Raw genomic sequence first — 62,125 nt, forward strand, 5'->3', positions numbered from 1 at the left:
TTGTAATGATGACAAGCTGCTGGTGCATGTCTGCTTCAGGGGAAAAGGCAGAAGCTGTACAAACCCTGTATATTTTACTAAGAGCCTTAAAGCAGCATGAGTTAAGTGGACAGTAACAGTAGGATCCTGCAGTGTCCACTCAGAAGTCCCCTTGAATTCAATGGGGTTTACTCCCAGGTATGTGTGCATAGGATTGCAGCCTTTCTTAACCATCTGTCTCCTTCTATCACTTACGCAGTGGTGTCTGACCAAAGTTGAGCTTTTTTTAGGGTTGAAGTTGTTGAGGGTTTTTTTTTTTAGGATTTTAACCCAGGAAATGAACCGCCACAGGGGCCGGATTTAACCAACTGGTGGGCCAGATTAGGCCGCCAAAACAGACTTTGCACATGCCTGGTTTACACCGGTATGCCTTTATGTTAGCTTAACTCTTCACTAGAGTTCAGGTGATATGCAGAGTTATTTAAAATTTAATCAAAGTGTTAAAAGGCAGTTTTTTTAAAAAAAAGTCTTTGAGTGCCTGCCATCCAATGAAGTGTAATGTAATGTGGAGAAAATAGACAATGTGTATATTTTTTTCAAAAATGGTGGGTTTCCCCCCAGAACGCACAACCTTCTCTTCCAGCCTGCACTGCAATCCCGTCCCGGTTAATTAGCTTAAGCATCCCCATCACACAATGCACAATTAACCTATCACAAGAGACAGGTAAAGGGGGTTGGACTAGATGATCCTTAGGGTCCCTTCCAGCTCTATAATTCTGTGATTCAGATGGCCTACCTTTGATGGCCAGAAAGAAGGGTCTATACAAATTTAAGGATAGCTCTATCACAAGGGTGGGGAGCCTGCGGGCAATCCAGATATTGCATATTTGCCAACAATTGGCTATGCTCTTTGGGGCTAATGGACATTGAAGTCCAACCACACCAGGCTCCCCGTTCCTGGCCTTGTCAACAGCTGTCACCAGTGTTGGAGAACTTACATACAGGCTGTATAACTGACATGCAGATGTGAGAAAGCGGACAAAAGGGCATGTTGCTGGCATGCCCTGCTTAAAAGCTTCCCAGGCCCAAACTAGGCCAGTCTTATACACACCTACCAGGGAGTGAATTTCTGAGATGGAGATAGTGATGGCATTTTAAAAGCCTCTTTTAAACACATCTTTACTTAAGCTTTTCTTAACTCTTGGCGCTTGTACACCACTCAGTTTTGTGACAATACAGCTGCATTTTCTCTTTATATCTCTGACACACACTTTACCCCTCAAATAATCCTGTAGTTTAAGGGATGCTGGGAATTGTAACTGTGAGGGGGAAAACTACAGTTCCTGGAATACTTTGAAATAATGTGTTTCAAATGTGCTGTAAAGGTACACTGTGTATATACCGCCATTGGAAGGAAATTGCATTGAATATTGTTATATTTTTATTATTAAACCCTTTCAAAGAGATTATTATATTATGCAGACTATGTTTTATATAAACATAGACGCAATGGAGTTTACTCCATGCCAAACATGTATAGGCTAGTGCTGTTAGTTACTGCTTTTAGAAACAAACAAAATTAAATGGATCTCTGACTCAGGCAAGGTGTTCTTATGTTGTTAAATGTGATCATGAGCATCATTAGCTCAGCGTTCTTCCATGTTTGTCAGCAAAACACAGCGTTTTTGTGGCATGTCCTGGGTGCAATTACACAAATTGTATTTTTAAAAGATTAAATCCGGATTACTGTTTTGAGTATATGGAGTAGAGTGGAGGAAACCTGCCAACGCTTACTGTTGTTTAGAGTGCAGTTCCCATCAACTCATCTGGCTGAGGCCTTTAGGCGTGGGGAGTCCAGCTTCAACTAGAGGACCACAGGCTCTCCATCCCTGGTCTAAAAGGTAGTAAATAAATTAACCACTGAAATAATTTACAAGTACAGGTTGGGGATGGGCAAATATATCCATTTCAGTTCTACACGTTTCTTGTCTTCAATTTGGTTTACTTCATGTCCACATCTACATTTTTAAAAGAAATCTTTTCATGTTTTTGCAAGCAATTTCTTGTTTTCTGGGTTTCTGGGGGTTTTCCTGTTGCTATTCTGTCTCTCACAGCTACAATAAACCTACCATTAAAATTATGGAGTGGTCATTTCTTCGTCAGAGGGCAAACGGGCAAATTTAGCAGGGGATCAAATACTTTTTTCCCTCACTGTACACCCTCCTCTTGTCAAAAGACAGAAGTACACTCTTCTCAAACTCATCTTCAAATCCGTTATTCTCAAATGGCTTACTACATTTGAGACACACTGCCCAAATATTATACTGTTGCCACATCAAGCCTTAGCCTTCTAGAAATTTGGGGTAGCAAGAGTATGTTTTCAAAGAAAATCAGAAATGAATTAGAGAAGCTACTTGCTTTTATTCTATTAAGATAATAAAGGTCCTTCATAACTGCTGAAGGTGGCATTTCCTAGACATTGTTCCAGTTAAGTGGATTTTCTGGAAGTGCTTATACTTGCCTTCTGAACGCTGTGTCGCTGTCAGCATATTTTCAGAAATAATCATTGTGCATTAAGAGACGAAGGAACAGAGGATGTGAAAACCACTTGGAGTCCCAAGTGTAATAATTTCTGTTAGAATTCCAAGTAAAAATGGAAAGCCAACATTTCACTGCTCAAGGGAAAAATAATTTCGATTTCATATATTTAGGAGCCATTGCACAACACAGCTGAGTCAAGTTCAAGGTGCAAATTTTGCCTCTCTTCACTGGGTGACAAGCCATTATTTTGGATTTTCTGTAATAGTGGTGTGTGTGCGTATGTCTTTTTATTGTTGCAAATGGCTTTGGATGGGTTTTGTTCACCAAAGCTGTGTTTTTAAAAAATAAAAACAACAAACTTTCATTCCACTACAACCTCTCCCATTGTCTCCATTATAGGAGAACCTTGCTCTGAAGCCTTCACCTACTTTCTTGGCAACTTCCAAGGACACTGCATGGGGCAATAGGGATTTCCATAGACGCAGGTAGAACTCTGTTCTTCCAAGGAAGGTGCAGACACTGCAAAGAGTCATTGTAGGTCTAACCAGAACTCTGTGTGTGCTGCTCTGTGGTGAAGTATTACTATTTCAACCCAACACCGGTAGTATGTCCAGAAAAACATTCTACCTATCTCAGGGGACGGGTATCCTTGTAACTTTACCTTGCAGGTGCAAGTAATTATTAACCATTCACTCTTACCTGCGCATCACAGGGTAGGTTGATATAAATCTATCAGGCCCTTGTACAGAAGGAGCCATTATATAAGCTAATTTCAAGACTGCATGATTACACCTCATTATTACTGCTGAAGAGCAGATCTACAGTACCAGAAGTGCTTCTAGTGCTTCCAGAAATAAGCCATTATTAAAGGCATTAGCACAAACACATTAATTTATCATGCAGATAGAACAGCTTCTCTCACCATGTGTGCCCAACATAGCCCTGGCAGCTTGCATAAGCAGGAAACTTAACTTGAACCAAAACTGGCCTTGCTCTTTAGTTAAAAAGGGCTTTCCAGTCAGCTTGTTTGGGGCCATTTTCTAGACAGGTGTGTATAAATTAGTGTCAATGTTTCACTGAAATAAACTAGGACCTTTTGTTTACATTAAGCATTGAATTGGGCAGTTCAAAGTTTTTCATAAGGCCCCTGCCATGAATTAAGCTTGATCTCAATTTTAAACAATGAACAACTTGAAGTCTATATATTTTGACATAAAGATGAACAAGCCACTAGGTGTCTTGCTTTTCGTGGCAGCTGTAACTACCAGGGTGCTATGTGCATAGGATATTTCTTCAGTGGGGTAAAAGAAGGGAAGTAAGTGTAATTTTTGTTCTTGAGCAAATTTACTCGTCTGCTGAAATTGCATATGGCTAGCCCATCATATGTAGAGCATCACTGTGAGCTAGTCCGTAGCAATGCCAAGTGTGTACACTTTGTACCATGTACAACTGCATTCCATAGCGCTCCTGGTTATTTCGATTTGAGTCTCTAAGGCCTCACTGGCCACAACTAGATGTCAGACAATCTTCCGCTTCAATACAACAACAGTGGGGAACTTTTGGCCTGGCAGTTCATCCCAGACCATTGCCCATGCTTGCTAGGGTGGATGGGAGATAGGATCTAGGATCTAACATCTGAAATAGCCACTTCAATTCAGCAATCACCAGCCTGTTAATGCGTATGAAAACGATGGTAGACAAAGCTAGATAATAATACCATAGAACTGTAGACTTGGAAGGGACCAAGAGGGTCATTTAGTCCAACCCGTTACAATGCAGGAATCTTACACCCAAATCCATGACCCTGAGATTAGGAGGCTCATGCTCTACTGACTGAGCTATCATATAAACCTAAAGCCTAAATATGAAAAAGTTATATATATTTAAATTGATGCTAATGCAAGAGAGGTTGTCCTTTGCTATTGGTAACTAACACTAAATCTAAACAAGATTTTTTAAAGCCTTATTTCGATAGAACAAATTTAACACTAGCATGCAAATTGAAATGTTGGATACTTTCTTTCATTAGCCACTCAGTTCTCAGAGATTTACAAATAAACTTGAATGCACATGAACATACTAACAGCATACCATGAGATGATAGAAGAAATTGGGTTTAGCACACAGGTCAATTCATTTTAGGTTTCCGGTGAAAGCAGTTTCTAGCAGTTGCATATACAATGCATGCGGAGTGACCTCAATACTTACCTCCAGCAGAGCTACTTGTTTTTATCATTCAAGTTATCCATAAGTAATTACTGCATAATTGGCATGGATACCTTTTTGAAGCCCAAAAGCATGTGTTGGCTACCAGATGGGTGCTACTGGCTGAAAAAGATAACTGACTCTTATTAAAATGTTAGTACTTATGAAGGAAATGGCCCACTATCTAATCCAGAGCTTTCCGAACTTTTCATGTTGGTGACACACTTTTAAGACAGGCATCATTTCGCAACACAGTAATTCACTTTTACTAGCAAACCAGAGGTTAAACTAACTCCATGTAAGAGATATGGGCACATATTGCGCGGCACACCTAAACACTAGCTGTCACACTAATGTGCGGCGACATGCAGTTTGGAAAGCTCCGATCTAATCTTTAGCACCCCAATGAGAAATACTCTTTTACCAATGACACTCCAATTATAACAGAAGTGGACAATGACATGGGATTCTCTCATACTGATTGTGAAAGCACAACACAGACACCATGGTGATGCTGCCACAAACAGCTATGGGGAAGCACTCTTGTCAATCTTTAATCTACCCTGGGTAGTTGTTCTTTTAATAACAGTTTGATCTGCAGCAATTACCAAATGATAAAATGTTTAGCACCAGCTGTTAGACAACCCAGGCCAAGTTCATTTTCTGATCACAGAATGGCACTCATTTTACTGCATCATAGTTAGAATAATTTCAAGATGGCAGCCATACCATTTGCTGTTTCACATTAAAGGTCATGGGTAGAGTCTCCAATAGCAAGAAACTATGCTCATTACATGTATGTTATGTATTGAAAGTAGCAATTTTTATTCGAGTTAAAATTATTTACAAAAACCAAAAGACATACTTCATGAAACTGGTACAAACTATTATTCCTGCCGTTGGCTTTTGCTCCAAATATCACAGCTGAGAAATACTGTATAAAATAAAAATAGGATTGGATTCAGAAAAGTACTCTACTGTTCTAGTTTCCAATTGCGCTTATTTACATATATATTTACAGTGGAAAAAAAGTTACTTTAAAACTTTTAAATTTGAAGGTTGGCCTCAAGTACCCATTTAATGCAGAGCTTGATGAGGTTTAAAACAAGAAAACACACTGCAGCTTGCAGGGTGGTTTCCTGACCCTCTCTCCAAAAACCAAACAGTCTGCATGTTTCAGTGCTTGCTAATTAAGAAATGCTCAACGCAATGAGTTTAACCAATTCCGATCCAGGTCATTACCAGTGTAACAGAGAAGTGTGGCTCCTGATTCCACCTCATCACTGCATCTATTTTTAATCATCCCCCGTCATTGCGCATACAGAAAAAAAGCCTAACTTAAATCTATATGAAATCCAACTAAAAATGAAAGCCATTGCTCTAAGTTGTTAAAACTAAATGCCAAAAAATATATCCAGTAAATCCTGCATCTCAGAAATAATTTACAAGTACAGCTTTACTAAGTTGCTCTTCCTCTCATAAGGAAGCTCGATCCAAGGGAAAACATAACCTCAGCATTTTTTTTCTAAGTTACACTGGTACATTGTAGGGGGGTAGTTTGCTTAATTAAGATGTTAAGGAAAATAAAAATAAAAAAGCAGGACCAATATAGGATTTTGCTTCTAATCAGTCACTTCCTTACCAAATTCCCAACAATCTGCATTATCAAAAATAGGAAGACATAGAAGGCAGCCACTGTATGTAAAAATTTTACAGCTGGCACTGATACAAAAGCACAAGTTTGTAAGTTTATACATGGAGATAACACAAGATCTAAAAAGCAGGTTAGATTTTCTGTTATTTCTCCCACCCCTCATTATACACAGAACTAATATTTTTATGGCTTCAAGTTTTACAAATTCAATGAAGTAACATGATGCAACTAGCTACACAGGTAATGTGGAAAGTGTCTGTGATGCAAATGTCTCAAAACATTTTGTGAATAATTCAAGACCAGCTTAATAAAAACCATGAGCAATTCTGTCCATCGGAACAATGAGTGCGAGAAGTCACTAATGTCCAAAACCTCTTTTACAAAAGTATTTAGCAGGGATTTTTGTTCCATTAAAGTCTCAACACAATCCTTTGCTGTGAACTAGAACCCCTTACTGAACAAAATCTTCACTATATTCAGCTATTTAAGGCTTCGTATTGTATGCATTTACCTGCGCCATACTAGAGAAGAAATAGAAAGATTATGTCAACTGGAAACATTAATCCCCACTGGTGTTTTAGCTCCACATTTCTTCCTTGAAACAAAAATCAACAGCTTCTTTTCCTTTCTTTTTTGTGCATCATGAAGTGTAAACTCCCCTGGCATTGAACATTTTTTAAAAACATTTTTAAATTAATGTTAAATGTTAAAATTTAACATTTTTAAAAAGAACATTGTCCTTTTTAAACAGGGTGCTTTACAATTACTGCATTTCAAAGAAATACAGACAGTCACCAGCTGGGAGGGGATTATTATTTCTTCTTCTTCTTCCTGCATGCCTCTCTTAGAGCTATGAAGTGTTATGGTCAATCAGTTTACAGTACGTAGGCCACAACAATTTTAAGAACTGAGAAGTAGTTTCCAACAACCCAATTTTCAATCAAAACAGTATAAAAAATAAACTATCCAAGCCTCAACCTCTTTGGATTCCAACACATTTTAAATATAGACAGTAGTTAAAATCACAAAAAGTATTTAAAATTTTTCTATTTCTTATGATTTTGGAATAATCTCTTTAAAAAGCAAGAGCAAATTAAACTCAAATCAGAGCAATGCTGCTGCCCAGAGCATCTTTATTAGAAGATTTTTGATACCTCAGTAGCTAAAGCTGCCTTTGCACCTGGCTGGCATGAAAAACAGTGGCTCAACAGTAAACAGCAGTTGCACTACCAGCAGCAAGTTTTCCCCTTTAAAGTTGTCACAAACAAAGCCAGAAAAATAAAGAGGGAGAGTAAACCCTGCCAAATATATTTAAATACTGCACTGCATTATTATAAACATAATGAATTCTTGATTTACTTTCCTCAGATATTTCCCCCTTAATTTTTGATAGTTGCAGATTGATGTGGTGGTGAACTGTCTCTCGGAAAATGCTGAGTGTATGGTGAAGAGACCAGGTAGCCTTAAAAATCCAAACACGAATGAGACTGATGAATGCTCTTGGTGGTGCTTCCTTGAGGACTTCTGTCACGACTTCCTTCCTTTATCGGAGGGGTTGAGCTCCAGCATTCAAGTGCCTGCGGCAAGACTCGAGTTTCTAGCAGTGTTCCAAGTATTCAATCACTCTAGAGATAGTTTTCTGGCCTGTTGTCCCAACAGCACACTGGGAAGGAAAGGAGATGTGGAGGGAAACACGGGACGTTTATTAAACGTTTAAGATGCATTTTCCCACCTAATTTAAGGATTATGTGACAGCAGGTCACAGTCTGGAATGCTATGTTACATCAACCTAAGTAGCAGCAGTTCCCCATTTACAAGCAAAGCGGTCTATTTACGAACAGTGGCCTGTAATTTATAATGTCTCAGCCTTAGCAGAAGCCATCATTTAACATCTGCTGTTATTTAAATAAATTTGCAAAAACAATCTTGCAACACCAGAGAGATTTGCTGCAGCTGCCACAGCTGATTTGATTGAAGGTGATCTTAGGTTTTTTGGGGGGTGGGATTTGACTGCTTCTCAGACTACAATAGAGGCAAGTCTAGTGGTGTCATTTGGACAGATGGAAGAGGATAAGTCACTTATCCTGCTCACTGTTAACCCCATTAAGTGGGGTGGGTGGGACAGGGGTTACAGTTCCTTGACAAGTGGAAAACTGCCCCACCAGAGAGAGAAATAACAAGGAGCTGTCACTCCAGATTATCTTCCTATGCCTGCCCTTCTATTACATCAGGGCTTGTAGAAGACGGGATGATATCGACTGGTACATTACTGGGCTATTTACAGTTGTTCAGCAAACTTTTCCATATCAATTAAAAGGCTTCTCAATTAGGCTGATGAAACTTAGTAATAATAATAAACAGCATTGGAGAGGAGAATCAGGATTTTTGCACCAAAGGATTGTGAGCTCAGTTCTGGCACTGCAAACATATATCCTCAGAGGTGCTCTGTGCAAGTGCATCTCGCAAACCAATTTTTTGCACCTGGCTCTGAGTGGTGTACCTCCAGAGTTCCTAGTAACACACACACACACACACACACACACACACACACCCAACAAGCTTGCCTACCCTTCCATAAGATGACAGGCATACTGGTATAAGTCTTCTCAAGCATTTTGATCTGAAACACCAGACAAATAAGCAATTGTAATATACTACTTACAGTAAGGTTCATGAAACTGAGAAACTTTTTCAGCATTTCTGTCATGATTGAGAAATCCCCTTCAGGCAAGTATGTCCTCACAGTAGTCACATTGATCTAAGGAAATAAATGCAGAATTAGGAAGTTTCTGACAAGGCAATTAAATCGACTTCCCAACACGACGCTAGAGTAACCAACCCGCACATTTATTCTCTTTTCCTGCTCGACATGCATCTTTCTTGCAGTACGGGCACGATGCCAGAAACCTATCTGCATTTCCTACAGTGCCTTGACACAACAATGCTACCAAACCTTTAGTAGTTGACAGTTTTTCACTAAAACACAAGAGCTTCCAAGTCACAAATCTCAACGTTTCATGAAAGTTGGAAGCAAACCCCGAGCCTTAATGGAAAAGCCAGAGCCCCTTCTTGCCCCTTTCCAGTTGCACACAACCACACAACTACTGAAATAATGTAGCACACAGGAAAATAAAAAGGAGAGAATATCAAGCATATATAAAGACCAACCCACAGGATTAGTTATTCCCATTCTCTGAAGAATGTCCCTACAAGATTTAGTAATGTATTTTCATCTGTGGTTATTTACAAGCATGTCCTAGACACTCCAGTTGAGTGTGTAAAAAATCCTCAGGGAGGGGAACCGGTTAGTAAGAGAGCACATTCTTCGAATGCAGAAGGTACTCCATTTAATCCCAAGCATCGTAAGCAACAGGACTGGCAAATACATTGGAGAGCTGTTGTTATTCAGAGCTGTTGTTATTCAGGCTAATAGAGCAAGGAGCTGGCTCAGCATGTAGGAGCCTGCTTATTACTGAGAGCTCTGCTGAAAGTATGACTGAATTTCCATTAGACTAACACACTGAAAAGCATCAAACTTTTGCACTTTAATTGACAATGCAATGTAACCCAAAGCTGGGTTCTGCCCCTTATGGAAACTGCATTTTGAGACAGCTTGAAGCATATGAAGTAGTTGAAAAAGGTTAACAACTGAAGTTTAAATTGTAAAATGCCTGTTCCCAAGATCCATTTTATGGTTTCAAGACAGTCTTTTACCCAGCCTTATAAACCCATTTAGTAACCATGCAGAAAAGTTTTCTTACTGGACTCTCCTGGCAAAGGCATCCCAGAAGCAATGCTGTGTACGAGGCCACAATGCAATCCTCCATGTGCTTCCCAGCATGCTGAAGGGCTGCAAGTAAAAAGAATAATATTTGAAGTATAACCAAACTATATTTTAATGTCACTTTGCCCAAATACTTCTAAAGCAGCTACTTCTATGTGTTCTATGTGTATGCACACATAGAGCATAATTCTGTACCCAAGAATGTCAACATTTCTAACTGTGGATATTGTGATTTTGTGGAATGCCACTGTTGCCCAGACCAATACCCTCATCCCATGCCAGTAAACATAGTTAAGTTTATTCCCCCTGCAGACGCAGGGCAGTGTGATAAATTAGATGTTCAGGTGGAAACCATAAAAGGAAGGGAAGGGAATGATTACAGAGAAGAGTGCTGAAAAACAATGTTTAAGAAAGGATCAACTGATACAATGTTTGAGCCAGAATAAATGGGCCAAAATTAAATAGAAGTATTAGTAAAAAGGGAATATTAACGTTTACTATGACAATATGTCAAGGAGCAGCTTTTTGTATTTTGTAATGGTAACAATCTTAAGCAAAAGAAGCTGAAGTGAGGCTTGTAAGAATCAGGAAAGTATTTTGATCCTTAATACCACTGCATTTTTGGGAAGAGATTAACTAGGACAAGAGTCCCAGTTGCTTTAAAAGGGAAAGAAACTTTGAAATTGGATGCAATTAAATGAAGCGGTGCGATGAAAAAACAGCTGAAGGAGTACAATATATGGACAAATCTGCACTCCATAGGGAAAAAAAAGTATCAGTTTTCTGACATGAATGAGGATCGTAGAACCAGAGTCAAAATGTGGAAGGGAAAAATCGGACATGGAATTATGAATAACATTGAGGATGATGAGAGGCAGGACTATGATGTTGAATGTGCTTCGAAATTCAGACCATGGGAAGTCAAAACAAAATTATTACAATTTGGAAGACAATTGGACCTTTTTTATTTTAGTTTTTTATTTTTATTGGATCTGATTTGATATGTTAATTGGATGTTTTTATTGGAAAATTAATAAACGCTTTAAAAAGGGGGGGGGAGAAAGAGGATTCTAAAACTGCAGCTCTGACATTTTTTAATTTAGCTGACTTCCCCAGGAACCTGGACCTACCTTTATTAAGATCAAGTTCTTCTTCATCTTCTTCTTTCTTATCTTTCTCCTCTGCGTTCTCAGGCTTTTCTGTAGTAACCCACTGGATCTCTCCGCTCGTCTCCTGCCACTCCCCACTCTTGTCATGTTGTGCAGCAGGAGCTTCTTTAATCAGTTCATCCGTCTGGCTCTCTGCCAGCTGCGCTGCTCGCTCACGCTCAAGGAACAACTGAGAGGGAAAATTCCACAGATGATGAGTCATGAACCCAAATGCTACATGCGACTTAACTGGCAGCAGGGAGCATCTCATCTGTGTGCCTTCCCTTGCTTAAATTAGCATTCGCTTTTGTACTGAATGTTTCATCCTGTCATCCCCAGGCTGCGTTCGAAACTCCCATTGTTCTAGGTGCGCTTTGCGACAGGGAATTTCATTAATGAGAGCAGCTTCTGAGCTCTGGGTGCAGTACTGCGCCGAAGAATTCAGATTAAAACAGCCACCGCTGGAAGGAAAGGAGGACCTTTTTCTGCCTCCCCACTTCCAGCTACTCTCTGAAGATTGGAGAAGGGGCCCTCTCAAGAATATTAGCGGGGTGGGCAGGGGAAGTATGGCGTTGTTTTTTGCAGTCTTCAGATGCGGACTAGATTATGTGGAAAATGAGCATAAGATTTTAGCTGCAGTTCATTCATTTTCAGCTTTGTATTCTTGCTATAAAAAAGCACGCCTAGACACTCCGTTGCGGCGCCCATAACCTAGGTTTAAGGTGCCATTTAGCTCCTAGCTTTCATATCTCCGTTTCTAACACTGTGCATAGGCATCCCATCTCAGGCTATAGGAGAAGCAGAGAAGGTACTCTCTAACAGCTCTGCTAAAAGACTACATGCCATCAGGCTCCTCCACCAACTGTCATCAGCAGACATTCCATCAGGCTGCAAGAGAGATGGGACTACAGGAGCTCTCCATTGGCTCTCCTGGTTTCCCCCCCATTGCTACAGTTCACTACAAGATCTCTGTAAGTAAGAATACAGTGGTGCCTCGCAAGACGAAATTAATTCGTTCTGCGAGTTTTTTCGTCTTGAGAGTTTTTTCGTCTTGCGAAGCACGGTTTCCATTTTTTCAAAAAAATCTTCAAAAACCTCAAAAAAGGCTACCACACCGCGTGCTATGAGTTGCTCCTCGAAGTCAAGTCGCAACTGCACCTCTTCAAGCAATGCACCCTGTATTACTGTAACGGTTTTAAGAAAAAGGAAACAAACTTGCAAGACGTTTCCGTCTTGCGAAGCAAGCCCATAGGGAAATTCGTCTCGCGAAGCAACTCAAAAAACCAAAAACTCTTTCGTCTTGCGAGGCATTCGTCTTGCGAGGTACCACTGTAAGTGCCTGAGTTCCCCCCCACCTACTTTCTCTCAGTGCCTTTTCCTTTCTGATTCTAAGCCCGAGATCAGTATCTGCCTCCTCAATGGTATTTGTCAGCTTTTTTTTGGCTGAGGAGCAGGATAAAAATGCCAATAATAATATTTCGTAAAGGAACTGAGGGATTACAGCATAGTACACCAACAGTTGGTGTGCAGCATAATAATAAACTAAGTCCTAATGCCTATGGCAAGAACAGCCAAACACAACTGAGACAGAGAATATACCTTATTCAGCAGGAGATTAATATATGAGTTTCCAATTCATGCTGCATGTAATGCCCAGTGAAAAATGTAATGCAAGTGAAGAACAAATATAATCTCTTATCTAATGAAGAAATAATTAAAGAGGCAAGCCAAATGTTCACAACTATGTTTGACTCAAAACTCTACAAAATTTGATCCTCCGCAAATTAATCAATTATTATTGGCAACAACAACTAAGGGGAACACCTTGCTCAAAGGTAAAATACAAGTTGCTGAGAAGAACCAGTTGATGGCCATCACAAGGATGCTCTTTGTAGGGCTCCCAGTAACATTTGGTTTTCCACTAAGATAGTACACAAGACGGCTTCAATTATCCCTTGCATGGATTAAATCAATGGCCTATAAAGAGATGTATGGCTCAAAATATGTTGGGACAAATAAGTGACTCAGGGCCTCCTCTGGCCTATCGTCTCTGTTAGTTTAAAAGGGATGGGAATGACAAATAGTTCAACATTTGAACATTAGACCAACACTGCTTCTTTCCTCTGGAGATAACTGTTTCTCACACTGCATAAATGGTTGTTCTTTTAAGTAAAAACTATGATTTACCTGAACTAAAGCATGAACAGCAGCCATCCGTCCAGATGTGCTTATGCTATCATTGGCTTCTCCCAAGCAGAAGGAATCAAAGGAACATGTTGTTTCCATATTCACAAGACAGTGCCGATTTCGTGCACTGTACTCTACCAAATTGATTAGCAGACCCAAACCCTGCAAGAAAGGAAGAAAATATTAGATAGTAGAGTACAAAGAACTGTACTTTGCACACTCTCAGGGTGCTCAGAAGTATGGCCAATTTTGGCAAATTCAAGAAGTGGCAAGCCTCATGAAATCTTGGCAATTGCACCTTCAACAACCCTACAAAATATACTTGTCCATTTACACCAGCCAACATTACTTTATCTTGAAAATGTCTGTCTTAAAGGTCTTGCGAATGTGTGCTTTTAAAGATGAAATGAGGGTGTGTGTTTGGCCCCCCCCCCTCATGTAAAGCCTTCTCCCATATGCTTGTCTCATCCAGAAGTAAAGAGGAATTAATTTCATTCTAGAAGTCATACAGAACCACTTGAGATCTGTAATTCCTACAAATGTTTTGCCAAATTCACTTTGATCTGTGCCAAAGACTTGTCCTTCGGAAACAGCCACCAGTGCAAAGATCAGTTGTGTTGCCTAAACCATGAAATAATCTGCCAGTCAGTGTCTGTGTATCCACCCATTTTGGCATGCTCTAATAAGATTTATTTTTTATTTTTTTATTACTTTTTCCCAATGGCAGGTATGTTTTACCTGAACCTATTATGGCTTTCATTCTACTGCTGTTCACTTGGTTTTTTATGTTTTATGATGCTGTTTGACTGGTGCTTGTTGTACTGATAGGCTTATACTCAGAAATGTGTTGGGAATTACAACTCTTTCAGCAGAGAAATGATATAATCAGGTAACGGTAAGGCTATCATGTTATGAACCAGTGGAAATTTTCAAACAGTTTTCATGGGTGTCATGTTAAATGTGATGTACTGAAGTTAGCACAAGTAATTTTTAACATGTAGCCTTACATTTTCTAGAAGCATTTTTTAAACAGTTTTTCTTACCAGAACCCGAATATCAAATCTCTGTTCTTGAGGTAGAAACTTTGGAACCTGAAGCACACAATTCAGCGCTGTGCCAATAAGACCATCTTGTTCACCTGTTTTAGTGCTACCCCACTCTGCAAACGTTAAAGGATATAAATGCTCATTAGACATTTAAAAAACCACAGGCATTTCAAACGTGCATTTACACCACTTAAAAGTAGCAACTGGCAATAACACCTGGCCATGATCGAATTTCAGATTAAGGTTTTGGTCCCACAAACAAATCTCTGATCAAGTTTACACCTCTCCCAGACCGACACACCAGTCTGCAATGGAGGAGACTGAATCACACCTTTTACACCCGGTAACTGAACCAGAACGTAAACCATCTAAGCCCAACGTAGATGGGAATATTGCATTAACCCATCATGACTCTCTGGTGTCATAGTAGGTGAAATAACTGAACAGACTAATCACAAAAGTCATCTCAAATGTAACAAAACAGAAGCCAAAAGAGTATTTTTGCCATTTTTGCTTCCCAACTCATGCCTAAGTGACATATGCAAGGTCAGTCGAAAAATTCAGGCTGCTTTATGAGAGACAGTTTGTTTTCCACTGTTCTAATTTGGCATCCATGCATTCACACACACACCCCAATTATGTAAACTGAAAACCAAGATTTGCAGTACTGACACTAACTCTACTCAAATGATAGTTGCATACATATTTCACATTTGCAGCATTGTTTTGCGGGAGCTGGAAGGTCATTATTACACCTCTTACTGTCCACCTGATTAACCAGCCACCTGGCCTAAGCATAAATACAGGAATACTTTTCTCTAGACGTCATGGGAAACAATCTGACAGGACAGATGATAATCTGATTTTATGTTTCAGGATAAGTAACTTACCATTATCATTTGCTAAATTGAGTAAGACACCAATGATGGCTCTCATACAGTCTTCCACTGCCTTACCCACATGGTTTGTTACATTCTGGTGCGGCAGTACCCTACTGTCTGGAAGACAGATGGTGTCTTCTGCACGGTTGTATCTCTGGATCAACTCCTCGCAATGCTGCAGTGCTCTGAAGGTTACAAAAACAGGAGTCAAAATATACAACGCAAATCATTTTCATGTCAGTGTGACAAAATTTCTTCACGTAAAAAACCCAGTTCCAGCTGTAAACAGCAAGATTGGTTTTCATTTATCATGCTGGTTTTAATGGTAACTAGCAACACAGTCCCCAAAATTATATTAGAAAGCATCATCTCTTGTACTTTTTTATTAGGAAAAAAGGTCCAAAGGTGCACTTCATAATGATCTAGTCCCAGATTCTTCACATAGGAATCTGCAACATATTAGCAGCACAAAGCACTTTGGACCCAGCAAGTATTGAAGTAAGGCGTTGAAAAAGCAGAAACATAACTGGTATGTTAAGTCACTTGGCCCCCTTTGATGTGCACTAGTTGTCTGGTCATAAAGCTAAATGTGAACAGGACTGTTTGCACTTAACACCAAATGTCTGCAGTAAGATTATTTTTTAAAAAAAATATTTGGTTTTTCAGATTAAAGTTTTACAATCACATATCCAATATCCAACATACAACATAAAAACAAGATTCCAGAGAATCTCCTGGGCTTCCCTCCTTCCCTTTGTGGATCCTATTGTTAGTCATTTCCTCCTGCATCTTTTATAATAATCCAAATCTTTTACATCTCCATTATGTACAAAATTCACCATTCAACTACAAATGTTATTCTAAGCCTACTAACAATTTTAGCTGTTTACAGTGGTTTTTAAGATAAATTATAAATTTCCCCCAATCCTTATTAAAATTTGAGTCTTCCTGATTTCTGATTCTTCCGGTCATTTTTGCCATTTCGGCATAATCCATAAACTTTTCTTTTCTGTAAACCGCCCTGAGACCTCCAGGTATAGGACAGTTTATTAAACAAACAAACAAACTTGCAATAAGAATTTTTAACATTCGTGACGTATTTTGATGGTGAGATGAAGCCATGTAAAGCTAACTCTTGTAGACACAATGCTAATTCCAGGTTTGTGTCTTCATTCAATTTTGGCAACAGATTAAGCTTCTCCCCCATACTATACACTCTAGAGGCTTGCACAGAAAACATGCATCACTGTATATGGCCATGTAATTCTCTTTAATTGCTATGATTCAAACATAAGTAAATGTATACAGGGTTTATGTCAACAAATTTCCCTCTCTGGAACCCATAAACTACATATAAATCTTCCTGTCAATATTTTTACTCCGCTTGAGTGCTGACTAGAATTTCTGAAAGCAGTACTTACATCACTCCCCCAATCCTGTGAGTTCCATGGGGAAGTTGTTGAAAGAAAAAGAAGTTCCCCCAAATTGAGAAGCACGTATAAAGATAATGTGACGTGAGTGTATAATGTTTATATGCGAACATTTCACAATCAAAAGTGATTTTGATTGCAAAACTTTATCATACAAAACATAATTAGCAACAGAAGTTACTTCAAGCAGGTAGAAAAAAGCTATCAGTAAGCGGAAGCAGGAAACAATCTAACTCGCTTTCCCCCTCATTTGAAAATACTAAGCTGCAACACACACACACATGCTGAGGAAAGCTACCACCAAGATTGCAGTGTTAATACATAACCTAACAACATAAACCTTTAAAGAAGTATACCATACTGTATTTTAAAAAGCATTCATTAGAACTTACTTAGCTGAAGAGACAATGAGCTGCGAATCCTTATATGCTATCAAGTAACTCTGATTTTCTGGATTATGAACTGTTACCTAAAAAAGAAAAGAAAATATCATACAGCTATCATCTTTTGATGTGCGGGTTAAGCTCCTTTCACCTTCTGAAAGAACTCTATGCTTTTAACAGATCTCTCAAGCTTCTAGAATGCTGCAATTTAACATTCTGCTTTGTGCTAAGCAAGCACCATTAACTTAATTTCTAGAAACCTGGATTTTCTAGAACACCTGATGTCGCCTAACAGCCTGGGCTAAAGGAATAGGCTTGAGCTGGGAGATCTCCAGCCTAAAGCAAAGAGCTAGGGAGTCCTCAAGCCAAACAGAACAAACTCAGGGAAGCCTACAAGGCCAACTAACCAAACCCTCAGCCAGTTTAACTTCTCCAAGCCTGGCCATTTCAACACTACCCCCACTTAGAGCTGACTGGGCAGGCGGAGGTGTTACAAATAGTATATTGTTAGCTAAGAGCCTTATTAACATATAGGGCCAGTGCCACATTTTTACTTTGGGCTTGGTAAGGAATTCTAGAGTCACCGTCCCACCATTAACAGGAAGTGAACGCATAATATCTCTCATGATAATACACATACAGACATGCTAATATACAAATGGACCAGGGTTTCTCAAAATTGGGTCTCCAGCTGTATCTGAACCACAACTCCTGTAATCCCTAGCTAGTGGGACTAGTGGTCAGGGATGATGGGAACTGTAGTGCAAAAACAGCTGGTGTCCCAAATTTGGGAAACCCTGAAAACCTTGTGTTCACAAACATCAATACTGTCAAATATACATGTGTGCTAGTCTACACACACAAACAGGTACATACAAGCTCCCCTCCAATGTGGCTGCAGGTCTCCATTTCTCTCCCCCAAGAAACCAAAAAACAAAATAGAAAAAGGGAACAAAGAAATTCTCCCCACCCTCTCTCTCTCTCTCTCTCTCTCTCTCACTCTCTCTCTCTCTCACACACACACACCTTGTCAGCAACATCTTTCACCTCAATACCATTTAGGAAAGCGCTACCAGTTAGACATTTGCTGAAGTGGGCTAGTTTTTTATAATTAGATTCAGAATGCCCAATTTGAATATGGCCCATCAAGCTTAACCCAGGGCTAACCCAAAGCAGTGTAGTAGCTAATGAACACAAACGGCACATAAATAGTAAGAAGCTATATGGACAGAACCCATGGGTCTTTCCTCATCCCTGGTTCTGGACCATTAAAAATAAATCACTCTTTACAAAGTTAAATACTTACGCTTTCTAAAACCCGTAAACATCGTTCTGCTCCCCATAATGAAGCAACCAATTTCTCTTCATTTTCATCGCTGCTTAAGTGATCCACACATTCTTTAACTAAGAAACAAAGAGTTTATGTTATTACTAAACTGTTAAAGGAAGTAATTTTTATTTTCAAAATTGCATGTATATGATGAAATACCCTAATATTCCAATTATGTTTTATCAGTATACTTTAAGCCAATTTGTGTCACACACACAAAACACAAAGAGGCCAATTTAAAAATACATGTAGGTCGTGCACATATATGACCATATTCACACTTCATGCTAAAGCAGAGTTTAGCCCTAAGTGAATGGGCCTGTACAAACCCAAGAAATTCCACCTTCTCCTACCAAGTCAGGAAGAGGGCATCAGAAGACTTTAGCTTCACTCATTCAAAATCCAGAATTAACTTCACTTTTAAACCAGGGGTTGTGGTTTAAAAAAGATTTCATAACTTATTCGTTGCCTTGTTATGAAATTTACCTACGGATGTTTTAAACCAGGACCCCTGGTCTGAAAGTGAAGTTAATGTTAAGCCAGGATTATGTAAAATTGAAATTAAACTGTGCTGAAGTCCTCCATATGGCAGTAAGAGGGAAGGAAGAGGGGAGGTGGGGAACATGAAAGCCAACCCTTTGCTTGGGCATGTTCAGGCTAATCTGCATAGCACCAAACCATGACTGGTTGGTTTATCTAGTGTGATACATATACTGTTTAGCTGTAAAAAAAAAAACAAAAAAACCAACAACACTAAGTGGTTTAGTGTTACATGTGAACGCAACCACAGAGTTATATGCTGGGTAGCCTAAGCTATCAAATTGTAAAATGTACACAGAATACAGATAACCATTTGCTATCATTTAAAAGATTTTAAGATACAATCCTGACTGTCTCAAGGATTTGGCAAAACCACACCACAAGTCTTGTAACTCTATTAACACCAAGTGATCATGACACTTGCCCAACAGCCCCCATGTCAGATGTGCATGAAAGTTAAGTAGCAAAACACACAGTGACATGACTGTCATGGATGTCAAGAGAATCCAGTCTGTACCCTGTCCGGGAAAAGTCCACTACAACTTCCCAGCACAGGTGTGCCTCAGGTCAGTGGGGATCAAGTGATACCCACAACTTCAGATACAAGGTTTCTGTGGCAGCTGATACTCATAGCCAGAACTTTCCATATAACCTCTGACAGGGAAAAGCGGGAGCTACGTAGGCTGTTGCTTCTTGTAAAATAAGATTCACTTCAATGAGGACAGCTGATCCCTTCCCATCCATGTGTAGCTCTGGCCACAAACCGTTTCTTTGCTCCAAAAGGTACGCATTATCGAGACAAACTCTTATTCCCGAGGTCATCATTGGGATGGCTTGCAATGTTAAAGTTTAACTAGGGAACTGAGCACTCCACAACTACTAGGCTCATTCAGTAAGGAGTACCAACAGGCCTCTGCTGCAATGGTGTGGGGGGGGGGGAACCTCTCACAGAATTAACTATGATTAAGATCTCTATTTAATTTATCCCTACTGATGGGATAAATTAATAGGGCAACTTAGGAATTTTATTTCTTTGTTCTCTATTGAGGACAGTTCTTTCATGATCTTGTTGAGTATACCTTTTTATTGGCCAAAAGTTGAAACTAAGGTCATATCACTACAGTTGTATATATTATTTTACTACTGCAATAGCTAAGCTTAAGTACACACACTACAAGAAAAGGGCTTTGGAAATTCATAGCATTCCATGGGCTCGTCTATCCAGCGCATCAGAAAATTTCACTATTTGCATGTATTCTAATGCACAGTCCTTTCATTCTACCACACGAGTAATATATAAACTACCTCCTAATAATAAAAGATATATACTTTAATTCTCACTCGAACTATGTGCATACCTTTATCTACAATGTGATCAAGACCACCAAGAAGTCGCAACTCTTCTTTAAACCAGTCTCCTGCCCGTTTTGAAGTGAGAGAGAGCAATGTTTCCATTGCCAAATGCCCTGTCTAGAAAACACACAGAGAAAAATGCTTTATAAATTAAAAGCAGCACTCTATCAGGTACTTCTTCCATTAATACTGTCACTTGAATCTCAATTACATGATTATGTATTATAAGTTTGAAAGTGCAGGTTAATTAACCACCAAAATATTTTACTGCTCCGTGCGTTTATAGATTGTTACTGTATCTTAGCAAAATGCTGCTGCACTATCACCATGTCTTACTCCCTTCCAACTCTTTTGCTACTCGCAAAATAAATGAATTCATATGCAAAATCAAATTGCACCATTGTATTTCTTTACCTAGTCATACAATGATTGAGCCAATGAATCACTGTACTGCAGATTGGGGGCAAGTCTCAAAATGTAAGTGGGCAGTATAAAACTGATAATTTTAGTGTAGCTTTACGCATCTCAAACAAAATGGCATCAAAAGCCGCATGAGGAACGTCTGATGTAAGAAATGGGTGGCTTTAGACAGGTGACAAATATAGTCCCTAAGTGAGAAGACTGTGTAGGCATCAATCCCTCTATTTGCCAAGTTGTTAACAAAAAGAATAAAACATTTTAAATAATCCATAAAAAGGTTATAAACAGCTAATTAAAACATTTAAAGAATAAAAACCCGAGATAAACTAAACATAGACTAAAACACATATCAACATTCTACATGTCTGAGTAGGCTTGCCTAAACAAAAATGTGTTATCAGGCACCAGAAAAAGTACAGTAAGCCTGCAATTTACATAGGGATTATGTTCCAGGGATTACACCTAAAGCCAAAACTATGTATAGTCCAAACACATTGGGTTCAATGATGGGTGGGATTGCCAGCCATTTCCCCTAGAACCGTCCCCCCCCCATCCTTTTTTTTTTTTTTTTTTTTTTGCCTCATGCATAAACCTGAATGGACACAAGTTAAATGCATGTAGGTTGCGGGCTTACTGTACAGTAAATGTGCCTGTCCAATATCAATAGGCAAGGGAGTTCCAAAGTACGACAGCTGCCACATTAAAAGGGGTTCTATGCTGCAGCTGTAACAGTGCCTGTTCCACAGACTGAAGTGGTCAAGTAGGGATATATGGGATGAGGCGATCTTGCAGGTAAACTAGTTCCAAGTTGTAAAGGGCTTTATGTACTAATAGCAACACACTGAATTTGGCTCAGTAGCAAACTGGCAAGCAGTGCAGGTCTCAGAGCACAGGTGTCAGATGCTGACTGGGTCTCACTCAAACAGGCAAAGTTTGCAGAAATACAAAAATGTTTTAGGAAGAAAACCTTAAGGTGGGGAAAATCCCCCAACACAGTCCAATTGATAACTTCTCCTGCTCAACAGCCACAGAATTCAGAGTTGTCTGGCTGCTGTTGTATTTTTGTGGGGGGAGGAAAAAGGAATCCTGGAAAAGGAATGGGGGCCCGAACAGGAAAACTCCACACTGCAACCTCTTATACTAGTAGCATGTAAAGATTTCATACCAGATAGCACATTTAGCCCTAGTAAAAGTGGACATTTTTATATACACAGAATCACAAAAATAACTGTTTTCAGCTCCCACTCTTTCAAGTGAAATATTATTCAGAAAATTCATTCAAATTCAATTCTATTTGTTCTATACTGTCTGCCTATTACCATGAAGAAGAAAAAACCGTGAGATGAAAACTGCACTGTTAAATACTTAAAAGTGTTTGGGTTTTATCTTTCAAGAGTTCAACACTCTTCATCTGCCCTAGTTAAAATTTTTAGAAGATGTGAGAGAAAGAAGCCATCACTACACTAAGTAATACCTGCAGGGATCACTGCTGTTATTTCAGAAGTGCCAGGGTTTTCCTACACTCTACTGTTCTAAAAGCATCTTTTAAAAGTTAACTAGTTTCTACCCACAAAAACAGCAATAACACCTGTACCATTTTCACATTAGAGAAAAATTAGGTTAACAGTCACACAACCTACCGTTATATTTTCTAGATCAAGGTGTTTGTTGTGAACAGTTTCACAGAGTCTTCGGATTTTTTCCTTAATCTTGTTCATGTCTTTTTCATTGAGCAACTTGGATGAAGAAGAGTCTTGTTCTAGTTCCAGAAGCCGAATCATTAAATCTAAGCTGGCTCTATCTAGATCCATGTTCAAGCGATCTCTGCTCAAGATATACATTAAAGCTGCTGTACAAAGTGATAAATTCTTCAATGGAAAGGAAAAACAGGAAAACAAAGTGGTAAATATTTGGTTAAGATGCAGAAATCCAGTAAGATTTAAACATGAATGTAAGTTCCAAGGAGTTACAGTTAGCCCACAGACTTTCATTATGCACGTCAGGGGCAAGGCTATGTCCAAGCAAAAGCTTTTTGAACTCTCAGTTTAGTGGTTCTCCAACTTTTCCCCAAGGACTACTTAAAAATTGCTGAGGGTCTTGGCAGACAAACTTAATGATTTTTCTGCACAGTACTAGATGCTGCATTATTTTTAAACAGTATTTCTTTCACTTCTTTCATTTCTTAGAGATTATATTTCAGTGCATTCCAAAGAATTTAAACTGCAATAAAATAATACACAACAGACGAAATAAAAAGACAATTAAAACCAGTATGAGTATTTAAGTGATGGATGTGCCATTTCATATCTGCAACCACAACTCTACATACGTGGTGATGCTGTGAGTCATCCAGTGTTTTGAAGACCATAGCTACCATTCCATGTGCTCTCAAATGCATTCGGAAACTGGGCATGGCGCACTTTGTCGCCAGGCTGATAACACTAAAAACAAAACAAAAAAATCTTATGAACTAAAGTTTCTCCAAGTCTCTAGCGCAGAATTAAAGAATTCAACAACCAATGGAGAGCCCAGGTTGCCTGCCCGCAAAGCCCTACAGTCACAATGGAACATAATCAAATCAAATGACAAGGTGCACACCACAGGGCAATGGCTTCGTGTCAAGCAAACCCAAAGCGCGTGGAGGAAACTTTGTCGATGGGGTACTACCCAAAAGTGCAGCACAAATAGCCTGACAGTCAGACATATTTCCTACTCCCAGTGCAGCAGGCCTATGGCAAAATCAGAAGCAGTGAGCAATTTGACTCAAGGTGCTCCTCTGTGGACATAGTGTGCCTAGCAAGTGTATGTAGTGAGGAAGAAACCCCCCCAGGGCTCCACTGATTCCCCTTCCCCATCTCCCTTCTATGGCTACTACTATGTTGTGTGATGCAGCAGGAAGCAGTTGAAGTCAGGAAGTTGTCGATGTTTACAATCAGCTGGCTAAGCCACAAACCAGCAAGAGAGCTGCCACCATCACAGCTCCTGTCAATCACTTGTAGTCTGGTCTCTTAGTTAAGGGCAGTCCAGCAAAGAGGATTGATCAATGCTTAGTTTACAGAGGGAAGAGCTTCAGTGACTGAAGATCTCCAATCAAGATGCCTGCACACAGTCACAAACATTTAGAGATCTCCTATTCGTTTTCTATTTACCCCGTACTACCTCAGAAAGATCAAGCTACATGAAACAATCAGGTATGCATACATGTGCAACCTTATGCAGAGCTACCATTATGTTCTTTGATAGTGGTATTCTGATGACACAAGCTCTTTCTCTTTCCAGCTGTTTCGGTGCCAGCTGTCTGGTGAATTTACTGTATCTGCATCAACATGCTAGCGATAATGGTTAAGGCTGGAGAAGGGGTGCCTGTCATCAGCAGTCTCGCTCTGCTGTAGCAGACAACACCAGTTTGAAACAAGATTTCTTCATGGAAAGAAGGGTGAGACTGACTGGCTACATATGCAATTGATTAATTATTAACCTATTAAAAGCAACTGATGAATTATTAATCTAATCTATGCGACCGTCTGGACGTTTGACCCATTCTAAAATATAATCCAACTATGGCTCTGATCTTGTGTTTTTCTGTTGCATTTGTGTAAGTTTCGTGTCATTTTTTAGTTTTATTTTAAACTACAGCAAGTTCCCTTGAGCACTCCCTGGAGATGAAAGAGGGGTTGAAAAATGCATCAACAAAATACTTTTGCGGTAACTACTCAGAAAGAAAAAGTGAACTAGGTAATAACAATTAATAACATCCTTTCACCAGTGTGTTTACCCAAGTAACTATTCAATGCTTTCTTTAAACAGTATGAGACATTCCTTATTAACCATACGGGGAATAAAAATCACACCATGCAACTTCAGAACAATAGTGGGAATTATTTCATTTACCCATTTACTGTGAATGCATTGTCAGGTCAAAATCTGGCTACTATATTCTCTTGAGAACACAGAGAACAAATAGCTCTCTTTTTTAACAAGTATGACTTAAGCTATACAGATCTGACTTCCATTCAACATCAGCCCAATTTACTAGCAATACTTTTTACACAACTGCACCAGTACACGGGTTCTCCATAGGACGTTCCTAAAGGAAACCAAATTGCTACGTGTATATTATTAGCAAGTGGGATATCTACTCATTTGACACATTTCTGCTTTCACTTCCCAATGGTGCAATAGTCTACAATGCTTATGAACACAATACACCTAACAAGAAAATGTGGAAATGCCATTATTAGAAATATCTTACCTAAGGCAACGTGTGTTTAGGGGCTGATTGCACTTCAGTCCACTTAACAAGTATTCAATATCATCGGTGAACTCTTGATTCTCTCCAAATTCGACTACATCATTGAAGTGCTTCACATGTTGAACAACAGTGTATAACTGGAAGGCAGATGTATAAAACTTGTTTTTAGTTTTAGAGCTCCCATTTAAAAGACTACTTTATCTGGCAGCAACAGAAATCATCAGCCAGCTCAGAGTGATAAGTTATCTATTTTTAATAGGGAGGTTTCTCCACCTGGCCAATTGTTCTTTAGATCATAAATGGTAAAAAAAAAATTCACCAGTTTACTTTCGAAACAAGAAAGTTTTAGATATTCCACTTACTTCTTTATCTTCTTTCCTACATTTCAAGGCAGTTACTATCTCTTGATAGGGCTGAGTGGGTATGGTCACAGTTTTTATCACTTTGGGAGGTGGTGCAGGAGCTTTGAACACTCCATCATCTTTATGAATTGCCTCCTTTGAAGACAGCCTTACCTATTAATGAAAAGTACTTGAATGGGTAGGTGTTTAAGCCTTATATGAACACTAAATAGGTAACAGAAAATTATGTGCATTTGTTGCATTCACCCACTGGGATTTTCAGAGACTTCAAAAGTGCAAATTAAATGAGTGAACACATGCTGTATGTGCAAGATGATGACAATTCAGATGTCGTAGGGTATTTGTTTTAAGGGCCTCCAGGGGAAACTGAAATGGAAGTACAGTATAGTGACATCCTTACCATTTACTTTAAGAATCCAGACTAATGGAACCACATTTAAGCTTTAAAAAACTAAGCAGACATACACGAACCCAAAAATATTTTTAAAACACAATGGCAGCTGTTAACTGTTCCTTCTTCTATGTCCCTGAAACCACACTCATGCTGAGCCATAGAATCATTCAAAATATTATTCCCCCAACAAAATCATTTTGTACTTTCATTCTTGGCTGTGTAATGGAAACACTTTCTGCACACAGTTATCAACTCCAGTTATTTATATGATTTGGAGATGTCTTTGACCAATAAAAACCCCGATTTAAAATTGTGTGGACTGAGGACCAATAACATTTCTAAGTGCATTATAAAGTAATAGATGCAAACATTTACAACTAGCTGCCACAAAAAGTAACTTGTTGAAGCAATTTGTATTTCATTTTAAATTACATAAACCATCCCATATGCTAAGAAGTATAAACATGCAGTAATGAGTTTGGATTCAACCTGCATAGCCACGTACAAAAGAGTAGCCTAAATGTAAGAAACTAATGTCAATGGACAACATATTCTTTGCAATCTAAGAAAAGGTAGTTAAAATATCATTACTATTCCTGGTTAAATTCATAACCATTGTCATACTAAAGGCATGACACAACCATGGAATATGCTAGGTTTTTATTTAACCTTAATATCCAGCAGTGTCTGCAACACTACCCTGATGTATACTACTATAATTTTAAGCCATTTCTCAGGCTACTTCTCCTGGTGTAGATGAATCATCTCTAAGTTTAGTGTTTAAGCACTGGGAGGGTTGGCAGAGGGAAAACAAGATCTCCTTACTCACAGGGACACTTGGATTTTTCAACACCTGTGATGTCGGAAGAGTCTCAGATTCTGGTTGATTCCAATGTCTAGCATTGTATACAGCTTTTGTTGGTGACTGCAAAACAAAACAGTTGGAATATTCATTTAGAACCTAACCAGCTATTTACAAGAACACCCATTTCAAATCCTCTATGAGATTTATTTTACATCACGTTTTGTCTTCCACAAAACATTTCACGGGAGTTTTGAACATTAACACTGACATGACAGTGCTTTACTCCCTTAAATTCTAAGAACATCAGAACAGAACTTATCACCATGACATTATGTGCAAAACTAAGCTTTAGAAGGTGTATATATTTGTCTCAAATTCAAGATTTTCTATCAGTTAACATAGTCATGGAGGTGTGGAATAAACAAATATTTCACATTATTCATCTCCTAAAGGAATCTGCATTTTAGTTCACTAGTCATGGGCCTACAACTCTTGACTCTGTTTATTAGCGAGCCATTATTTGTTGCCACAATCAATTGCCACAATCAATGGCCTCTCCATATTCCAGAGAGCTGGGGAGGTTTTGGGACAGATATGCAATCTTCTCTCATTTGAGCTGGAGTACAGAAAAAATAAAGTCTCTCTTCAAAACAGCACTTCTTATGTTCAAATGAGAGCCCCAGGAAGGATATCTGGTGAACAGGACAACAAGCAGCAAACAGAGAGCCCAGTAACATTCACCTCTGGTGAACAAATGGTGGATACCTGTTGTGAATTGTTTTCTATCAAGATATATGAGAAATAAAGGAAGTAAAGGACCTGAGGAGCAACCAGCACGATACTAGCATGCTATAAAATCCAGATGGGCTTTTCATCCTATTATATTTTCCATATATGCATTCATTCTTGGAAACATGCATTATGAACTACTAGGCTCTGGGACTGTCTCTTAAGCAAAAGTACTGCTAAAACCATGACAGTCTCATTTCATTGGTACTACTTACCCTCTTTGGTCCACTAAATATCTTCCGTGTGTTTTCCTTAGACTTATCACCTTGTGGATTTATGGATTTCTTATTGCTTTCAGGAACACTGGATGCATCTTCTGGAAACTCCAATAGCTCTGCCAGGATAAGAGTAAGACAAGGAGTTGTAATTTTTCAAGTTTGTATCAGGGGAAGTGTCATTTGTTTGTTTATCACAAAAATGTGCGTATGCTATCTGTTACAAAATGTGCAGCCTACTCCTTTTTAAAAACAAACAAACATATTTTTATTAAAGATTTCTTGGTTTACAAAAGTATGTGCAATGTCCCTTTTTTCAAGTTACATTTTCTACAGATCAGTTTCATTTGTTGAGACATTAGTGTTACATTAGGAGGAAAAGTCTCTCAGCAGCCTTCTCCTTTTGACATAAATATCACAGGAGGCTATTATACATTTTATAAAGGGAACAGTGGAATTCAGATGAAAACTCTAGTTGAATATATACAATTTCCCCCTCCCAAAGGATTAAGGAAAACAGGTAGGGCTGTAGAGATTTACCACAAATCACTCTATTGTGGAAGGAATAAGAGTTTCAAATGCACATTCTATGTTAAATAAAGCATAGCTTAAGAATAATCACATGAACATGAAATCTGAAATCTGAACACGAAAGCTGAAAGTTATCAACTCATCAAGAACATACAGCACAACATATAATTAAACTACACACAACAGAAAGAAAATAAACTCACGAGGCCTGCTGAAAAACCTCCCGTAGTGAAATTAATTGCTCCCATTTCAGGTATTAAAACCAGTTCAATAAATTATTATTACATTGGGGACAATCTGGAAGAGCTTTTTATCTGTGTAGTTCCATTCAAAAGCATGGAAGTAATTATTTGATACTGCAGTCATGAACATGTGCAAGTGAGCCAGGCTCTTGGGTGTTCAGCTATTTTGATGTGCCTACTAAACATTATTCTATTCATGGTTAGGGTTACATGGTTTTAAAGCAACACTTTCACGTACAAACCAACAATGAATCCCATTTCACTGCATTCTCTCCAAGTTATCCACCTCTTTAATTCCATCATTCCTTTTTAACATCCACACCAACACAGATTCTTTGGCAGATTTACGAATCATGCATTAACTTAAATCTGCAATAACTTAAATCTTTAGCTAGAAAACTAACTTAACATTTAGGGATCAAACGTTTAGCACAGGGTTGACATTTAACAACCTCTAGGGGGAAAATACCGTTCCTCTGGGCCAAGCAGAAGGCTTGCATTTGGGGGTGGTGCAAATGGGCAAAAATCCCTTCAATGGTAACCCTTCATATTTTACTACATGTTGCTCTGGAGGGTCTAGAACTTGCAACTGGGCTTTTCCAGGTGCAGGGCACTGTTGCTTGGAAGGTGGAGGTTAAAATGATACTCATGGGCAAACACAAGCAGTCAGTCATGCCAGCCTCGATCCTGGGTTTGTCAAACTGACTGGCTGTGCATTGGTCAAATTAAAGCACATTAATTAGAACAGTAACAAAAACTGAATTTGTTGCAAGTTACAAATATGGTAGTCTTCTGAAAGCCACCATTCTTTTACAGAAGATTTACAGAGCACCACCCCAGGTCACAAGGGGGACATTTCTCACCACATCAAATACAATAAATTCTGTAGCAATTCTGTGGCTGTTTGTGTGATCTGTGTGTTCCTGCTGAAAGATGCCTACAGGAACATGAAGCTTGAAAGAAATTAGTCGTAGCTTGGATCCCAAACACCCTGGAACTCTGACACTTTGGCTCCCAAACGCCGCAAACCCGGAAGTGATTGTTCCGGTTTGTGAATGTTCTTTTGGAACCTGAACATCTGACTGGGTTTCTGATTGGCTGCATGCGTTTCCTGCAGCCAATCAGAGGTCACGATTTGGTTTTCAAACATTTTGGAAGTCAAATGGACTTCTGAAATAGATTCCATTCAACTTCCAAGGTACGGCTGTATATAATCTATGTGGCTTAAATGGAAGAACAGTGAGAAGGAACAATCTGAGGAAAGTTGCAAGGCCCCACCTACCTAAGAAGAAAGGTTGGCACCTACAATAGTGGAGAGCAAAGGGCCTCATTCCTGCCATTGCTAGCAAGCAACCTTGTAATAAATCTGAAAATGGAGGCTCCCACTTACACAACACTATACTTCATAGAATATTTGGCCATCTCATTTCACAGTTCAATTAGACTCAACAGCAACCCACCTACTTGACCATTAAGACACAAAATTCTGTTAGCAAGTTCACCAATTTAAAGCACTTTCAGGAATATTTAAATCCTCTAGTTGACTACTGTGTGAATTCTTACTTCCTTCCAAGAATAACAGCACTCATATCATTTTCTTTTATAAATAAAATCTGCTTTTATATGGCGTTTCACTGAAAAGGAAGAGGGAATATTTTGGCTTTATAAGCATGAACCACCACCTCCAAGAAAAAGAGAGGTGCATATTTCAGGACTGGTTTTTGGGGGGAGACACTTGAGACCAGCTTTTTCGGAAGAGGAGCATACAAATAAGTGAGGACTTTACAAATATTATCCTTTAGCTACCCAAATAAGAACAGAGTTCACGTTCTCTTTGACAGAATCCAATTACCTATCTATGGCAAAGGAACATCATGCAAGCAATCTTTAATGCAACAAATTGCTGCAATGTTTAACATGGCAGAGTAAGGAAGATATGAGAGTTATCTGTTGAGAGGAGATCCATTCTAGCCTTGATATTTTTAGACTATGCTGCAGAACCAATAAGAGACAGAAGACTTCATTTTGAAATGTTTACAGGAAACACAGTCATCTTTGAAGTAGCAGGTTCATAATCTGTCACTCTCCTCAAGTCTCTTCTACTCTGTGATTAATTCATGTTTGTTTTGGCTAAAGCGACCATCACTACAATGATTAACCAGTTTATCTTGTCTGCCTTGCTGATCAAGCATTTCATGGGTTGTACTCCAATGGCCCAGTTTAGTTTTGGGAGACTCTGTAGTCAATGAATAAAACTACAGCAACTGCTTCCATTTATTTCACAGGACTACAGTTATCAAACAATTACTGGAGGATGTGGTCTTCATCAGCTTTCTATCCTAGGTCTGGGTACCTGAAGATTTATAACCTCATATACTTCCACACACTCAAAATTAATGTAACTCAACACCTTGAATGTTTAAAAGCATATGTAAATAAAGGAAAGAGGTCTTGATTATTCAGATCTTCAGTCTGCATATTTACCAATCCATACGAAAAATAAAGATCAGTAACTTGATTTTTATCAGAAAGGCACAATGCCATCACTAAGTTCAATTATTTTTTGTTGTTTTCAAAGACAGTCTAACACATACTACAATAAAAATCACATCAATTTCCTAATATTTTGATGAGACTTCCCTGGAATTTCTGTGAAACAAGATCAGACCTTGTTGACTACACAAAGATGAAGCCACAGTTTCTCAATTCAACTGCAACAGAAAACTGCTTTGAATTAACCAGGTCAGAAGCCCTGAAGCTGACATGCAAAATGTGGGGGCCAGAAAGAGGGAGGGGGGAAGAAAGAGAGAGAAAGATTCAGATTTCCACTCTTGGCTTAATGCACCAAATTATTAACTATCAAATTGTAGCTATTAAACCGTGAAACAAGCAACAAACTAATGTTACCTGGGTTAGTGCTTGACTGACTGTCTTGTGAATAGTTTTCACTTCCATCAGAACTGGACTGAAGTGAAGAGGATGGAGCTGCCCGGTTTCTTTTTTTATTGACTTTTCTTTCTAATGGCCGCTCTTCATCGTCATCTTCACTTTCACTCAAGTCATCAAAACCAAAGTATTTAATTTTGTAATTTGAGCTTCCAGATGTTCTAGAGCCGCCTTCACCACCCCCTCCTTCATCATTGTCATCAAACCCAAAGAATTCTAATTTGACATCTTTTTTGGATTTGGTATTGCTAGGTCGAAATCTAGTTGTTGTCTTGGTTGTTGCCATGTCGGCTTTCTTTCTCAGACGTCCTGCTTCTCCCAAATCAGTAGGTGTAGATGTGGCATACTCATCAATACGATCCATAGTGTCCTGTATAGTAACATTACAAACCGACAAACATGATGGATGGAGAACAGTGTAGTCTCTAGTCCTTCCAGTCCCTCTAAAACTGGTCCCACTACTTAAAGCAACTTTTTTCACTGGGTTCACACCGTCAGTATTTGAATCACTGTTTGCTTTGGCTAAAGGTTGAAGAGTGCCATCCAGTAGCTTATCAAAATTTGTTGTCCCCTGTGATTTTGTTTTGTTGGATCTACAGTATGTCCGACAATTACTTGGCCTGAGAACAGTTTGCATCAGTTCTTCGCTAATGGTTTCCTTTGGACTTTCCATATCTTCTTTAACCAGATATTCATCCTTGTTTTTTATCTCTGAAAGTGGTTCATCATCAAAACCCAACATATATTCTCCTCTTCGGGTATCCTCATTCTCATCTTCCCATTCATATAAGCCAGTCACTAATGATTCCTTTGTAAGTGACACTTCTGATGGAGAGTCTCTCTTCCCGATATGGGAGTCCCAAGAATCATGAGATTCCTTCATTTCAATATTGTACCCAGAGATTTCTGCTGTTTGAGCATTAATTATATTATTGTCTTCAACATTCTTGTAGATGAAGTGACTGTTCTCACTGTCGTTAAAAGTCTGTACTGTATCTATAAAACAAATAGCAATAATTAAATATAGCTTATATTTTAAGTTTAACTGCATTTTATTTATACTTTACAAAGAAATAGAGAAATATTCAACAAACAGCAATTTCCCAGTTGGGAAACATTAACAAGACAGTTATTTGTTACTACTAGGTTCACTACAATATTACCCTCTGTTTTTTAGTGACCCGAGACAATAATCAGGCCTGGGTACAGAGCATATCTCCACCCAGGTGCAGGAAAGAGTCGCTCCATAGCTGCAGTTTTTCTTCTGCAGCAAAACCAAACCAGCATTCACATAACATGTCTGGAGTTTGCTGACTAAAGCTGCCACTCCACCCACTTTCATTACACTCCACCCGGGTTACCCAGTACAGTACCATGCCTCAATGTAAACTCAAGACAGGATTGCTATGGACCAGCCTCAGCCACATTCACAACTCTAACTGAATTCAAGTTACAGATCCTTTGACCAAGCCATGTTAACACTGTTTGGGATAGTACTAAACATAGACCAAAACCTATAAAGAGCAATGTTGGAATGGCAGGTCAGATCAAGTTACTACATTTAGTCAGAAGGTCGCAAAATAAATTATAAAGTGATGTACAAACAGTTTAACATTTCATTAGCTGCGTACTAGAAATTTCTGTATTCAATCTTCCAATATTAAGCGCAGCTTATTCACTAAATACACTAGAAGCTTTCTTGTTCCTGTAAACCAATTAAAATTTGCATAAAAGGAAGTAACTGCAGTTACTGTCATAAAATTATAGAGTTGGAATGGACTCCCAAAGGTGTTCTATTCCAACCCCCTGCAATGCTGGAATATGGAGGTGGCCCTATGGGAACTGAACCCATGTCCTTGGCACTGGTTCACTACGTCAGGTACTGCATTGAAATCTTTAAATGCCTAGGTTCAAATCTCTGCTCAGCCATGATGCATTGTAGATGTGATTCCAACAGGTCACTTTCTACTCACTCAACCTCACTTAACATTTTTAACAATGTTTGCAGGAACAATGGCCTGCTTCACAGGACTGTTGTGAAGGCTATTAAGTTAATAAGCATTAAGTCAATGTATTAGCAGTGCTTTAACTACACCTAATGAGCCCATTATATGTGGCCTTCTGACTTCTTTCCTAGCCACTGTAAACTAAGGTATTTGCAACACTCATCAAGTTTATTCCTGCAGAAAATCCACACAATGAAGCCAACTAGATATAATAGAAGGATAGTAGAAACAGTTTGATAAAGATAAGCAGTTATTCTCCTACCCCCACAAGACCTAAAAGACTGCTAACAGTTTTATCTATTCTCTCCAGTTTTGCTTTTGTTACATTTCTCATAAACCATCGGTCCCTTTTTTTGCCTATGGCTCTGACCCACGAAAACAACTAGAAATATAAGTGGGTTTTTCCTGCTTTACTCCTCTCTTCTGCTAAATGCCCCATATGCTGTGAAAAGTCACTTCTGAAGATGACATGGGTAGGCTGGACACCACCATCCCCCCCCCCCATGACCAGAAATATCTTCTATTTATATTTTCACATAACTGAATTCAAGTCTGCATCTGTCAGTTGAAACGGTCAGAGAAATCAGCAAAATCATAGACCATTCATGTTCAATTTACACTGTTCTCTTTTGTAAAGGTAGAGAAGTGAAGGGAAAAGTCCTCAAATAAAACCTAGGTTGTGGAATTTCCTTCTGGAAGAAGTTTGCCTTGTTGAATTTTAAGTATCAGGTCACACACTTTGCTTTTTTTAGAGGCTTTAAGGTTGCAAACAAAGTTTCGTTCCCTATTGTTTTATCGTTTAGTCTTATTTTTAGACTTGCTTTTTAACTACTCACCTAGTCACCACTGGCGACAAAAAAATTCATCCAGGCAAATGAGCAGGCTGCCAAAGGAAGAATGGAGTACTGCCCTGACAGCCTGCCATGTTTCTCTGCCATATAATCTTAAAATATGTGCCAAGCTCATCTCATTAAAACTTGCAGCTGAATTACACATTACCATCTTTATGATGGAACTTGCAGAACCAAGCCTGCCATTACCTACACTTGAGTCCAGGAAAAGAACTTTCTGCTGGTGGGCAATACAAGGTCGTCTGCCTCCATCAGCCATGCTCCTCTACTAAAGGGAGACAAAAATGTCATGAGAAATCTCGAATCAGTCCTGCTATTGGCTATGCTCCTTGCCCATGCTGGTAGCAGGCGGCTCTCCAGAGGAAACCTACCTCTGCCAGGGATGAAGCCATTGGGGAAGGAATACTGCCCACTTACATGTAATAGGGAGCTTCTGCTGCTGCTAGAGTGAACAGGCATGGTGGGGAGGGATGGTGTAAGGTGGCACAACCACTGGGGACTAGCCCAGCCCATTGTGCTGAAGACTAGCATCAGTCACCAGATGCTGCCTGTATTATGTGCCTACTCTCCTTCTCTAATACAGATCCTCATGAATAACATAAAGCATGAGGTGAGAGAATTGTATGTGCACTACTTAAAAGACTGGATTCTGCTTTTTCAAAAGGCCTGCTTCTGCAATGTGTATGGTAACCATGCTTTCCTTATGTTGTAATTAGCATACTGTTTTACTGTCTTTGGCAATCTTTATTTGATTCTTTATTTGTACCAATTCAAATAACACTTCTTCAAACTGATGAATGGTCACTCGCCTCTAGTAAACAACTACATGTTTTGCAAGTTTTGAGCTGAATTCAAAGTGCTTATGTTGTCCTGAATAGCCTGGGACCCAAATATCTTAGAGAATGTCTTTCCCAAACCAACCTGTCCTGGTTTAAAATCAGCTAAAGATTCGTGGTGATTCCTACAAGTGATGAGGTCAGAAGTAAAAGGGTCTTTATCAGAGCTTTTTCAGTGTCAGTTCCAAAACTTTCAAATGATCTCCCCAATGAAGTGCATCGTACTTTTGGAGATGAGAAAGTCTAATTTGTTGAAATCAGTTTGTACAGTACCATATTGTTCTGAATATAAGCTGCACCCGAATATAAGCCGCACCTTTAAAATTAAAGGGGGGAAAAGACAATACCCGAGGAGGAGTGGGGGCCAAGGGGACAGCGCTTTCACTCCGTCGCCGGCAGCAGTGCTTCCAGAGGGTCAGCGCCACCATAGCCCCTGACGGGATGGGCAGAGAGAGGCGGAGGCTGGTGGGACTCACACGCCCCTCAGCGGGCTAAAGCCAGGCAGCACCTCGGGCTAGTGCCAGTCCCAGCACACCGGCTATATCTCCTGTTCCTCCTCTTAGCAGACCCCGCTCGCTGTCTTGTCTGTGCTCCTTCCTTCCTTCCTTCTCCTCCTTGCCGCCTTCTGGCTCCCTCTCAGGGACCCCCCTTGCTGCGCCGCCATCTTGGGAGCCAGCCCAGCCAAAACCAGGCAACATCCGGGGACAAGCCTGCTCCAAGCCAATTTTTGTTTGTGAATATAAGCCGCAGATAACCCTACTTTCCTCACAAATCTCCAACTATTCCACCCTCACTTCATCATATAGGCTTCAAAACATTCCAAGTCAACAAGTGTAGTATGAAGCTTTCAGAAGATACTTACTGATAAATTATTTTAACCAGGTGTCTAAAATATTTCAAGATCACAAACAGTTAAACTGAAGCTTCACTACAACTTCTACCAACAGTGGTAATCAAACAAAACTCTCCGCACTGCTTGTGCTCTAAAGCAGAAATGCAATGTCAATTCTCATGAATTCAACAGTAGAGCTCTTTAAGGATGAATGCTGTTGACAACAGAATTTAGCTTGCTACTTCTGCTTTGTCCTTTGACTATTTCCTACCACGTTTACCAAAATTGCTTCTTTGCTGGGTGAGCTGTTGCTCTAATCTTTATGTAACCTTTCCACAGCCTTCTTATCTAGAATCCTTCCAACAGATGTTCCCTTTAACCACATCCTTACCAGGACAAGCTTGTGTTTTATACAGATAATAAATGATATTTAATAGGAAAGGGAGGCTTCAAGGAATATCATGATTTTATAGGACTATAAATTAGAATCATAAAATGAATTAGGGGAAACTGGCACCACTATGCATGTATCTGCTGTATTACTACTTGTAAAGGGCAGAAAAGATAATATAACCATCCTTTAAGCAAACTCCCAACTGTATCATCAAGATAAGTTTTCCAAAGTGACCAAACAGAACCATTACAGGGTTTTTGAGGAATTCAAGTCAAAAAGGAACAGAGTTAGAACATGTGCCCGTAAAGAGTTGTCTCAGACTACATTTGTAAAGTTCTGGTTAAAACAGGCACTAACTACCAAAGAACATGCACTATTCATGAAAGAATAGTTTATACTCAAAAAAGGGATGTGACACTTAGTACCTGACAGTCAAAGTCTGCAGCTACAGAAGGGGGGAAAGGATAGCCCTACACAGATTGTCCTTCATCCCTCTTAATTTGGCATGGCACCTACATACTTTCATTTCACCTGCATAAGGAAAGCAAACTCCTTCAAACTCATCCAGCTCTGGAGAGAGGAAAAGCATGGAAGATCATATGTGTAATAGTACAAAAGCTTTCCATTAGTATGGCATTTCATTAGCAGAGCTCAAGCTTCTATCAGGAGGCAAACATTAAGCAACCTCCTCCCAACTACTACTCATGATTGCACACACCAGAGTGTTATCAAGAAAGCCAGAAGGCAAGATCAAACCCTCCTCACTATGCACATAAAAATCATCCTAGCACTTCTGAACACAAGATCTCTCTGAAATATAAAGAGGTTCTGCTGGTTCTATAGATCAGAGATATCTAAGCTGTGCCTCTCCAGGTGCTTATGGACAACTCTCATCATCTCTGGCCAATGGCCATGGCGTCTGGGGCTGATCAAAAGTTAGGCAACGTGTTCTAGATTTTGTGTTTTTGGCTTTGTAGCTGCAAAAGCTATTAGCTTGTACTATCAATTGGAGGAGGCAACATTTACAAAAGCTACATAAATCATTATGATTACTGTGCATCTCAGCGTCAGATTGATTACAACATCTCTAATCATAACTCACATTCCTATCAAAAAAACCTGTATACATAGCGGCTGCATTTCTGCATCATGCTAAACCAAAGCTCAGTTCAATGTGAATTAGAAGAAACAAGCAGCAACAAACTGCAAGCTTATTTACTTCCCTCTCTTTTCCTCCCATGTGTCTGGACTCCGGAAGGAGTTCAGAAGTGTTTGTTTCAAGCTTTGATTAACCAGAGCTTGCCATGCCATCTGGATCCAGAACTGTCATCAATCTTAACTATGTTTAGTAGAAACAAACCTGCTTCAATAACTGTTTGAAGGTGACTTGTTTGAAACTAATCATAGCTAAGCAAGTTTGTTGGTCCAGCGTCCGACAATTGAACATGTTAAGTGAAATCTTCTGTATTTTTCTCCTCTAGGCTGGACAAGAGTATGGTGAGGGGAAGCAAGCTCATTGTGATTTGTTTCTACTAAATTATGGTTTAGGATGACATGCAAACAATGCCAAATTGACAGTCAAGCAAGTGGCCCGCTTTTAAAAATGAATTAGAATCTTCAGTCTTGGACATAAGAGCACAGTAGAGCCCTACTAACTTAAAACATTCCATAACTCTCTGTCTGAAATTTAAGCTGCTGAGGGGGCGACATTTTGTGAGATGCCAGACTTCGAGTGCCCAACTATGCATTTAGGAAAGTAACAAATGTAGTAATTTCCTGGATCACAGCTTATGTGATCAGATTTAGAGATCATATACTGTAATCATATAATATATGTGTATACTACCTTAATTTGATTATCTATGCAGGCACATGCTTAGTGAATGAACACTTGTTGTTTTATCAAGTATTTCAGGAATCCAGATGAGTATTACTCTGTGGGATTTAATTTGAGCACACCAGAGATTTCTGGTAAACATGATATGTTTTTCTTCAATTCTTGAGCAGGTGGATTTTGCTAATGAGTATTATTGCTCTATGATTTTCAAATGAACCTCACCTCCTGTTATACCTTAGGTCTTTTATCCAACTTTTAGACACATTTTCAGAAACTAGTAACATTAAAATACAGGTAATTACACCACAAGCCTCCCCTTACAGCTATGTATAAAATGCAAAACCAGTTGCACATTATGCCAAGTGAGCAAACGAGAAGCACAAGCAAGTCAGTTTTGTGCTTTCCTTGCTTCTGCAGTAACATACAAAGTGCAGACCCCCTGATCTCATAGGAAGTGATTTACATGTTCTATTTTGTAGGGAGGATACTTAAGTCCCTACTCTGCATGTTACCAATAAGACAGCAAAAACAGAACCCTGTTTCAGTAGCATTCTACCTCTAGTTTTACAAATCTGTTTTTTCCTCACAACAGCAGGACGGGGCTTGTCACCTGATAGGGCAAAATAAGTTCATTAAAATGTTTATGGGAGTTATGGGGGGTTGGTCATTGGTTTGCCACTTAATGTAACATTAAGTGGCATTCAAGTGCTGTTCTTTTTAAACTATTTTTAAGCCTTGCACTACTCTCCAGGATCTCTGCAGCCTCACCCGTAAGCTAGATATTGGAGAGTCCTGGGGGTATGTGCCAAGCAAAAAGCCAAACTTCTGCAACTGCAACTGCCCCCCCCCCCCCAGGACATTTCTTCTGCTCCACTCCAATTTTAGATTTTTCACTTCATCCACAAATGGCTAAAAAATATCAGCCCTAGTTTCAATCATATTTCTGTTTTTCTTACTTCTCTAATACACAAAGTAGATATTTTGACATTTCTGCAGAGATCTTGACATTTCTACATCACTATAGAGGTGCCTTAAAAATAATAAAGGAAAGAACAAAAGCAACCAAACTGCACTTTTCATAAAAGTTGTTTTAATCTTAAAAGCTAATACACTAATCAATCATACATAAGTTGGCAGAGCCACTGTAAAGGGAGGACTCCATGGTTGTTTGGGCAACTTCCACTCATACTAGGTGCAGATTCACATTTCCCTCTTCTGCACTGCACACCTCCAAACTGTGCTCCAGAAGATCCCTCAACCAATTCCTTGCTTCCCTGACTTTCAACTTGCAGCTAAAGTGAGCACAAATTTATTAAACGTTCCAATTTGCAAATATGTGAAGTTTATGAAACTTCATCTCTCACAACCAGAAATCCCTACGCATAAGCCCATGCCATGGAACAATTAAAGTAGAGGATCTGATAAGCATCTGAATCTGAAAGAAAACATTATTTGGTCAAAAGAGTGGCCAACTTGCATGGCTGACTTTAGTTGTTAACTCTGAAATTAACTGTATTATCCAAGCTTACCTGCTATTACAGTGTTAACACTGCTGCTTTTGAGGTCACCATCCTCCATATTTCTGTTTGAGTTCTTCTCTTTTAATCCATGAACAGCATTCTCGAAAGACACACATTTGCTGGACAAAATATCTTCACTGATTGACTGAGTAATTTTGCTATTAGATTCAAGTACAGAAGAGAAGTCGCCAGACTGAGATGGTTCGACTGACTCCAACTGAGAAGAACCTTTAGCTTGTGACACATTCTTTGAAGATACTGGCAGGGATTCTTCATCACTGTCAAATCCAAATGGGTCTTCTATTGCTTCCTCTTCTATTTTGGGTTTCTTAGGAATTTCAGAAATGTCTGGCTTGATGTTGGGCCTCTTCTGTCCTAGCTTGGCCATAAAGGTAGTTTCTCCCCATTTTGTACTAAGAGTAGTCCGTTTGTTGGAAAAAACTTCATCAAATTTTGAACTGCCATTGCCCCCTTTCCTGCTATACGTCTTCCCAAATCTGGATGTCATTTTGACAACTGTTTCATATTCTCTGTAGAAATAAAAAAATGAGTATCTTTTAGAATACAATTTTTACTACATTTTATTACATGAAGAGTTACACACAGAAGAATCTTTCAAATAAAGAATAATTACAAGAAACAAAACTCATGGCACTTTTACAGAATATCAGCTAAAGCAGGGCTGTCTAACCTGTGACCTTTCAGACATTACTGAACTATAGCTCCCATCAGACCCATCAGGAATGATGGGAATTGTAATTCAGAACCTCTGGCGGGCCACTGGTTTAGCTGCCGCCAACCTAAAATAACACAAGTTATGGATAAAAAATTAAGTTCGTCATCTTAAAATATTTTTCACACTACATTCACAGACTGCACCTGACGTTGGGGGGATGCATAGTTAAGCTCCCTTTCAATTGTTTACATGATCTTGTTTGTTTTTATACTACTGATGACATGCCATTCATATTAGAAAGTATTCACATCAAGCCTTAAAGGCAAATTTTCTACCCAAGGTAGAAAATTTGGCCTTTACTATTCCATCAGACTGCAGCTGAGGCAGAAGGGAAGCAGGACCACTCCACCAGCTCTGCAGATGTTTTAGGCTTCTTCTCTCACTGAAGTGTTGCCATCTAAGCTGCTTGTTATAAGAACCCAACAACATCAAGAAGCGGTTCTTGTGCTTGCTAGTTTCCATCTTCCCTCCTCAACACTTTTGCCTTGTGCGTCATGAGGTCAGAGACTACTTTTTTAAAAAGATTATCTACAAGCTGTCCTGGGAAGCTTTTTGGTTGATGAACAGGGCAAGAATGCTTTAAATTTATGGAGTTAAACCATGGGAGTTGGGGGAAGGGGACATAGCTCATCGGTTATGGGTACAGGCTTCTGCCTCTGACCACAACACTTTGGGGGGCTGCTGCTTCTAAAATGATTAACACCAGTGGCTCACTCCATGACTCTGATGCTACAACCATAAACAGCTTTAATCATCAATGACAGCACAGCCTGTTCTCCTTGTGGTTTAAACCACAGCCATAATATTAGCTGTCCTCTTAGCAGTAAATGGCCCATGCTTCAACCATGATATGGAATCAAGACACTATTTGGGGCTCTTATCTTAACAGTGAGTCTCTTTGTAGTTTTCCTAAGAACTTGGGACACCAGCTATATTGTTTTAATAAACATTCCTGAACCTCCTAACAGATGATAAAACTACTGACTGTGACCACAGTGCATCCTACTGAAATTTCAAAAACAAAACATCCGAAGACTCAATATTTTGAGTGGGGGAAAGAGTTTCTTATCAGCATAGAAGACAAACATTCTGCTAAAGAGAAAAAAGCTGATGTTTCAATATACCAGGTAAGTATTTCAACACACAAAATTCAAGACACAAAGCTTGTACAAGAGAAAACTGCAAAAAAATCTATTAACTGTTAATCCCATTTTACATACATACATATTAAGCAGATTAACGTTATTTTCAGTATTTCATTTTATTTCTGCCTATTAAGGTAGCAACTGTGGCAACCTTTCTTTCGGTTTATGTCCCATTCATGGGTGTAGCCAGGATTTTTGTTAGGGGAGTCAGAACCTCAGTTAGTTAAGTATTTTTATTGATTTTTGTTGATTGGGGGGAGCAGCTGTTCCCCCCCCCCAGCTACACCCATGGTCCCATCTCAATCAAAGCACATAATTCCCTACAGACCCACACACAACTAAGTCAGTGTTTGCAAAAACAGCCACAGATTCAAATTGCCTAGAACAGTTCTTTAGAAGGTAATACAGTAGACAAAAGAAAGTATAATGTATTGATTGATTTGTTATCAAGCCATGAAAAGCATCCCTAACAACTAAAATCCTGATATTCCATGTATCATACATTGTTCAGGAATACCCTAAGGCTGTGGATCTCATCCTCTCAAACATAGGTATCCTTACGCCCACAAGACTAGCAGAAGATTGTTTTATAAACGCTGTTGCCCTTATCATAAGATTTGTTTCTTTTTAAAACCCTATTGTCATTTTAATTCTTCAAGCTTTTTAAAGTTGCTATTTGAAATATGTGGAATATTTTATTAAACCAGGGTAGATTTATTACTAGACCATCAAATGATATATGCATACATACTGTACTAGAAAATGCTGGTGAAAGGGGCAATTCAAATATGACCTGTACTGGTCTCGCCCAGTATCAATATTGATACACTGGTGCAACTTGTCAACTTATGCTATAGGGGTGGTTAATAATAATGTTGATAATAATAATAATAATATTAATAATAATAATTTATACCCTGCCCATCTGGCTGGGTTTCCCCAGCCACTCTGGGCGGCTCCCAACAAAATTAATGATGATGATAATCATAAAGCGATAAAACATCAGACATTAAAAACTTCCCTAAACAGGGCTGTCTTCTAAATGTCAGATAGTCGTTTATTTCCTTGACATCTGATGGGTCTTCCACAGGGTGGGTGCCACTACCGAGAAGGCCCTCTGGCTGGTTCCCTGTGACCTCACTTCTCGCAGTGAGGGAACCACCAGAAGGCCCTCAAACCTGGACCTCAGTGAATGATGGAGGTGGAGATGCTCCTTCAGGTATACTAGGCCAAAGCCATTTAAGGCTTTAAAGGTCAGCACCAACACTTTGAATTGTACTTGCTAAAGCACAAATTACATTCAGCTGCACACACCAGTTTTTAGAACAGCATCTTGCATAAATTGCCTGGTAAATAACTTGTTTTACTTTACTGTGGAGATGGGGAAACCTGCAGCCCTCCAGATGGACTCAACTCCCACGAGCCCAAGTCAGCAAAGACCCATAGTGAATGATGATGAGAGCTGTACCACAGCAAAGTTTGGAGGGCCACAGGTTTTCTATCCCCACCCTAAAATTTCATTTGATTAGACTAGGAATTATTTTAAGTTCAAAACACTGAGTTGATCTAAAGTTCTGAATCAGATCAAGCACACTATGAAAAAAACTAGCCTTGAAATGTTTGCAACTGAAGCACCTTCTCCTTTCTGCCTTCCACTCTTCCAAGAGTGCTTCAGTTTTACTTTGCAGCTCACAACGTAGCCCTTTCATATTCTTTGCTGACCACTAAGATATTAGTTAAGGCTGGGACAGTGAAAAAGAAGATCACAGAATATAAATGTGCAAAGTTTACTACATCATTAAGTATTAATGCTACGCTCATATGGTTGTTCAAAAAGTTATATCGAAAGCCACCTGATCAATCATTTTAAAGATAGCCTGCCTCAAGGGCCTTAATGTATTTTCCTGCACTGCTTCTCAGATCATGAAAGGCGGCCTCCCCCCTTTTAACTTAAGGCACCGACGATGGTGCCTTATGACGACAATGGAGGGGCGGGAGGATGAGGATACCGTGTCATCCCAAACGAAAACACCAATTTAATGGAAGCTGTCGTCATTTCCCTTCCGGTTTTCTCATGGCTGTTACCGTCCTCCCGCCTCGCTCCCCACCCACCCATGTAACTTGCAAGAGAGCAGACAGCGCCAGCGCGACCATAGGGGAAAGCGGGGAAACAGAGTGCCACTGCGGCCACTGTTTCGGGACAGGGGCCCCTACGAAGAATAACGGGTGGGTGGGAAGGCTCTGAACCCGAGGCGGCGTCCCAGCCGCACCCTAGTCCGAGCTGGGGGAGGGGGGATACTGGACCGCACGAGACAGCTTGGCAGGAGTTCGTACTTTGGGCAACAGCCCCCCGAGATCGGGAGCATCCCGAGCCGAAGCGGGCCGTTCCAGGATAAGGCCGAAGTCGCCTCCCCAGCACTTTACCCCGGAAGAGGCCTCGGCGCCGGGAGTCGACGCCTCTCTCTCGCCTCGGATTCCGACCCACCTGATCGCCCCAAGGCCCCCCTCGCTCGCAACCGCCCCGGCTCTCGATTGGGGGCGACGGGAAGGGGGGGGGAGAGGAGAAATGCAGGGCGGCGGGTTAAGACCCTCGAAAGAAGCAGGTCGCAGGAACCGATTCGCCGCGCACGTCTCCTCGGGAGTCACTTGCGCCGCGGTCCGCTAGGAACCGAGTCCTCCTGCCCGGGATTGCAGCCCCTGATCCCGGATGCGTGCCATGGGGGGCAACCGGGGAGGAGTATTTTTTAAGCTTTGGGAGGGGGTAGGGAGAGAAGATCCCTTGCTTGGTGTTTATAGTCACAGAAACGCAGGCCATCCGGGCTTGAGGGTTAGCGCCTCCACCCTCCCCCTCTCCCTTCTCCTTATGTACACACGCATATTTATATACGGATTCCCTCCCGGCTTCATCCTCGGGGCCGCCTCGCCTTCTGCGGCCTTGCGAGGCTTCCCGTCGTGTGGGAAGCGAGGAAGAGAAAGCAGGCCGCCGCCGCCGCCTCCTCACCCAGCGCCGGAGATCCCGGCATAGGCCTCCGGGAGTTCGCTCGGCCTCTCTCTAATTCTCCACACTTACCACAGCGAGGCCGAGGAGCACACAAACGCACAACCACAACCGAGAAACGGAAGGGGAGAGGGGGAAACGAAACCTGCCGGGGTAGGTGGAGAGGGACGGGGGTGGCGGGGCCTCCGCCGGCTTCGCTCCCAACGGCCGGGCTCCCGGGCTCTCTCCTTCCTGCCCTCGCTCGGTGCCTTCGGGCGACGCCCCCGGGGCCTCGGGCTCCTCCGGCCGCCTCTCCTCACAGGCCGCCCGGGCTAGAGCGCCGGCCTCGCGTCCTCGCAGGAGCCGCCGCGCCGCCGCCACCACCGCCGCCGCCTCCTCCTCCGGCTGCTGCTGCTGCTGCGCCGCCGCTTCCTCCGCGCCGGGATTCTCGCCGCCGCCGCCGCCGCTGCTGCTACTACTAGTGCGGCTGCTCTTTGAACAGGGCCCTGGACCATCTCTCCGCCATTTGCCCCCCGCTCCTTCCGTCACTGCGCTCACACACTCGGCCTCCCTCCGTCGCCGCCGCCGCCGCGGCCAATCGCGGCCCGCGTTGCTCAACCGACGAGCCGGGCGACGTCGCGCATGCGCCGCCGCCGACCGCGTTCGGGCGCCCCCACGAGTGCGCGCGCGCGCCAGCCAGCCGAAGGGCTGATAGGATTTGTAGTTGGTGTTCCGTCTGGCTGGTTGCAGCTCCTTTCCTCGCCCTCTGCTCCTCCTCGCACGCGCAGTCATGGTGACTTCCCTTTTTGGGGACGCGTTTTGGAGCCTCTGGAGAGTTCTGCAAACCGCAGCAGTGCTGACTCAGTGGCCCAAGGGCTCCCTTGACAGCTTACCTACTTAATATCCCCTGTTTTTTGTGGTCTGGCTTTTGGATGCGTTGCTTTTTATTGAGTTTGAAATGGGTTGTTGCTCTGGTTTGCGGGAAGGACCCATGGGGTAAAACAGGGGTAGGCAACCTAAGGCCCATGGGCCACAAGCAGCCCATGGGGGTTGTTTAACCGGCCCACGAGCCACCCCCAAACCAAGCCACCCGCACGGCAAGTCCCCTTGCACTGCGCTAAACTGGTGCAACTCGCTACCGCGGTGCCAGAAATCATGTCTGTGCACTCTCAGACGCCGAAAATTGTGTCTGTGCAGACGCAGATGCCAGAAATCGCAGCCACGCACGCTCACAATCCGGCCCACGGGGATCTCCGCTGGAGTGAACCGGCCCAGGCGAGGTAAACCTTGCTGACCTCTGAGTTAAAAGCAGCATGCAAACAACAACAATAATTTTATTATTTATACCCTATCCATCTGGCTGGGTTTCCCCAGCCGCTCTGGGCGGCTCCCAACAGAATATTAATAGCATGATAAAACATCAAACATTAAAAACTTCCCTAAACGGCTGCCTTCAGATGTCTTCTAAATGTCAGAAAGTTGTTTATTTCCTAGACATCTGATGGGAGGGCATTCCACAGGGTGGGTGCCACTACTGAGAAGGCCCTCTGCCTGGTTCCCTTTTTAACCTCACTTCTTGCAGTGAGGGAGCCGCCAGAAGGCCCTCGGAGCTGGACCTCAGTGTCTGGGCCGAATGATGGGGATGGAAATAACAACAACACATACACACACCACCACCAGGGCCAGATTAAGATCTGTAGAGGCCCAAAGCACTTCAAAGATTTTGGTTCCCCTATATATATCTATTTCAAAATACAGTCGTACCTTGGGTTCTGAACACCCTGGAACTCACATGTTTTGGCTCTTGAATGCCACAAACCCGGAAGTGATTGTTCCGGTTTGCAAACATTCTTTTGTAACCCAAATGTCCAATGGGGTTCCCACAGCTTCTGATTGGCTGCAGGAGCTTCCTGCAGCCAATCAGAAGCCACGATTTGGTTTTCGAAAATTTTGGAAGTTGAATGGACTTCCGGAATGGATTCCATTCAACTTCCAAGGTACAACTGTATAAACAATATTAAACCATAAAATACAATTTTATTTTTCAAAATAAAACAACCTACAGTAAGATGGAAAATGTTTCTTTTTCTATATTTGTATAAATAATGTTTATTTTCAGCTGCACCACATGGTCCATGGTAAATCTGGCATTGGAAAATGTCTGTGGTGTTTCCCTTCCCTTGATGCCTTAATTATGTGCTTAATATTTAATCCAGCCCCAAACTTCTGATTGTTCTCTTGTCTCTAAATGCACAAGCTTCTGCTGCCATTTAACTCCTTTTCTTCCTGTGTTTTGGCTTTAGTGTGGACCAATATTGTATATAGTCTGATTCTCTAGCCTAGCAACGTAACTCAGTCAGTAGAACAAGAGACTCTTGATCTCAAGAGTCCTGGTCAAAATGGAGAACGTCCAGTAATGGGCAAGGGCAAGCTGGTTAAGAACTCTCATTGGACTTTCTGGACTTTACTTTGCCCCATAAGAATTAATTCCATTCACATATATGGGATAAAATAAAGGAGGGCCCTTCGTGAAACTGTTGATGTGCATGTGAGGGGAGTGGCACTGGCCCTCTCCCCTCCAACCCTACCTAGGAGACAATGTTGAAATCCTCATCATAGTTACTTTATATAGCTCTATCAGTATAGCAGTGCTCTACCATGTAACAAAAGCAAAAGGGCAGGTCCCTACATGAATAATTTTAGTCTAAATTTCAACACTGGCCAGAGTCAACAAAAGGAGAGGAGGGAGAGAAGGATAACCAGAGCAGGGCTCAGCAAACCTTTTCAGCAGGGGGCCAGTCCACTGTCCTTCAGACCTTGTGGGGGGCCAGACCATATTTTTTGGGGGGAAATAATGAACGAATTCCTATGCCCCACAAATAACCCAGAGATGCATTTTAAATAAAAGCACACATTCTATTCGTAAAAACATGCTGATTCCCGGACCACCAGTGGGCCGGATTTAGAAGGCGATTGGGCCGGATCCGGCCCCCGGGCCTTAGTTTGCCTACCCATGAACTAGAGGGAATAAATTGTTGTTGTTGTTTTAATTTCTTGTACCCTGCCCATGTGACTGAGTTGCCCATCCGCTCTGGGCGGCTTCCAACAGAATACAAAAGAATATTTATTAAATTTGAAAACCGCCCTTCATCCAAAGATCACAGGGCGCTTCACAACATAAAAATACAAAATACATAAAGTTAAAAGGGACATTTGTGGTGTTACATGTATTTACATTTCATTTCAATCTATTCTCCCAGTTCATGTTCCTCCCTCTCTCATTCATATTGGAAACTTCTGGAGGCAGTAATCTGGTGGTTTTGGTTAGTTTTTGTTTTACGTATGTTGATATTGTAAAACACATGTATATTGATGCGGCTTTGTGAAATATTTTATGAAGCAATCTTTCTTAATTTGTATCTTAAGAATCAGTGTTGTCTGACAAAAGTTCTACGCTTGCTTATGTGCCCAAGGCCATAGTACTGAGTCTACTTTTGAGGCAGAACTTGAACTGATTTTAGCCAGCAATCTGCAATTCAGCACCAGCTTCTGACTGGTTGTTTCCCCTTACTAAAGGTATTGCAACCTGGCACATAGATGACCTGAAGCCTAAATGCTAGAATACGTCAGCTTTGTAAATGCTGGCAAGTGGAAAACCAAGTATCAGTGACTGAAATCAAAATTCAAGAGATGGGGAATCAATAAGTGATCCCTATCATGGCTCCACTGTGGCAGAAGTGCAAGCCAGTCAGCAAAGAACTGGTACAATCATGCCAGTTTGAGAATCCTCCCTAGTAGGTAATAGCTGCTGGAAATACTGGTTCTACAGGATGAAGCAACAATGATAGTCATGCATCTCATACAGTACATCTTCACCAGTCTTCCCCCCCCCCACCCCCGCCTCAACTCCTATATGAACAATGAGCAACGTTCGCTCCTGAAAGACAGTATTACTAAACTATATTGCGTTAAAAATCTCAGTTTTTAATAGGATTGCCACCACTGTTTCTCATAGAATGTATTTTAAAGCAAATTTTACTTGGGAGTTCTTTCTCACACACACATACAAAAATTGTGCTAGGCTGAAAGAATTACATTAAGACTAACTAGCAATATTTCTGTGTATCCTGCATATCCCTTGGTTGTCACAAGTTTTTGTCTAAAGCAAAATCTGAAGTGAATTCAGGTTCATTCTCAGGCAGAGATATGAGAAACTTTGAGGAAACCCAAAGGTTGTTTTTTAAAAATATAGTTATTTTAGGCTGGGTTGGAGTGGGAATTGTAGGATTACATTTTCTCACGTTGTAGCTATCTCTGATAAGATGTGGTAAGATACCAGATGGTTGAATCCAGCAGGACTTAAATCAGTGCAGTACTATTGAAGCTAATGGGGCAAGTTAGGCTGCATTCCTAACCCCCTACCTGGGAGTACGCCCCATTTAATTTACTATGTCTTACTTTTGAGTAGGCATGCTTAGGATTCTCCTGTTAGGCATGTTTTCGGTCCCACTGATTTCATTGGGACAAAAGCACACACAGTACTAGAATCCAGCCCAGGATACTGCCACTGGCATTTGGGGCAAGTTAAAGTTCTTTTCTTTGGTGGTGTTTGGACTTTTGGTTTTATTGTTTTTATTTCATGAATATGGCTTACTGACATGAGTGGTGGATGACTGGGGTGCTGATGGGTGAGGGAGCAACAGGCTTCAGGGTCATAGCTTCCTCCTGCCCTGAGTATTCAAGATGAGGAGTTAAATCTCAGAATGAGGTTGTGGGCCATATTAAGACATGTTGAAGCCCTAAGGTATATCAAGCTTCAAATGCCCCATAGCAGTAAGCCCCACACTGGAAAGTGTATTATTCTCACATAATGGAAATGGAAATAATAAATCATATTTTTGTCTTATCAGAACAATGATGTCTGTTTTAGGTTCTGTTTTCCCCGTTTATTTTCCAACCAATTATGTAAAACTTGAAATTCTGTTGTTGTTTAAAAAAAGTTGCAGTTAGAGGTCCAAAACTAGTTTCCTCAGCTTGCACGGCCCTATACCCAGCCTTCTCTCCCTTTTCTTTCTTTACCACCCTTTTTTCCCCTCAGCAAGTCTTTGTGTCGCTTTCTGTGGAAGGGATTGAAAGGGACTCATCAATAAAGCACATGGCAAAGAGGGCCCCAGCCTCCTTTAACTCCTAGGATGTATAGCAACCATGTTACAGGTCATAAAGTCCAAAATGAGCACCCCTCACATCCACCCCATTAACCTAAAGCAGTCCTACCCTTCTTTCATAGTCATGTAGAATCGTGAGAACTGTAGTTTGTTGAGAGTGCTGAGAAGTGTGAAGTTGGCGCCGTTGAGGAACCACAGTTCCCAGGATTCTTTGGGGAAAGCCATGACGTTAAATGGATATGGGTGGAGGAGTGAAACTTGAGGACAGAAACCCCCACTCCCAGAGGTGTCCCCTGGACTTCCAAAGGATTCATTCACACAAGCACAAGTTATTTATTTACAACGTTTAACATAAAACTAGGTCCTCCAAGCAGGCTTGCAAACTTTCTTGACAAAATACAGCTGAACAGGAAAATATAATCCACCCATCAGAACACAAAACACAGAGAGCCAAGTGCCAGCAATGGCAGGATTAAATAATGGTGAAACCCTCAGTAAGATAGTTAAAACAGCTCAGTCTCAACCTTGCCCAAACACACCTTGTGAAAGAAGGTCCTAGCAGCCCATCAGAGGCTATTAAGCAAGCAGTCAAGGAATACAAAAGCCCATCCATATTCCTATACAAAACAGAACAGCCTAGCTATTACATTACAAGAGAAATTCTAAGGAAGGGGGCGAGGGGAAGAGCAATTCACAGGCCCTGAAATCTCAGGGTGGCTGTGTAGTTATTTACCTCCAGCAGGTGACAGAATTAATGATCCAGCTAGAATAATGAAGCGGAATAAAATAGATTTTAAAAAAAACAATATGTGTGTGTGTTGTCACTAAGAAGCAAAGGAATATGGCAAAGCACATCTGTCAGTAAACGCATTAAAAAGCAGCACTAAATAAATGAGCTGCTCTACTCAGTTTCCTGTGATTTTAATTATATTGGTAATACCAACGCTGAGAGTGGCAACCTCTGATGTGTATTAAGTAGATTCTGCGTGTTTCAATTGCACAGTCCTTTGAAATCTAAGAAGGTACCAGATGCACTAGATAGATAGATCTGAAGAAGTTGACAAACAAACTGAAATCACAAGCCTATTGATTGGCTATTGTGACTTCTGTAACAAAAATAGATCATTACCAGAGCACAGAACATCCAAACATAAAGATACAAGCATCTTTACCCTGACATGGTATTTGACCTACCCAACACTTTTTGTTTTTGTCATTTGTTTTAAACTGATTTTAATGTTGTGTTTTAAATTGTGGTGTCCTGCCCTGGGAACTTATGACAAGATGATAATATGATAAGTTGACACTTGTAAAAAAATAGAAAATAAAATCAACAGCCATCCCAACAGCTTGTAAGTCTTAAGACTGTTGCCTGTTCCAAACATTCCTATGGATCACCTACTTGCTGAGAGGCTAAACAATCTAGCCCATATGTGGGGGGGGGGGGGTTGGTACATTGAAATGATCACACTTGAAAGTGGGAAGGATAAAATGAACAAGTATTGTTCATCCTGAAATAATTCCATTTAGAAAGCTACTTGAGGATGCCCTTCAGCTCTCAGAAAGAGCACTGTTGTCATGTGTAAAGTGAGGAGATGAACTTTGCTCGTGGCTTTTGGGAAAATAAACAGGGACAGAAAAGAATTGTCAAAACTAGGTGAGGTGGGTGCCCAAAACTGTGATCTGGGGGAGGGGCGGGGGGGACGATATTGGGTGGCAGTGGCGTAGCGTGGGGGTGCAGGGGGGGCCGGCTGCACCGGGCGCAACATCTGGGGGGGGGGGCGCGCTCGCACTCACAGCTCTCTGCCCCTACCTGGCTCACGCACTCACTCTCAGTGCTGTCACAGATTTCGCAAAAATTTCGCTATTGTCACACGGATCTTCCTCCTAGCCAATCAGGAAGTGGGATCCACTTCCTCATTGGCCGAAAGGCGAATGCATGCAATTGGCTGAGCTGCCGAGCAGGAGGCGGGAGGACTCGAGGAGACGCGGGGAACTGAGTAGAAGCCGCCGCTGCAGGTAAGTCTCTCTGCAATGAAAGGGGGCACGTTGGTCTCTCTGCATTGAAAGGGGGCCCACTGGTCATTCTGTGATGAAAGGGGGCACGCTGGTCTCTCTGCAATGAAAGGGGGCACGCTGGTCTCTCTGCATTGAAAGGGGGCACGCTGGTCTCTCCAAAATGAAAGGGGGCACGCTGGTCTCTCTGCATTGAAAGGGGGCACGCTGGTCATTCTGCATGTTGAGCTGACCAGATGGATTGAAGTTTGGTTGGTTCAACAGTGACGAGACAGATTTCGATCCATATGTAGCTGCTCCAGCTCAACATAAGTTGATGTAAGCCAGTGGGTCTAGCAACCTTTAATTTTTTTTAAAAAAAAATTTTGCTGAAAGAGTAAGGCAATAGGCATGAAGGTGAATAAACATTATGTTAAGAGTAAAGAAATGGTTATACAATGAAGGGGTGCTAAAAGTGCAGCAAGGCAAGAAAGTGATTTTCTTTTTTTTTCTTTTTTTAGAATTTTAGCAGAATACTACACCTATATCATGTCAAAATAAACTTGTATTTAGATGCATTTTACTTAAATTACATCAGTATTTTCATAACAAACAATACATGTGCTTAGGGGGTAAGGGTTTCTTTAACTAATCTAGTGGAAGAGACTCGAGTGCTAAAATCCACGGGTTAAAAGGTAAAGGTACCCCTGCCCGTACGGGCCAGTCTTGCCAGACTCTAGGGTTGTGCGCTCATCTCACTCTATAGGCCGGGAGCCAGCGCTGTCTGCAGACACTTCCGGGTCACGTGGCCAGCGTGACAAGCTGCATCTGGCGAGCCAGCGCAGCACACGGAACGCCGTTTACCTTCCCGCTGGTAAGCGGTCCCTATTTATCTACTTGCACTTGGAAGAGCTACTTGGAAGAGACTCGAGTGCTAAAATCCACGGGTTAGGGGGCGCAAATTACTTGCCTTGCCCGGGTGCTGACAACCCACGCTACGCCACTGTTGGGTGGTTGTTTTTATTTTGATTATATATTTTGTGGTTTTATATTTTGATTTTTTTCCTGCGAACCGCCCTGAGACCTCCGGGTATAGGGTGGTATATATATACAATAAATAATAACCGTAATGTGTCAATTTCCCTCCTCTGCCTACTTCCCACACATCAAGTAGGCGGGGTGGTGGTGGAGGGAAGCCTAAGGCTTCTTCTGCCCTTCCTTCCTGCCAACATGAACTCTGGGAAATGTAGGTGTTTTTCTTCCTCCTCGCTCACTAAACAGAATTGGCTGGAACCTACAGAATCATAAAATTGTAGAGTTACAAGGGACCACAAGTGTCATCTAGACCAACCCCCTGCAACACAGGAAACTAAATTAAGTTAATCTAGCTACTTTTTGTAGGAAGATGGAGTAGGCAGGCTGCCTAACTGAGCAACTGATACGATGATCTTTATTGTCATTGTCCCATACAGAACAACGAAATTGAAAAAATCTGCATCAGACATTCAAAAACCAACAAGCCTGCTATCCCAGCTATCCCAGCCTGGTTAGCCCCGTAAAAACTCTGATACCCCATAAATAAATACAATATACTCCCATAGAGACTACCTTACACTGCGTTTAAAACCAAAATCGCATTTGGATAGAAACTGTTTCTCAGGCGGCTAGTCCTAGTCTTTATAACCCCGTACCTTCTTCCAGAAGGCAGAAGCTGAAAGAGATCATTTCCGGGGTGTGCACTATCCTGCACTATCTCTGCAGCTTTCTTATGACACCTGGAAGTGTAGATTTGATCCCAGGTGGGAAGAGTGCACACTTAGGCACACTTAGGGCAACCAGAGATTCCTGAAGCCTGTGGGTCAGGGCTCTGAGGCCCATGGGGCAGGATAAGAGCTCCCTTTGGTGCTAATCTGACTCACTTGCCTGCCTTTTTGGGATCCCAGGAAAGTTTCCTTACTCGCTTTCAGAGGTGTGGCTGGTGTCATGGACTGGTTGGACGCAGAGGAATGGTGATAGTAACCCACTGGGGAACCCCCAAGGGAAGAAGGCTCAGAACCAAGGGGTTGGTGGTGGGACAATGATGAGGGGTCAGAGGGAGAAGAGGGAGAAGACCGGGAGGAGGGGGTGATCTTGAGGCCCTAGCTAGTGGCAGAGGCCAGTTTGTTGCTTCCCATCAGCTCTCCACTGAATGATGGCACAGTATATTCTCATACTACCACTAAAACTTTTGGTTCAGCAATCTGTATCAAACTGGGCACATGCATTTGGGCTTCTGGGCCTGTGACATGACTCCGTGCAGGTGAAGCCTTCAGCAGACCGTCAGCAAACACATTCCCTCCCCAACAAGGAGGGGAAACAAACATTTTTGGCTTCTCTGCAAAAAAACAACCTGTCGCTCGTCCTGGTTCCAAGACACGGGCCTGCCTGCCTTTATTTTCTGTCCATTTTGCTCCTACAAAATAGACTAGATTCTTGAAAAAAAAGCACCAGATGATTGCTCATTCAAGGGCTGCAACATCAAAGGCTGGTTGGTCCTTGAGACGCACCAAGAACATAAGGTCAGGTGGGTGCATTTTGAAAAGTCAAGTCACAAACACTTTGGTAGAGAAAGGAAGACACTTAATGCCACCTGAATGAGTGCAAGGGTGGTGTGTGGCTTAAATGGTTTTACAATTCAATTTTCCTTTAGGAAAGGTTAATATAACTCTTTTCCTTCCTCTGAGATGCAGTTTACAGGCCAGACCATTCAGGATCGTAATAGTTCCTTGCAACAAAGTATATATATTCAGTGCTTTTTTTCAAAAAAAAAAAAAATGTTTAGGGGTACTCTCATTTTCCTATTCATTTTGAAATACTGCCCCTCAGTGAGGCCAAACTTAGATTCACAAAATGTTTAGGGGAATGCGTACCCCTACGTGCCCCCCCCAAGCACTGTATACATTCAGTTCCTGCCGCTGGATCATTTCATATTTTTACTCCCATCTCCTTAGGCCTAGTGAGAAAGCCGCCTCAGGCAACTGACTTCGGGCATCGTGAGAGGGCATCAAATCACGGGCATAGCCAGGATTTTTGTTGGGGGGGCAGACCTTTTGTTGGGGGGCTCAGAACCTCAGTTTGCTATGTATTTTTAAAAAAAATTCTATTGATTGGGGGGCAGCTGCCCCTGCCTGCCACCCCCCCCCCTTGGCTACGCCCATGTATCAAATTGTTAATTATTTTTTCTGTTCTGTTTTCATTTGCTGAGGGCAGGGAGAGATGCTTATGGGATTTTCTGTCTCAGGGGCCAGCCTTGGGTATTATTGATGCCTTGACTGGGGAAGGCATTTGCCACTCTCCCTGGCAGCAAATAAATAAATAAATGTTCACAGGAACATGAGATGCTGCCTTCTGCCATTGGTCTATATAGCTTAGTATTATCTACACTGACTGGCAGCAGCTGTCCAGGTTTTCAGACAGAAGTCTCTCCTGCCAGCCCTAGCTGGAGATGCTGAGGATTAAAGCTGGGACCTTTTGCATGCGAAATAGTCACTACGCCTGAGCTACAGGCCTGTATTCAGCTGGCCTTAGATGCAGCTTGCTTTAGGGGGGTTTACTGTATAAGGACAGTCTCCCCTCCCCAGCTGACATGGCGATAGGTGCGTCACATAGTCTTCACACGTAAAGTGTGCCTAGACGCATTTTTATAAAGGAGAAAAGCATATTTAGTGGCATCCTATTGCGTTAGTCTGCACTGACACCTAATGGGAAGCAAAGAGCATGGCAGTGGCTCTGGAGGAAATGCTGGGAATGTTTAACTCACATCTCTGTCCTTCGGTTCATTAAGAAGGAGATTGTGGTAATTCAAGGTGAAAATCATGTTAGACGCCTGAATTACAGTTAAGGCAAAGCTGTGAACTTATTATTCAAAAGAGGATTTGGGCTGCACCTTGAGTGCGTTTTTTTTTTTTTATCATTGTCTTCAAAGGAGCACTGCTAAATTATACAGGTCCTTGACAGATGTAAATGCAGGGAAGCAAAGACTGCATTATAAATCGGAGCTGAGCAAAATGAAATTAAAATGTAATTGAATCGGGGGGGGGGACCCTACGGAATGTGGGATCAATAAAGAGCTGCCTGCATGTATTTATAGTTCCGCCCACACCCCAAAATGTTAGCAAGGTAGGATTTGGCGGGGGGGGGGAGGAGGAGAGAGCCAAAAAACAAAGAAGTTTGTTTTAATTGTTGTAGTTGTTGATGGAGGCAATTCATATAATATCAACACACACAAGAAGCATATTGTCAAAATGTCAAAGCTAAGGAACAGGCGAAACGCTTCGGGCACCTGGTTGCTTTCTCATTAATGGAAAGCATAGCTATGACTTCATTTGAAAGCATAACAAAGGGCATGGACTGAGCAAACATGATGCAGAAACCTTGCTGAAGCTAAGCAGGTCTGGGTTTGGTCAGTGCTTGGATGGGAGGCAACCAGGAAATACCACATTGAGCCCCATCATGGGAGAAAGGCAAGATATGAATGTATTAAAATATGTAATAATTTTAAAAAGCATATTGCTACAGTCTCTCCACTTCTGAGGATGAAGAAATCTACATGGCTTAGTTTTCTTCCAAACAAGATTTGGAAGATTTTTATGATAGCTGTTTATTCATTTATACATGTGTGTTTTCACACACACACACACACACACACACACACACACAGAGAGAGAGAGAGAGAGAGAATATATGCTAAGCATGGGGGAGCAGACTAGCAAGTAGATGGAAAATGCAAGTCTCAAAAATAGCAGCAGTACCCCCAAAAGTAAACCAGATGCTTTGAAGCCCCCCCCCCCAATGATTTCCCCTTGCTGGTGGTTACTTTGCCATTGCCAGCTGATTTTCTTCTCTGGTGGTGGGGTCTCTGTGTTGTGGAGGGAGGTGGAAATGCAGCAGCAGAGATCATTTAAGTATGTAATTTAAGGGCTACCGGTAATTCTGTTAGTGTTAAAGTAGGGTTGCCATTTTCCCAAAAGTGAAAATCCGGACAGAGCTGCTGAACTTCTTCTTTTTTGTTTTTGGTTGAAGTTGTTGAGCTTTTGGGGGCTTTTCTTTAATTTTTTAAGATAAAAAAAAATTTAAAATAGCCCAACTTGCCATACGTCCGGGTTTTCCAGGAATTGGGGAGGTGTTGCCTAGCAACCAGGCAGACTGGCAAGATGTTTGCTGGTGTATGTTGGGTCCTATACATCCCTGCCCTGAACAAGGACCAAAATAAGAAAGACAAAAACTCTCTGTTTCTTTCTCCTCAAATTATATACTGTTTTTGTTCAGTTTCCTCAGGAATATGTTATCAGGATTTCCTTTCCTTTCCTTTTCTCCAGACTCCTTATTGTAGTGACTTTGCTAGGGTGGGAACCAGCCCTGCAGAGAGATTGCCCATTAAGGTAATGTCTCAGGCCAACCTTTCCCTGACCATGCTAAAGAGTAAACCATGGCAAGATCTGCAAGTCACTCCACATTACTTTTGGAGGAGATGCAGTGACTGAGCGAGTTTAAATCCTTAAGGGCACAGCTCACCAGGACCTTCTCCTATGCAAATCTTGACAGGGGTGAGCACAGCCAATTCGGAGCAATGAATGGCTGCCATGCCCCATCAGCACTAGAGGACAATAGTGGAGGGGGTGGGGGTGGCGACAAAATCTGCTGCCTCTCCATATTTTTAACACAGGGAAAACCCTTTATTTCAGGCCTTAATTGTGATTGGAAAGTGTCCATTCGTCTCAATGAGCTTGTGCAGCCAGACATATTGAAGGACTGTGTTTTCAGTTTGGCTTGACAAATCTGAACTTCTGATATTCCATTTAAAATTCATTTAAGCTGCGATCGTTTTTCAGTTTTCTTTTTCTTTTTTTAAAGGTTCTGTTCATAACACATTTGGAGGCGTAATAATCACAGACCCAACCATTTTGTTTTATATCCTACCTATTCTTCAAGGAGCACAACATAGCCTGCATGTTCCTTGCCTTTCCCCCCTACTAACAGCCCTTTGAGATAGGTTAGACTGAAAGGTAGCGACTGGCCTACAGTTACCCTGAGAGATTCATGGCTGAGAAGGTATCTGAACCCAGATCTTAAAAAGAGATACAGTGGTACCTTGGGTTACAGGCGCTTCAGGTTACAGACGCTTCAGGTTACAGACTCCGCTAACCCAAAAATAGTACCTCGGGTTAAGAACTTTGCTTCAGGAAGAGAACAGAAATCGTGCGGCGGTAGTGGGAGGCCCCATTAGCTAAAGTGGTACCTCAGGTTAAGAAAAGTTTCAGGTTAAGAACGGACCTCCAGAATGAATTAAGTTCTTAACCCAAGGTACCACTGTACATCAACAGGCCCTGGAATTCGTGGTGAAGCCAAGTTGAGATGCCGTAATGCGATTAAGTACAAGGAAGCAGTCGGTGCCTCAATTAGTATTTTGCTTCATTAGCCGTAATGGGGAAGCCCAACATTCTCAGCTGGCCCTGTCAGTTAATATTAACCACCGACTTCAGAAAGCACTATAATAACAGAACAGAAATGGAATCCCACAGAGACACCAGCAGTACTTGACAAGGAATGCAAATATCCCTCCACTGAGGAGAGTGTTATTGCCATCCTCAGTTCACACCACTGTAGGGCTTGTTGGAATACTCCAAAGAGAACAACAGAGCCGCATGCCGTAGGTTGTTTTCGTGACCTGCTGCCAGGATAAGAGCAAAAGGCTTGTGAAGACATGCGTGTACTGCGTTATTGTTACAACCCTTAATCAAACTAATCTGTCAAACCACCTCTTTGTTTAGCTCAGCATTGTCTCTTCAGACTGCTAGCAGTTCTCTAGGTTTCTGGGCAGGAGAATTTTAACCCCTCCTGGTGGTAATTCTTCACATTTGATGCCAGGGATGGAACCTGGAGTCTTCGAGGGCCTCAGTCTCCTCTGGGCAACTTTCTGAGGTGTCATTGATGGGTGGGGCCAGGGGCAAAAGTGGGCGGGACATCATGTAAATGATACACTAGGCAATTTTCTGCATACACAGACTGCCACAGACTGGCTGGCTGCCGAGGAGTGGAAGGGCTAGGGAACCTCCAAGGGAAGAAGGCTCAGTGCTTGGGGCGTGCTTGGGGAGTGGTGGTGGGACGGCGATGAGTGGTCAAAGAGAGAAAAGGGAGCAGGCTGGAGGAGGTGTCGGAAGCTGAAGAGGTAACAGGGTTCAGTGAGCAGGAAGAGGCTGTGGAAGAGAGCAGTCCAGAATCAGAGGCAGAAGCTGAGGCAGGAGAAGAGGGAGACCAAGAGGCAGAGATCAGGCAGGCTGCTGAAGAAGTCAAGGAGTCCCCCCTCCTGCTGTAAGCAGCTCCTCCCCCTCCCCCCCCCCCCGTCTCCCAGAACTGGCAGAGGCATGAAGACAGCAAAGCAGAGACAGACAAGGTGTCAGAGTTTCAGTTTGCTTGGGAAGGAGCTGAGGGACAAGGAGACTTAGAAAACTGTCCTCGCCACTGCCTCATTGGGACAAGACCTGCTGGGAAGACTTGCTGTGCTCACTGGGCCTGAGCTGTTTTATTTCTTTGCATAAAGTGTTCCCTTCCTTGATACCTTGTGAGTTATTGCTGACCTGCTCCTGGTACCCGCCTTGAGGCTCACACACAGCTTTCTGTCCAGAGGAGAGTTCAAGGCACAATCAGAGTTCAAGGGCATATTCTAGTCAAGCAAAAATACTCAAAAAGTGTGAAAAGCAGAGCTGGCGAGAGGGGTGGCCTGGGGAGGGGGTGTGGTGTGGAAAGAGTACTGAGGGCCACATACAGAGACTGAAGGGCTGCATTTGCATCCACCCCAGGCCTGAGCTTCCCCACCCCATAATTGCAGCCTCTCTCATTCATTCATTCATTCATTTATAAAACAGACTAAAACGTAGATTCCTTCTCTGCAGGGAGATTCCAGTTTACAACTTAACATCCGCAAAACTACTGTGTCTGTCTAGTCGCAATCCCACGTCTCCTGAGGCCACACAGCCTCTGGCTTTACAAAATATCCCTTATTTAAACAGGAGTGCAGCGGAATGCTGTACTCAACCATGAACCTTTGTCAGCTAAAATTGACATAACTCAAAAGACAGTGATCATGCACATGACTGTCTTTGGAACATGAATAAAACATTTGTGCCGTTGCATTTTAAAGTAGGTTCCCTTTAAAGGTCTCTGTTAAACGCTTGCCATTTACACTAGGTGTGGATCCTGCTCATCAGGATCTAGTCAGGGAGAAACTGCTTCAAAGGAACCAGCGGCAGCAAATTGTTTCTGATAGCAGAATCTTGGAAGTCGAGATGTTCCTACCCGAAATATTAGTGCGCCTTTGTGCTGTAGCATGAACCAAGATGTATTCACTCGATTACTCTTGCGCTTGTTGCTCTCTGTGCGCAAAGCCATAGCGGCAGTGGTTCTTAGTTGGCTGAGGCGCGAGGTGTCTTGTCATAGCCTGTGTCAGCTCATCGAAAGTGCGTGCCTCTATGTCCCTGGGTGTCATCAGACCTTCCAATAGAGTGATGGCGGAACTTCCCATCACCGTCAGTAGCACATCCACCTTGTCTGCCTCCCTAGTGAAGCCTTGTAGTCAGACATAGCTCCTTATTCGGCAGAGCCACTGTGGCCATTCTGTAGGATGGCTCATATCGAAGTCCGGGGGCAGCCGACTATGACTGGTGGCCATCCTCGGACCTGGAGCAGTTGCTTGTGCGATTGTGGGTGGTTGTGAAGACGCAGCAGGAGCGGTCTCATTTCCGGGACTATTTGCTGAGTCCAGCGTGGCAGTGAGGTTGCGCTTATTGCGAGGCGGCAGGTGGCAGTGCTGCAGTGCAGTCTTGGGCCTCTGGCAGCCGGCGGGAGCTCATCGATCCCACCTTCGTCGCCAATATTAAATGTTCGGAAAAAGTCAGAATCCCAAGGCAATATAAGTTCCTCAACTAAGTTTATTCAACATTTGTCAGTGACAACAGCTCACTCATAGGAACACAAGAACCAAACTGACTGGACACACAATAATACACCTGAGCATGAACTGACCGTTGACAGTTGACAGTTGAAAGTGCATGCGCTTAAATGCCCTTAGAACGTTCGTCTACCAATGCTTCTATGATTGGTTAGAACACACCTTGTAACATAAAATGTGTTAAACCCAATACATAACAGTTTGACATATCTCCTACAAGCCCACTTTGACAGACCAATGGTTATCCTTAGGGAACTATACAAGATTTCCATCCTCTTATTCAGGAAATGGTAGTTAGATTAAAGAACATAACAGGAGCCTTGCTGGATCAGACCAAAGGCCCATCTATTCCAGTATTTCTCTTCTCACATTGGTTGCCTGAAAACCCCAAAGCAAGACGTGAGAGTAATAGTCTTCTCTCACACTTGTTCCCCAGCATCAGGTATCCAGTTCAGGGAGGCAGTATAGAGCCAATATCAACAGCAGCCACTAGCAGCTTTATCCTCCTGTCTAATCCCGTTTTTATTTCACCTACGTAGTCACAAGAAGTGTGTGTGTGTGTATGTGTGTCTTTAGTGCACCTTATGAGCTGCTGTAAGTGTGTGCTTTGTCAATAAAAAACTAAACTATTGGCCGTTTGTCCTGCTTGGGCTAGATATGCTCAGGACACCTGCGTTAGATGGGAGTTTCCGCTGGCTGACCAGGAGGGGCTGGGAGGCAGGGCCCGGCAGCTTTAACAGATGCTACAGCAACTAACAAGCCTGGACACCTTTCTTCATGGTCAGCCCCTCAGACGAACACACCGATATATTTTGCCCTTGAGTTACGACCGGTATGCAAAACACAGGAGGATTCTTTCCCGATGAGCTGAGAACTTCAGGGATACGGTTATAAATATGGCTCACAGTTCACTTTGGCCAACAGAAAGTCTTTGCCACTCATATGTACTCTCCTCACGGCTCCCTCGGTTCTGTATTCTGTGACCTGGAAAACTTCCAAGTAGGCCTGACGTGATAAACCGTAGCTGCTCCAAATGTCAGTGGAAACCGCATCCGTTTAATAGACTCCATTCACTGGCCCTGCGTTCCCAAGAATAACTCTTTAAATTGGCCTTGACAGTGACATGCAAGAGCACTGTGGTATATTATCTGTGATAAATGTTTGCATTTCTGTGAACTGCTTAATAACACAGCATTTACCTGTAAGCTCAGAAGAAGTTGATAGGCCCATATGGAGAATTGGGAATTAATCTTGGGAATAATCCCCAGCCAATGCTGGGGAATGGAAATGGAAATGCAGGCCTTTCCTCATATATATATATATATATATATATATATATATATAAAACCACCCTGGCATTACTTGCTAATATAACAGCAGCATTGGCGGAGTTCAGCGGCAAATGTAGGATTGTTGCCCATCTGTAAA

General features: G+C 41.6%; 1 protein-coding gene across 3 annotated transcripts; it reads right to left on the reverse strand.

Annotated features, from left to right (window-relative positions):
• Positions 1–7,110: 7,110 nt before the first annotated feature.
• On the reverse strand, positions 7,111–60,196 carry WAPL (WAPL cohesin release factor). 3 transcript variants are annotated; one of them, XM_081004861.1, is made up of 19 exons: positions 60,046–60,196; positions 39,703–40,223; positions 31,379–32,413; positions 27,699–27,817; positions 26,719–26,814; positions 25,496–25,648; positions 25,134–25,270; positions 23,211–23,322; positions 22,522–22,749; positions 20,467–20,578; positions 18,545–18,642; positions 17,248–17,324; positions 15,435–15,610; positions 14,542–14,657; positions 13,499–13,660; positions 11,294–11,501; positions 10,141–10,229; positions 9,042–9,137; positions 7,111–8,042 (listed from the first exon to the last, which is right to left on the reverse strand). In XM_081004861.1, exons 2-19 carry the CDS (start codon positions 40,199–40,201, stop codon positions 7,977–7,979), a joined length of 3,579 nt encoding a protein of 1,192 aa, XP_080860987.1. In that variant the 5' UTR covers positions 40,202–40,223; positions 60,046–60,196; the 3' UTR covers positions 7,111–7,976. The 3 variants fall into 3 exon arrangements, with proteins under 3 accessions (XP_080860987.1, XP_080860988.1, XP_080860989.1); XM_081004862.1 differs by lacking the exon at positions 60,046–60,196 and adding an exon at positions 44,718–45,119; XM_081004863.1 differs by lacking the exon at positions 60,046–60,196 and adding an exon at positions 44,722–44,864.
• Positions 60,197–62,125: the final 1,929 nt, after the last annotated feature.

This window comes from Podarcis pityusensis (genome assembly GCF_964106645.2).
Source record: "Podarcis pityusensis genome assembly, chromosome: 5".
Lineage (NCBI taxonomy): Eukaryota > Metazoa > Chordata > Lepidosauria > Squamata > Lacertidae > Podarcis > Podarcis pityusensis.

Excerpts from the sequence above, each read along its gene's own strand:
- WAPL (XM_081004861.1), bottom strand. The coding sequence starts at position 40,201 with ATGACATCCAGATTTGGGAAGACGTATAGCAGGAAAGGGGGCAATGGC. Across the intron at positions 26,815-27,698 it reads TATTTAGTGGACCAAAGAGG|TCACCAACAAAAGCTGTATA; the intron begins GTAAGTAGTACC and ends TTTGTTTTGCAG. Across the intron at positions 13,661-14,541 it reads GATTTGATATTCGGGTTCTG|GGTTTGGGTCTGCTAATCAA; the intron begins GTAAGAAAAACT and ends CCTTTCTTGCAG.